The 69,069-nt window shown below is 44.0% G+C and overlaps 7 protein-coding genes across 12 annotated transcripts; 2 read left to right on the top strand and 5 right to left on the bottom strand.

The window, feature by feature from the left end:
- Nucleotides 1-4,225: 4,225 nt before the first annotated feature.
- LOC118770176 (polymeric immunoglobulin receptor-like) lies at nt 4,226-10,556 on the bottom strand. Its single transcript, XM_036517692.1, has 8 exons — nt 10,501-10,556; nt 7,508-7,834; nt 6,832-7,152; nt 6,373-6,690; nt 6,043-6,079; nt 5,002-5,093; nt 4,741-4,810; nt 4,226-4,365 (listed from the first exon to the last, which is right to left on the bottom strand). Exons 1-8 carry the CDS (start codon nt 10,544-10,546, stop codon nt 4,308-4,310), a joined length of 1,269 nt encoding a protein of 422 aa, XP_036373585.1. The 5' UTR covers nt 10,547-10,556; the 3' UTR covers nt 4,226-4,307.
- A 1,067-nt stretch (nt 10,557-11,623) lies between these two features.
- On the bottom strand, nt 11,624-15,442 carry LOC118770172 (CMRF35-like molecule 9). Its single transcript, XM_036517677.1, has 7 exons — nt 15,372-15,442; nt 13,889-14,218; nt 13,076-13,408; nt 12,480-12,894; nt 12,137-12,231; nt 11,909-11,958; nt 11,624-11,740 (listed from the first exon to the last, which is right to left on the bottom strand). Exons 1-7 carry the CDS (start codon nt 15,415-15,417, stop codon nt 11,657-11,659), a joined length of 1,353 nt encoding a protein of 450 aa, XP_036373570.1. The 5' UTR covers nt 15,418-15,442; the 3' UTR covers nt 11,624-11,656.
- A 3,578-nt stretch (nt 15,443-19,020) lies between these two features.
- LOC118770143 (zinc finger protein 501-like) lies at nt 19,021-23,404 on the top strand. Of its 3 annotated transcripts, XR_005004544.1 has the most exons (4): nt 19,026-19,332; nt 20,166-20,303; nt 20,459-22,255; nt 23,087-23,404. XR_005004544.1 is itself a non-coding variant. In XM_036517631.1 (3 exons), exon 3 carries the CDS (start codon nt 20,662-20,664, stop codon nt 22,189-22,191), a length of 1,530 nt encoding a protein of 509 aa, XP_036373524.1. In that variant the 5' UTR covers nt 19,021-19,332; nt 20,166-20,303; nt 20,661; the 3' UTR covers nt 22,192-23,404. The 3 variants fall into 3 exon arrangements, 2 of the variants coding, with proteins under 2 accessions (XP_036373524.1, XP_036373511.1); XM_036517631.1 differs by having other exon boundaries at nt 19,021-19,332; nt 20,661-23,404; XM_036517618.1 differs by having other exon boundaries at nt 20,459-23,404.
- A 3,496-nt stretch (nt 23,405-26,900) lies between these two features.
- Nucleotides 26,901-32,718, bottom strand: LOC118770100 (zinc finger protein 2 homolog). 4 transcript variants are annotated; one of them, XM_036517535.1, is made up of 7 exons: nt 32,652-32,718; nt 32,447-32,496; nt 31,597-31,680; nt 31,248-31,475; nt 30,478-30,696; nt 29,975-30,140; nt 26,901-28,281 (listed from the first exon to the last, which is right to left on the bottom strand). In XM_036517535.1, the coding sequence occupies exons 2-7, from the start codon at nt 32,468-32,470 to the stop codon at nt 27,167-27,169; spliced, it is 1,836 nt and encodes a 611-aa protein (XP_036373428.1). In that variant the 5' UTR covers nt 32,471-32,496; nt 32,652-32,718; the 3' UTR covers nt 26,901-27,166. The 4 variants fall into 4 exon arrangements, with proteins under 4 accessions (XP_036373428.1, XP_036373420.1, XP_036373437.1 ...); XM_036517527.1 differs by having other exon boundaries at nt 32,630-32,710; XM_036517544.1 differs by having other exon boundaries at nt 29,975-30,131; nt 32,447-32,710.
- A 1,591-nt stretch (nt 32,719-34,309) lies between these two features.
- On the bottom strand, nt 34,310-37,251 carry LOC118770347 (dolichyl-diphosphooligosaccharide--protein glycosyltransferase subunit DAD1-like). Its single transcript, XM_036517959.1, has 3 exons — nt 36,882-37,251; nt 36,048-36,222; nt 34,310-34,619 (listed from the first exon to the last, which is right to left on the bottom strand). Exons 1-2 carry the CDS (start codon nt 37,090-37,092, stop codon nt 36,092-36,094), a joined length of 342 nt encoding a protein of 113 aa, XP_036373852.1. The 5' UTR covers nt 37,093-37,251; the 3' UTR covers nt 34,310-34,619; nt 36,048-36,091.
- A 597-nt stretch (nt 37,252-37,848) lies between these two features.
- Nucleotides 37,849-44,978, top strand: abhd4 (abhydrolase domain containing 4, N-acyl phospholipase B). Its single transcript, XM_036517743.1, has 8 exons — nt 37,849-38,031; nt 38,908-38,993; nt 40,102-40,206; nt 40,563-40,851; nt 42,001-42,185; nt 42,412-42,523; nt 43,929-44,115; nt 44,617-44,978. Exons 1-8 carry the CDS (start codon nt 38,009-38,011, stop codon nt 44,704-44,706), a joined length of 1,077 nt encoding a protein of 358 aa, XP_036373636.1. The 5' UTR covers nt 37,849-38,008; the 3' UTR covers nt 44,707-44,978.
- A 5,468-nt stretch (nt 44,979-50,446) lies between these two features.
- Nucleotides 50,447-68,728, bottom strand: LOC118770090 (protein-glutamine gamma-glutamyltransferase K-like). The gene is made up of 14 exons (XM_036517515.1): nt 68,356-68,728; nt 60,625-60,892; nt 59,706-59,897; nt 57,540-57,791; nt 56,171-56,289; nt 55,711-55,818; nt 55,157-55,334; nt 54,686-54,824; nt 53,423-53,615; nt 52,775-52,928; nt 52,145-52,429; nt 51,676-51,836; nt 51,368-51,504; nt 50,447-50,940 (listed from the first exon to the last, which is right to left on the bottom strand). The coding sequence occupies exons 2-14, from the start codon at nt 60,890-60,892 to the stop codon at nt 50,796-50,798; spliced, it is 2,331 nt and encodes a 776-aa protein (XP_036373408.1). The 5' UTR covers nt 68,356-68,728; the 3' UTR covers nt 50,447-50,795.
- Between the last annotated feature and the right edge of the window lie 341 nt (nt 68,729-69,069).

Below are 69,069 nucleotides of genomic sequence, written 5' to 3'. Positions count from 1 at the left end.
TCCTCCAAAAGGGTGAGGAACGCTAACAGCCAACAACACAGGAAATATAAAGGAGGTGAAGAGAATGTGACTAGTGAGGATGATGATGTTTTGGGCCCAAAGCATTTAAGAGTCTGTGTCAAGATGTTCTTATGACAAGGGTTTTCAGCATAGATTTTATATATTTTATGTATATATATTTAAATATGCCACGCAGCTCCTTGTCCAGGCCACAGTACTTTCTTGCCTGGACTACTGCAACGCTCACCTCACAGGCCTCCCAGCCTGCACCACCCAGCCTCTGCAGCTCATTCAGAATGTAGCTGCCTGACTAATCTTCAACCGCCCCAAATTCTCCTGCTTAAATCCCTCCACTGGCTTCCTGTTGCTGCCAGGATCAGATTCAAAATGCTTCTCTGCAGTCAACAGGACAGCCCCTACCTATCTCCAAGACCTCATTCAGCCCTACACACCTGCCTGGCCCCTACGCTAATGGGTGTAGTGGGTGTAATGGGTGGGATCTTGCGTTGTGTTTAATTCGATGCTACGTGGGTCAGCGAGAGAACGAATTTGGAACCAAGGCTCTCGCTGCTTGCTGCTAACCACCTAAGGCCAGCATCATTGCCAGTTGAGCTAAAGGCAAATTGCCCCTAGCCTGTTGGCAACAACGCTACTTAACCAGGTCTTGGGGAGTGACATAGCCGCTGCAACCGCTCGGCTACCTGCTACCAAGGCTTTTACGCAGGACTCACACGAGCTATTCACTTCAGCTCTGCTACATCAGCAGCAACTGGACGTGTTGCTCCTCGCACAGACAAAGCGGGAGGTTCTCGCTCTGCAAGGCAGCGACGTTTCTCCTACATCGCTTCCCAGTGGTGGAACGAACTTCCTGTCTCACTATGGACAGCTCCATCACTCCAATCCTTCAGACTCTACCTGGACTGATCTATCACACAATCATCTACCCCCCTCCCCAACCACTCACTTCCCAACTCCTGTCTGCTGTCATCTTTCAGCTCCCCATCTAGATCAGTGCGGTTTAAAAATTGCTATGTGTTTGTTTTTTGTTTTCTTGTTACCGCCTTTACTCTGGCACTCATTGCGCTGTTTTGAAGTTGGATCTTGTTAGTTGCCCTATTCCCTGTAGTTGTATAAATTAGCTAGTAGCTAGCTGCTTTTATCCAGCCCTGTTTGGTGAGCGAGTCTTTTGACTGGCACCATTTCCCAGATGAACTTCTGACTCATCTCTGGCTCATACGTCTGTCAGAATATCAGCACACCTGAGAAAGAGAGAGGCGGGGGGGACAGAGAGAGCGAGAGTGGGAGAGAGAAAGGGAGGAGTGAGAGAGAGAGAAAGGGGGGGTGAGAGAAAGGGGGAGGAAGAGAGAGAAAAACAGAGTGAATGCATCACTAACTTCTGTTAGGTACCAGAGGTGATAGCTACTGTAATATAACAGACGATAGGAGATAACTTCTTTCATATTCTAATCTAGACAATGGCTACTGAAATATTCTACAAAATTTATGGCAAAACATTCTCTTCTTCCCATCTCTTCCTCCTCTTCTTTCCCTCTTCATCACTCCCAGGAGCCCCTACTCTTCTTTTCTTTGAAAAAAATATGAGATGAGATTTTAGATTCATTTTCCTTATAACTAGACAGACTTTAAACAAAACTGCTCTGGATCCATGTGAGACATACAGACCTTCAGGAGATGGGTAAAGTGAAGTCTAAATCACTGTGACTCTCAAAAGGAAATAAAAAAAAAAACTAATAAAGTAGATATATGGCTTACAGTAAGACCAGATCTTCAGCGTGGCTATGATGGTTCACATGATGTAGTCCAGAGCAACAGCAGATTTCAGCAGCACATACAGAATCGCACCCCCACTGCAACAGATGCAAGAAATGTAACATGCTCTTATATAAGTTTTGTTCAGTTTGGCTTTGCAGAGAATGAGGGACAGGTACAATTGAAGATCAGTGCTTACACTGGTCACATCCCCCTGTGTTTCCACATGTCCCCTGCTAACTTCCCTGCTAACTTCTCACACATTCTGCTGAACTGATTCAGAGACCCTGTGGTTTGGGTGTCCGTTTGACCGATTAAAGTTTATCTTTATCTTTATGACCAACTTACAGTCTCGCCCTGATGTTCAGTGCTGTGCACCTATGTGAGTGGTAGAATGTCTGGAATATACATCTCAGACATATATACTTAGTGGTTTGATCTAATACTTTAAGCCTCAGGTGAACAGCATACAACAGGACAGAGAAAGAGCACTATGACAGTTATTTTCCACAGAGCATTTAAAAATATTTAGGTTCAGTATGCACCATATGCTGCACAAAATGCATTTTATTGCAGAGAATTATTTCAGGTGAAAACCTAATGTTATTTCATTTCACTCATAATATTTACCGATAGTAATATACCGATTACTGAGTAAACGGTAATATACCGATTTCTTTTGTCTATTAGAAAGAAATATCATTGCTTTTACCAACATGTAATTCTGAGATACTCAATGGATACACACAAATGATAGAAATTACTTTTGATTTACCTAGGTCTGGAATAATTCCTCACAGCTGCATTGGGAAAAAACAGCTGGAGTACACATATGCAAAGCTGACTCTCAGCTCTGGAGCAAAGATTTAAAATGTTAAAGGTTTAAACACTTGGTGAGACTACGACAATGACGGTACTTTATTTGAATTCCATGCTGCAAAAACCTGCAGTGATGAAGGTGTGTACCTGCAGTGTAGCTGTGATGAAGGTGTGGCCATTTACTGGCCAATCAGGAGCTAGTATATTGCCTTTAAATGTGTGTTTGCCTTCGTTGCCAAATTGGGTAACTTCAGCAGATCAAAAGGAAAACAACAGCATATGAAAAACAAGAAAACAAGCACACAGTTTAAAAAAGTAATCAAAGCTGTGGTTGTATTAAGTTATTTTCAGCAGATATAAATTTCCATACAAATAAAGAGGAACAAGAGGGCAAAACACATAAACAAACAAACACATACGCACACAGACAGACAAACACACCAGTCTCACTGTGGACTTAACACAGTGAGAGATTACAAAGCCTTAAATAAGAACTTCCTTTGTAACAGTTTGCTTAAAATATACTTGTGGCTGTGATAACTTTTTTTTAAAAGAAGAACCTGTCCCAAATAATGTTGTTTCATTAATTTGTTATTATAATTGACCTCACTGGCAAGCCAACCTGGAAACCTGTTGGGGTCTCAAGCTTTAGCACCAGTGTTGCAGGCTTTCTCAGAATACACTGCTGGTGTACCCGTCAGCAAGGCATTTACCCTTATGTTACATCAGCAAATATCCATCTGTACGAAGACATATCAAGTAAAATTTCCTGTCGATAAAGCTTTACTGTTGCTGTTTTAGTTATGCTGTTTTTAGGGTGACAGGTCAGATGTCTATTTTGAGAATTTACTACAAAAACAAGTTTTTGGATTCTTTTGCAATTTATTTCACAAGGTGTTTTCTTGCTTTGAGGTCCACTACGATGTATCTCTCCTCATTCCCAGGGTTTTTGATGCACTTGGAGGGAAATAACACAATGCAGACCTCAGACAGCACAACTCAGACAGCCCCATACACAGAAGTGCATACAGGGCTCCTTTAAAAGCAAAAGCAAGTCTGTGGACTCACAAACCTCGCCAACAGCTAACTGGGTAAAAATGTCCCTGTGAGGTCAGCGCTCCTCTGTGTGTGAGCTTAGCTCTGCTTGTACTTCCCCTGAAAGAGAGAAGTTATGGTAGGACCTATGAAACAGTTACTCAAAAGCTCCACAGAGTGAGAGGTCGACAAAATGTTGAAAGTCATTGTAGAGAAGCTGGCTGACACTTCTCAAAAGAAAAAAAAAATACAGAAAAAACACAATTCACATAAAGTCAAATTATTTACAATAGAAATTTAAAAGGAAACACAAAACCAAAACCAGCTGCAAGTACAGCCACCCTCCAGCTGCTGAAAACTCCTGCTCTCCAGCCAGATTTGGATTTAACAGGCCTTCAAAGAGGCAGGAGCAGCCAGTTCACCAAAGGCTGGTTCTGAGACACAGACAATGACTGCAATTACAGTCAACAATTAAACAATTAACAGGTTTAAATGAAATTATAACGTTGAGCTCATAAGGTTGAAAACTGAAAGACAAGATCCTCATACACACTCAAGCACAGTTACACAATTAACAAACAAACAGTTCGAAGGGGTGGGGGTTTGCGGGCTCTCCTTCACGGTCCTCCCTCTATCCGAGCCCTGATTGGTCAGGGAGAGTTTGATTTATGCCAAGCTCCTGATCACAGATAAGCTTCTGATTCTCCTCTGGCTCCCATCTTTGTCACAGTGTCAGCACACCTGGGGGGGGGGGGGGCGGGGATACAAGGTGATAGCTACTGTAATATTACATACAACAGGTAATGGCCTCTGTGGTATTTTAGATCATGGCCATTATAATACTGCAAACAGTAATCTACAGTCTATAGTGTAGAACAGTGTTTCTCAATCCTACTCCTGGAGCCCCCCTGTCCTGCATATCTATCCTTGCTCCAAACACACCTGATTGAAATTGGTGTGATGCTCTTGATTAAATCAGGTGTGCTCAGCTAATCAAAAGTGCCACTGATGAGTTCAGTCAGGTAGGTAGAGCAGGGAAAGATGGAAAACGTGCGGAGCAGGGGGCCCCAGGAGCAGGATTGAGAATAAGTGGTGTAGAATGACAGCAACACATACTCTTCTGTCCTTTTCTTCCTCCTCCTCTTTCCTTCTCCATCATTCCCAGGAGACCCTCCTCTGCTTTGTTCTGGAAAAATATGAAATCAGATATTAAACTCATCCTCAACATAATCAGAAAGACTTCACTTTCCACTGAGTCTATGTCAGACCCCCAGGCATGAATGAGAAAGAGTGAAGTGACTGCATCTTGATCTAAATCACTGTAGTGCTCAGAACACAATAATAATGGTAGTCTAATGGAATAAACATATGACTTACTGCAGTAAGTCCAGATCTTCAGGGTGGCTATGACGGTGCATGTGATGTAGACCAGAGCAACAGCAGATTTCAGCAGCATATACAGAATTACACTGGAAAAGATGTATTAAATGTAAAACTTGATCTTTTTCACACTCTTATTTACACTTGTTGAAACCTTGTCTAGTTTTGCAATATCTGAGGGACAGGCACAATTGAAAATCAAATCTGGTCTACACTGGTCACATTTCCATGTGTTTCTATGTGTCCACTGCTAATATTTCACATGTTCTGCTGAACTGGTTCAGAGACCCTCTGGTTTGGATATCTGTTTGAATGCCAAACAATCGATACAGCAAAGCGGTTCAGGAGACCTCAGTGGCCATGCAGCTAAAGTTGACGCGGCTACTTCAGGATAGAGCCGTAGCTATCAAGCGATAATACTTCAACACGCACTGGCAACACTTCAGATACACAAACTAACTAAGAAGAGTTAGGTAGATCACTAGTGACAAGGCTTCCAACTACATTGATAAAATATTAATCTAATTTTCACTCATTTTTGTGCTTACCTTTGCCAGGCTTTTATAATGTCTTTCACTCATTCACATTTTTGTCGCTCTTGCTCTGATGTTAGAGGAGAGCAAGGGCACTAAAGTGCTAAGTCGTTTCCAGCGAAGGTACAATGAGAATCACCTGTTGTGCAAATACTCTGTAGTTCATTCCAACGATTTTGATTTAACTGTCAGACTTACTAACTACGGTAAGATCTAATTATCGACAGAATGCATTACGATACACGGTTGTCATTTAGCAGACGCTTTAGTCCAGATGTTTATTGAGGCAATTCTGGATCTTGCCCAAAGGTGCAGCAGCAGTGCCCCATTGGGGAATCAAGCCAGCAACCTTTCGGTTACGAGCCCTGCTCTTTACCACAATGCTACAGTGCTGCCCCATACCCACTGAACCATTACAAGGTTGCATCATTATAACAGCAATATTTAATGAGATGCACTTGAATATTGCTAAAAAGAAAAACCCAAAGAGACATTAATGCTTTACCTTCCGTATACATCCTGCGCTGTCTCGTAAACCAAGGCTGTAGGAGCAGATGAAGCATGCACGAAGTCAGTCTAACATTCTGGGGTTCAGTTTGTTTTCAGCTGTATGGCCAAAGTGACAGCATTGCTAGATTTATCTCACGCCGCAGTCACAAAGAGACATTTTCATGTAAAACGAAGTGTTATAGTGAAACTTTGAAATTTATACTCTCTGGTATAATTGCGTACATAGGCAATGGCTTTACATTGAAATTCACAGCTAAAATGGCTACATGATCAGATAATCGATATATGGCATTATTCAGCATTTTCAAAGATGCTCATTCCTTACTTGTTGCATTTCTGTGTGTGACAGTGATATGAACAGGAAACTGCTCCTCTCCTGCAGTGCACCAGTACCAGCCTGTGTCCTTCCTCTCCAGTCGCCTCACTGTCACAGTCAGCACTCCTCTTCTGTCATCGCTGACCAGCACAGATGCATGTTGGGATATCCCAGTTCCCCCTGCTGTCAGACAGGAGCTCCTGTCCCAAATCCTGCACCACATCTTTACACTGTCCCTGAGGCTGTCGCTATAGAGACACTGGATGCTGACACTGCCCCCTTCCTCACCCACCACTGTGTTGTTCAGCACCGACAGACCAACAGAACCTGAACACAGAGACAGTGTCAATGGAAGAAAATCAGAGCAGGCATAATGATGTAAAGGTAGGAGGGAAAGCTGTGTGTGTAAATTCTAATCTGCAGAGTGCATCTTATTTTAAACAGTACTTCAATCAAGACTGCAGTTACCTTTGTTGACATTGAGATGCACATTTGCTCTGTCCTCTGCTTTCCAACCAACCCTCACTCCACACCAATAAGAACCACTCTCCCATTTCTCAAGGTTCCTCAGGGTCACTGTGAAGACCTGCTGGGCGGGGTCATCTGTGATTGACACTTGTGCTCTCTGTGGATCGGTAGAGCGCACTATGATAGAGCAGAGGCTCCACATGCTTCCTTTGCACCAGTATTTCACATGGTCTTTATACTTCTGATCATAGAAACATGGGATGGTAACAGACCCTCCTCTCTTTACTGATAGCCTGCTCACTGTCTTCATTCTCTGAATACCTGCGAGATGAACATTGCAACATTTTTTGTCTTTATCATATTTTCTGTGAGAAACAAACTTGAAATCTCTCAAAAACAGTCACTTTTGATTGAAAGAGATGAAAAAGGGTTTTTGCCATCACACAAGTCTGTCTCACAATAATTGTGTTTCTTTTTATAACTTGTGTAACACTAACGTAATGTGATGTAATGTAACATGTAATGGCATAACATTGAATTATAATTTCCAGTAAACAATAGTTTTGACATTGAGGTTTTACACAGAAACACTTCCTGGTATACAGTTTAAAAGTAGGTCCAGTTGGATTGAATTGCCATCCTACACTTACAGTAATAAATCTTTGAGAAAGCTCACCAGTGACCTCTAAGGCAAAGGGGGCACAGTCATCAGATTCTTTTTGCTTGCTGGTCTCCACTCCACACCAGTAGGTGGCAGTGTCTCCCTTCTGTAGGTTCCTCATGGTCACAGTGAACAGCTGCTGGGAGGGGTTATCTGTGATTGACACATATCCTGCTCTCTGTGGAGAGTCAGTGCGCACTAGAACAGAGCAGTTATCCTGATAGTTGCCCTTGCAACAATATTTCACATGGTCTTTATATTGCTGATCGTACAGACAGGGGATGGTGACAGACCCTCCGATCTCTACAAATTGCTTCTTCACTGTCCTTGTGGAGCGTGTACCTGTAGTGGAGAACATTGTGTCAGTCTGGAGTAGCATTCACAATGAGTTTTAAATAATGTGCCAAATCAGCTCTTTAATATGGAAAGAGCACACCTGATGCACAACAGAAAGAAACTGTGTCTCAGTTCTGCTCATACTGGATAGAGTCCAGTCTGTCACTGCTGTTAGGGACAGATTACATGTGCTGCCGCTCATCCCCTTACTGAGATCCCTCCACTGGCTCCTGATCGCAGCCAGGATCCACTTCAAAACCTTGACTCTCACCTTTTCTGCTGCAAAAAAGACTGCCCCAACCTACCTCCAGGACCTCATCCAACCCTACGCATCCGCTTGACAACTTCGCTCTGCTACATCCGGACTCCTCGCTCCTCCCACCATCAGAACGAAAGGCTCCTCACAACATTACTTTTCCGTCATTGCCCCCCAATGGTGGAATTAACTCCCCACCGCCCTGAGAACAACTCCTTCATTCCCACCCTTCAGACGCGGGCTGAAGACACACTTCTTCAGACTCTACCTGGGCTGACACCCTTGCCATTTCGACCTTGTAAATCTAAGATTCTTGGCTTGTACTTGTAACTCTATCTCTTACCTTGTATTTGTAGCACGTTTTTGCCTAGGTAGTATAGCGGTACTTTATTGTCCCAGTGATTGTATTCAATATATGTAACCTTAGATCAGATTAGTTCTGTCTTGCTACACTGACCTTGTGCTCAGCTTCAGCACTATCTGCATTGTATGACCTGTACACATCTTGCCCTTGTGCCTGTGCCTGTTTGCCCACTGTATGCACTTTTGTACGTCGCTTTGGATAAAAGCATCTGCTAAATGAATAAATGTAAATGTAAATGTAATGTGCCAAAACAGAACGTCCTCTGTGTTCTCTGTGATTATAAAGAGGCGGCAAAGCTTTATATAGATGTGATTCAGTGCTGAGTGACTTATGCAGCAGATATACCACCCGGCAGTCTTCTGCTGCCTGAGCAGGAATGGGCTTGGGTAGTGCTTGGATGGAAGACCTCCTGGCAAAAACTGGTGTCTGTTGGAAGTTTTGCTGGTGAGCCAGTAGGGGCAATGAGCAATGCCTATGGAGAAAGCTGTAACATCTCTCAGATGATATATTAAACTGTGGTTGTTGTGTACCCCATGGTACTTATCACAGAGAATAGGGCGGATTCCCTGTACTTATTGATAAAATGTATTTACTATTTGTTTGTGTAGCGGACAGCCTTAGTTTGGGATCTCAGTGCTTTCCTCCATAGCAGAGCAGCGCAGAACTTCTCATGAACCAAGGTGTCTGGGTGTCAGAATCTGCTTTTGGAATTAGCTGGAATCAGACACCCCACTGTGTCACTTTGTATCTGACAGTAGGGGTATTTCAGTCAGGTAATGCACAATTGTCACAGAAGTTTAAAGAAATAAACTACATATACTGTACAGTGAGACAAATATCTTCAACAAAGTTCAAGCTGCACCACACAGATCAGCATGGCCTAGAGATAGCTGTTATTGCTTAATGTCATTAGTGAAACAGGTTTCCACCCTTTCATTTCCTCAGTTGCTGGGAAGAAAGAGATGAGGTAAGACATGACATCTTGCACATTCTCCAGATGAGCATTTGAAGTTAACCTAAAGAATAATTTGTCTTGCAAATGCATATCTATTGCAATTGAATACACTCTAGTTATATCCCTCCTGTTATTTTATCAAAATCATGCACAAGTGTGTTGTGAATTGTTCTTGCTCTAACTGATAATGAGCTGTAACATTCCTGTAGCAGAAAGCATGTCATTTTATAGTGTATGGGTTAACCCAGTGCCACGTTTTCTCAGGTAAGTTGCCAACTGCATGTATTTCTTGAAAAAGATATCTTGAAAAAGATAACTAAAAAAGTTTGTTTGGGTCTACAATGATATTTTACTATGCAATTATAGAACATGTTCAATGTTTTTTTTCCATTTTATAGAAAAAAACCCACAATGTAGTCCTCTAGCAGTTTGCGCAAAGACACAGACAGTGGAATGAAGGCACTCAGATAACAGAGAGAAGATGCTGACAGATGGTCAGTATACAGGAAAAAAGTGTAAACCAGGTAGCCTCGAAAATGCACCATGTTCACTACATTTGTTGCTTTTCTTTTAAGTCTTTAGAGTTACTTGTGTTTTACCATTACTTGTGCATGTCGCTTTCCACATTCCACATTAGTCACATACAACAGGAAATGTGTTTCTTTAAAAAAAAAAAAGTACCAGCATTCTGCCCAATAGATGTGGCAGCTTCCAGCCAAAGGCACTCCTGAGTGACCTTTGACAAACAGCAGCAGAGAGACAAAGGTACAGCTGCCCATCTCATCAGGCAATGTCTTCATTTTCCAAAATAGGTAACAAGTACAGCTTTGTATTCATGATTGATGTGCTGGCTACAAAAATCAATAGTTATTGATACATTTTAAAACCAGTGTGCATTCTGCTGAACAAAGCATAAGGCCAAACAAACTAGACAACCTGAATATTCAGATTAAAAAACAGTAACATGTAACACTAACATCCAACTCTAACATTTAAAGTAGTACAGCATTTGTAGTTGAGTGGGGACAATGGGAAGATCAGATAAACCTCATTCCCATTTGCATCAATGCTATGTATTCAGAGACAGAGGGCCTTACCCTGGAGCAGAGTGACGAAGAGGAGGAGGAAGAGGAGAGGAGCCATGTATGTCAGACACCAGCACTCTGCAGACTGTCACTTTCTGCTCCTCTGTGACATCCCTGTATCTTTGACTTCCTTCCTCTGTTCTGTCTCAACTCAGAGCCACACACGTATGTGAGTTCACTCCCGTATACATACACACACACACACCCACACACACACACACCATCACTTGCACATATGTATATGAATGCGTAAAGCAGTGTAAAACAGCAATTTCCAGATGTGGGTCTTCTGCTCACAGACTGAGGCGGAGGAAACTCTCGGCAAAAAAAAGACAAGCTGAATCTTGTGCACATGACAGCACTGTGTCCTGCACATTTACAGTTACAACCACATCCTAAATAGCACGGCCGCATCAACCGGCTGCACTGGACAAAATGCCAGCACTTTTAGGACAGAAACTTCAATCTCCATCATATTGTCCTTTTCCCTGACTGCTCTGACACCCAGGTCCCAAAATGACTGCACTACCCACATCACTGCACGTTTTTATTTTACTTTTTTTTGCACTGTCAGAAGCCTCATGGTCATTCTGGCCATATTATTAACGAAAGACTTGGACTCTTATTACAGCCGGCCATCAGATCAACTCGTAGGTGAACAGGTTCACAGCAGACAGCTCACAGCAAGGAATTACATCTACATTTTCAGTTAATTTACACTCTTATCCAGAATGACTTGTAGGATTGTAATATAGGTTACAATTTTTACAAATTAGCCATTCATACAGCTTGATATTTACTGAGGTAGTTCTGGGATAAGTACCTCGCCCAAGGAAACAACAGCAGCGCAGGGGCTCAAATGAGAAAAAATTGGGTTACAAGCCCTGATCTCTACCCCTGTACCACACAGCTGCCCTGCTCCTTACTGCTACACCACACTGTTGCTCCTCACCACTACGCCAAACTGCTGCCCTTATAATAAGAACAAATGAATCTACACAGGTGGAAGGTTGAAATCATATTATATTTATATTGTTTTATGTACAAGGAAAATGTGCAATTGTGCACAAATAAGTAGCAAGCACATTCATTTTAGAGAAATATAAAATAAACAATATGATGACACAGCCACAATGTTACAGAAAGGTTATGGGAATGTTAGCTGTTGCTAACACAGGTGCTCTCCCTGGGGGGTGCTGCTGAGGACAGTATCGGCAGGGCCCGTGAGGTCAGCGTCGCCGTCCGCCTGAAGCTAAAAGAGACAAAACTTTACATAACTCCACAGAGGGGTCAGAGGCCGAAGTATCCCTGACTGCAGATGCAGGACAAAAGTTAAATTAGTGAAATATGCAAAGAAAACAATCTTCTAAATCTGTGCAAAAAGTAAATAAAAATAAGAACAAAAGAGGGGTGAGCTCACTGCAAGGTGTGTCTCCATCTCATCCGTCTCCCATCTCCTGTACGCTTTCCCTGTGAAAGGAACACGGACACGTGGACCTCAATACCAACAAAGAAGACAGCTCAGAGAAAACTCTCACGCTTGTTTATTCCCAGAGGAAACGTGCACCAGAACTACAGCGAGGGAATGAGGAAGAATCCCGTAGCACCAGAGACAGGGAGGTAAACAAACAAACTAAAGGCCACTCACTGCGCTTTCTGCATGTCTTCCACGATGCCATGGCAACCGTCACCGAGAGCAACAGCACGCCGCAGGCTATCGAAAAAACCTGCCACAGGTGGAGGCTGAAACAGAGAGGCGGATACTGTCAAAGCACAGCTGACCCCGAACCCGAACACGGGGCGGAAAGGGCTACCAAGGCAAGGGAGACAGGTGGTGTGGGTGAATTACAAAATACCTAAGAGTCATTTGAGGTGAGCCCCAACGTTTGTGAGAATCACAGTGCAAGGCACAAAGAGGGCAGGGGAACACTGAGGAGGAAGAGGATGTAGAGGAAGAGGAGGAGTATAGTGCTCTGGTCACATGACCGCACCTGTGTGATGTCTGGCTCTGCGTATCCACCTTTACAGCACTGTTGACTCTGGTTGAGGCCGGGGATGTAGAAGACGTTGTTGGCACGTCAGGAGCTGGTGTTGATGTAGCTGTTGTTGCTAATGTGGAGGGTGATGTTCTTGTAGTTAAAACAGAGAATGATGTTTTAGGTGGAGTTTCTGTTAGGGTAGAGGGTGCTGTTGTAAGTGGAGACTTTGTTACAACAGAGGATGCTGTGGGTGCAGTTGTTAGAGTAGCACTTGGTGTCGTAAATGGAGCTGTAGGTGGTAGAGTAGACGATGTTGCTGGTCGGACAGACTCAGTCGTGGTCTGAGATGCTATGCTGTCTGTAGATGCTCCTGTAGAGAGCGATGTTGTCATGAATGTTGTTTGTGGCGTTGTCGGGGGCGACGTTGCTGAAGTGGGTCAAAGCAGAACCAAGGAATGGGGTGAGACTCAGTTCACTGTAAGCTCTGTGACAAACACTTGAAATGCCAATGCAGTATGTTATTACGTATTATGCATCAGGTGGTGAGGAACTGACTGGAGGGGAACCTCCCCAGGGTTTCACCTGTCCAGGCAGCCTTAGTGACTTACAGTTGATGGCGCGTTGTGTCCCTGTTGGCTGCACCACGCTGATGTGAACAGGCACCTGTGTGTCTCCTGCAGTGCACCAGTACCAGCCTGTGTCCTTCCTCTCCAGTCGCCTCACTGTTACATTGAACTCTCCTCTTCTGTCATCACTGATCTGCACAGATGCATGCTGGGATATCCCAGTTCCCCCTGCTGTCATACAGGAGCTCCAGTCCCCACTCCTGCACCACTTCTTCCCTCTCTCCTTGAGGCTGTCACTATAGAGACACTGGATGCTGACACTGCCCCCTTCCTCACCCACCACTGTGTTGTTCAGCACCGACAGACCAGGAGAACCTGAACACAGAGACAGTGTCAATGAGTACCGAGGAGGAGAATCATGAACAGATATGGAAATAGTTGCAAAATTTATGGAAACATGAAAATAGCAGCAAAGTGTCAGTCCTAAGCAGGTCTCTGCTGTTTTGCATGTTTAGGAGAAGTGGTGAGACAGATTAGTAGCCAGTAGTTTGGTAGCAAGCATTTCAAGATTACATTACAATACTGTCATTTAGCAGACACTCTCATCCAGAGCAACTTACAATTTTTACTTTATCCATTTATACAGCTGGATATTTACTGAGGAAATTCTGGGTTAAACACCTTGCCCAAGGGTACAGCAACACTGTCCCACCAACGAAGCAAACCAGCAACCTTTTGGTTACAAGTCTATGCAGCTTCCTACCACAATGCTACACTGCAAGATAGTGTGCATATGTGCATGTGTCTGTGCGCGTCTGTATATTTGGCTATGTGTGCATGCTACAGTCAGCTCACCGGTGGAAACCGTCAGGAACAGAGGTGCCTTGTCATCAGGTGTCCCAAAACCCTTAATTTTCACAGCACACCAGTACTTGTTGCTATCCCTCTCCTGCAGGTTCCTCATGGTCACGGTGAAAACCTGCTGGGCGGGGTCATCGGTGATTGATACGTCTTCTCTTCTCCGTGTAGAGTCAGTGCGCGCTATCACAGTGCAGGTGGGCCAGCTGTAACCTCTGCACCAGTACTTCACATAGTCTTTATATTTCTGATCATAGTGACACGGGATGGTGACAGATCCACCCCTCTGTACGGTCACTTTGCTCACTGTCTTCACGCTGTGAAATCCTGGAAGGGGATCAGACGTTTCCATGACATTTCATTAATCAGTTAATATATAAGAAAACTACAAACGTTTTTCTCTGCATTCTCTAATGAAATATGCATTATACTAATCGATTCAGACACTTGATGTTGTAAAAACACGGCTACCTGCTCCCTATCAAGTTGTGTATGCCGTTCCGTCCATTCATACAGTCTGTTGCAGCAACATCTGAATACGTCAACGTGTGTCCTAGCAAATGTTCCTGTTTTTCGCAACTTTCAAAACAAACGTGAGAAGCGAGAAAAAGACAGACCGCAAGAAGACGCGGACGACTGAGTCATCACAAAAGGTCATGCTCACATAAAATCCTATTCATAAAGTGTTGTCCATCCATGCTTTCTATGACGCTATCATTTTTAAACGTGTGTGAAATAGTATGAATGAAGCAAGTATATACTTTTTTTTTCATTTAATTTGCAAAGCATAAACTTCTTCAGAAAAAGAGGAACATGTAAAGATGTCCAGTGCATCTGCCATTTCAGCTGCCAACGCAATTGGAAGTATCAAAAGTTGCGAAACAAATCAAAAGTAAGAAATGCTTTCTTCCTCAGTCTACAATCAAGTGTTTTTCCTTCCCCTTGATCATGATCATTTTTATAGAAAATAGTACACAATATACATATGTGGTCAAATACATTCTTAGATTTTTGCACATTTTGACAAATGACTTCCATAAAGCCAGTACTGTAAGTGGTATTTCAAAAGTGAATGCCAATAATGGTTCATTACATCAAAACATGTATTATTATTATTATTAGTATTATTTCATAAACACTCATGTTGTGTTCTGTAATGCAGACTGGGACATTAGCCATAGTTAAGGTGAGTTACAGAATATAATACAGAATTATGTAGTTTCAACACAATATCCTTATACTGTAGCTTACAGTGGTATGTGTTGGTAGTACTCAACTTAATAACCTAATGTTAGACTGAATACATAATTTACAGTGTTCAAAATTTAGTAACAATTTTGTGGGAAAAAATACATAATTGTGAAAACCTAATGACTTAGATCCCTTGTTTCAGAAAATTAGTGATCTTATTTATACCACTTCAGATACGCACAGCATAAAAGGGTCCAGTTTGCCTAGTCAGATGAAGAATGAGTCTTACCTGGGAGTCCACTGAAGAAGAGGAGGAGGAAGAGGAGAGGAGCCATGTATGTGTTTCTGAGGCTTTGGTTTTCTGAGACTAACTGGTACTTTCCGCCTAACTGGGGATAGCAGCGTGCCTCCAAGTGACCCCCTCTTCCTGTCTGTCCCTGAAATTAGTCATCTCATCGGTTCACTCTCCCTGATGTGTGCCATAAAATCCGACAGTGACGTGAACCACTGTGAGTGGAGATTGTGAAACGTGTTCTGCTTTGAGGCAAATCAAATTACATGATAATTATTTGATTCTGCATTCCTCGTTATTCATTTGGGGAAAAAGTTGTTAAGTAATGTATAAAAATTGAGTAATATACACACATATATCTTTGTAGGTGTCTAAGTGGTGTATATATGTGCTTATTTCTGTGTATTTTCCCCTAGAGCAATCATATCCTGGTTCTGGTCTGACGTCTAAGAAACCAGTGATGAACTGTTAACCAATGTTTTGCATCTCAGTGGTAAACCTCTGATACTTTCAGTTCTTCTTTGTCCACACCAGCATGCAATATGACCTGACAATCTTGTATTACCCATACTTATTTCATTCAGCTTGGTGATTTATTATAATAATAATAATAATAATAATAATTATTATTATTATTATTATTATTATTATTATTATTTATACAGTGGGCACACAGTAGCAAATCACACTTAAGCAATAACATATCAAGCTAAAAAAAAAACAGTGCCAAAATTAGCATACAACCAATCAGATAGAAGAACATAGGGGATGCTTAAAGTGATCATAAGGAAAGACTTTGTCTCCTGAGTGACTCAGCCAGATAAGGTAATTGTTCCTACAGGTCACACCTGAGTTTGAATCTGAGGTTGCGTCATTTACTGAAAATGAACAGAAATGGGTCTTCTTCTTAGTGAGATGGTTTTTCATTGGACAAGGCCTGCTCTTCTCCCGCAACAGCAACCTCTGTCAGCCTGAAAGTTGTGCTGATGACATCAGTGCACCTATCCTCCAATGGGTGTTCACTCTGCTGTGGTGCATTGTGGGACATGTAGTGTGAAGAATAGCTGTTGGTTGCGTGCAAGTGCGTCAGATGGAATTCATCCTGTGTTACTATTCCTACACGAACATGGAGAGAATGTGAAGAGATGAGCCTATTGACGTAAAATGTCTCCAGGTAAGGGGTGTCGAGGTGTCAGGAATTATGTGTAAGGTATGTCCTAGTCCCAGGAACCAAGATGTAATCTGAAGACGTGCGGTTTGATTCACCCTGCTTAAACTATTCTCTGTAAGCTGCACAACAACAGGAGACTCTGTGCAGTGAAGCCTGGCAAAGCACTGTGACACAAAGAGAGAAATGTGGCAAGCTTTGTAAAAAGGGAAGTTCTGATAACAGCGATGTGGTTGAGTAAGGGTTAAGCCCAGTATTGCAGAGTTTCTCCTCCACACATAAAGCTTCCGAGCACAATTTCCTACGAGGGGGAAATCCAGGTCAAAAACCACTCTCGTCAGCATTGTATCCGTTTTCATCTGATATGTTAAGCCCATATCTGGGACAGCCTTATGAAAACATTTGTAATTAAAGGCTGAGAAGTAAAGGTGCTAAAACTAAAACTTTTGTTATGTAGGACACTAGTGGTTACAGAAGTGCTAACATTTGTTTTGTTGAACAGTGGGCGATTTCAGGGGAAAAAGGCCACTTGCAACACGATAGATAGATTTTACTTAATTAAAACATTCATGTCAGAGTGCATATGTAGTCCTATTTGGGTGAGTGCATTAAAGTTTTAAAATACCCCTTCTTAAGATCCTAACAGCATATGAAACAAACAACAGCAACAACAAAGCGAACAGCCTTATTTGATGTTGTAAAAGTAAAGTATGTGAAGAATGAGAGCAGAAATGCAAAGATTCAAATGTGTGGAGGACTGAGGAGCAGGTAGTTCCATCTACAGCTATCAATCAGTAAATAAGTGGACTGTTAATGTAATAATTGCCTGGATTTCACACCAAAAAACAAGTATTGTGTGCTCCTCATAGCACATTTACAGATATTAGTAGCAGGGAGCCTGTTTCATCAGATGAATCTAAGCATGTGTGTTTCTGCTCTATTCGTTTGGTTCATTTGGTGTATTTGGTTCTATTCATATTCATAGCCACTTTAAAGAAATTAATGATCTCTGTCAAAAAAAAAACATTTCTTTCACTAGGAATAATTTAATTTTATGGCAGATCAAACCAAGAAATATCTGATGAATATCAGTATTCAAATAAGGGCTTAATTAAGCCTAATGATCCAGGAGCTCACCCAGAGGAAATTCCCACAGGGCCTGGGACTCCACAGAATGACAGTTTTCACACAATGAAGCAAATGTGGTCTAGTTTTCCTCACCTTTGGCTGTTTCCAGTGACTTTCCTGTTACATCAGCTGCAAAACACAGTGTTCCAGGAATCAGAACAATAGAATAAACAATAGACACAGGAATGTTCACAATGCTGACAGAGAAGTTAAGACTCTTTAATTGTGATATAATGGCTGTATTTGCGCTCCTGACATTTTCTGTAACTTAGAGTTTTCAGTTACAACATGCAACTTCCTGTCACCTGGAGCAACTTGCTTCCTCTTCATGGCAGTTTATTGTCAACACTTGATTCAGGGAACGCTGATCAGCATCTGTGAAACTCCACTCACATTACAAACTTTGCTGCACCATTTTTTCATTGTGGTATATTAGCAAAGCAGTCGCATAAGCTTTACTGTTGGACTGAAATCAGTATTAACGGATCTGTGATAGGTGGGAAAAGTCACACATCACTAGAGTTTAATGTATTCGATTTTCATGTATTTTTTCTGCTCTACACTACTGTAAATCCTAAGATTGGAACGCCCCCTGCTGGTCATTGCACACACACCCAGTTGCAACATAATTTTTTTTCCTTAATCATCTTTTTCGCAAATGATAGTAAATCAGCTCTCATTTTCCGCTTTAAATTCAAGGTCTCTCTTGGGCAAAATGTGCGTTAAATATGGATACCTGTGCTTCCTGCAAAAAAAGAGAAAAACTCTAAAAGGAGCGACGATAAATTATTCTGCCTGAATGACATGACGCCAAAGAAGAGTTGTTCAGATATGGTGACTTGGATATTTGATTTCCCTTCCAGACATGACACTGATTGCATCATTTTAAATTCAGCAATGATACTCTGTATTTACTTTGCTGGGTCCCAAATTCGTCAGATTGTAACAGCGCAAACGTAGTACCACTGCTGTTAAAATACAGACACAACCATTCCATCATCCCAGTCGTATTTGAACCTCTGCGTAAAATATCGCATTTATTTGCCACTATTTTGATAAATTATCAGGAGAATATGAATTAAAGGACGCCGTGTAGCACAGTGGAGAGGAGCAGGGCTCGTAACCGAAAGGTTACAGGTTCGATTTCTCGTTCGGCCACTGCTGTTGTACCCTTGGGCAAGGTAGGCCTACTTAACCCAGAATTGCCTCAGTAGATATCCAGCTGTTTAAATTGGTAATGTGTAAAGCTGTAACCTGTGTAAGTCTTTCTGGATAAGAGCGTCTGCTAAATGACAAAACTGTAATGTACTGTCTCGCCTGTGTTGTTCCGTTGGTATAATGAAACAGTAGTTTTCACATGGCCCCTTACGGTAAAACGGGAGTTGGAGCCAGCTTCTTCCGTGTTCTGGGCACCAGTTACATCTCACACCACGACGACTGCTTCGAAAATGCGCAGATAATACATCTGCGTAACTCGCAGAGAAAGAAAAGAAAACGCACGGAATTAAAAAAAGAAAGGACGGTATCCACAGGCTGGACGCTGTGATTTAAGGACATTCTGACGGGAACATTTAAAATGAGGCCACCGAAAAAAAATCGGACGCGCATAGCATTGGAAACAGGACGGGGTTTTTGCGCATTTCCAAAACTGGAGTTGGCTAGGTAAGTAATACATGCCGACCTGCGTTCGTATGATAAATTAGCAAGCTGTCTAGCTGTTCGATCACGGTTTTTGCACAAGTTTGCACAAAGCTAATGTAAAACACGTAGCCTGCTAGCCACTCCTGAAGTGGATGCAGCCTGAAGTTATCGCAGGCGTTGGATGCAAACTAGGAAGTTGCACAGCCCTTAAATTTTAATTTATGCGATCGCCGAGTAATGTCTTTACATATAGGTATAGCAGCCAGGCCGTTTGTACCGCAGGGGACTCAGTAGAGTGTATCAGGGTATTCCGGTATCCCCACCTGTCCTGCATTTATAATTTTCATTTTAGGCCCCGGAGTGATGTAATGTAAGTCAAAAGCAGAGATACAAAATGCATTCATCGTATGAGAAACATTTACAACTGTGCTGTAAATGTAACGGAGACCTACCCTCCCAAGCAATTTCCAAATTTAGCAACGCCTTATCTGGGTTATGTGGCTTAACGATTTCAGCTTTCTCAGTTCAAAGCAGGAGCTTGATGGAGGTGAACATCGTCTTTATACTACATATACTGGTATGCTTCCTCACACCCAAGACAATGAACTGCGGCACTTGGAGCAAAGTTGCCTATGCTGTTCCAAAACTAACGTATCAATAACAATTCATTGTTAAGTGTATTGCATTGTATTCTGGCAACGCTGGATTAAAGTCCAGTTCTGTTTTATTATTGTTTTATTTTAGTTTTTAGTTTTCTGTCAAAAATCTATACTATGGCTATACTTAGTGTTGTCAGAAAATGTTCAAGATGAATCGTTTATGAATAATTAATGAATATGTTGTTTCTGTCCTAGCCGCTAGCTCCTGCGCTTACCAGAGACAAGGCAGTGCTCTCTTCTGACGATGTCCCATCCTTGCGCTCCTAATTTACATATTGTCAGATATGAAAAACGCAAATAGAAGAACGAATACATTAAAGAATGATTAAATGCGTAAGTAAACATACAAAATATCTTTATTTTTTCATTTTCATGTTTTAAATTTGTGGATATGTTTTGACATTTGTATATAAATTGATTCAATTATGTTTATTTATTGATTCCTTGATTTATTTCAAGATTTATGTCCATATTTATTCATTCACCAGAGTCAAGAGCAGTGGACCTCTGCAATCCACAGGCAGCATGAGATGCACCAAATACTTGAAACACAGACAGCAAAATTATTCCAAAAGGCATCGCCTCCAGAGCCCAGTTTGCAAGAAGCTAATTGGAGGCTTTAAAGAACTCCCTGTCTGAACCACCCCCTCCTCCCAGAGCTCACTTCTGTCATTGTTTTGGTCTTTCCAGGATGGAGTCTTTATTGTCAACAGACCTGCACGTTTTTCCCACCCTGAAAACAGATCAAATCAAAGCCGAGAAAGAGGACTGGGAGGGGTTATACTCAAGCCTCGCTGACAGAAATCCCTGTGGAAGTGAAGCTTTTGAACACCTCAACGCTACAGACAAGGCCTGCGGTACTGTTCTGAAACACGGTCAAATAAAAACTGAGGCTGGCGAGCTGGAGGGTCTGAGTTGTGGAGGACACACTGGCTCTGACGTAAAGATAGAATGCACAGAACTAGATCACATAAAGGCAGAAACAGCAGTTGTCCACAGATCTGAGAAATACAGGAGAGACTTAGCTGCTGTCAGTGTAGTGTTTAATCAGACTGCAACACGGCGCACAAAAAAAGGTCCGTCTGATGCTGTGAGGGAGGAGTGGCCATGTCTGCAGTGCAGCAGGACTTTCAGCAAGGAAAGGTACCTGAAGACGCACAGGAAAGTTCATCTTGGGAAGAAAATTCATATTGAGGAGAAGTTGCACACTTGCACCGAATGCAAGAAGACTTTCAGCCGATTAGGTAACTTAAAATCCCATAAGCTTATTCACACAGGAGAGAAGTCGTACTCTTGCGATGAATGTAATAAAAGCTTCAATAGACTGGGGAATTTAAAAATCCATCAGCAAATCCACAAGGGAGAGAAACCATACCATTGCACCGAGTGTGGGAAGATTTTCAGTAACTCAGCACGCTTAAATGAACATCAGCGAATACATACAGGAGAGAAACCACACACTTGCACAGAGTGTGGAAAGAGTTTCAGACTGTTAGTAATATTAAAAGAACATCAAAGAATACACACAGGAGAGAAACCTCACACTTGTAATGAGTGCGGGAAGAGTTTCAGGCAATTGGTAACTCTAAAACAACATCAGCGGATTCACTCAGGAGAGAAGCCACACTCTTGCACTGAATGTGGGAAGAGATTCAGACAGTCTGGTAGCCTACAAAATCATCGATCAATTCACAAGTCAGAGAAATTACACTCATGTGTGGACTGTGGGAAAAGTTTCAGTCGTGCTGGAAGTTTAAAAGAACACCAGCGAATACACACAGGAGAGAAACCATACTTTTGTTCTGAATGTGGGAACAGCTTTAGTCATTTGGGGCATTTGAAACAACATCAGCAAATGCACACAGGAGAGAAACCATATTCTTGCTCTGAATGTGGCAATAGTTTTAGAACATTGGAATATTTGAAAGAACATAATAGACTTCACACAGGAGAGAAGCCATACTCTTGTTCTGTATGTGGGAGGTGTTTCAGAGTTTCTAAAAAATACAAGGAACACCAGCGGATCCACTCTGGAGAAAAACCATACACTTGCAATGTGTGTGGAAGAAGTTTTAGGCGGTTAGGACCATTTAAAGATCATCAGCAAATTCATACAGATGAGAAGCCACATGCTTGCATTGACTGTGGAAAGAGTTTCAGATTACTGAGAAGCTTAAGAAGACATCAGCAAGTTCACACAAAAGATAAACCTCATTTGTAAGGGTAGGCAAATTTTTGAGGCAAAGAGGACACACTCTTACTGTAGCTGTGGAAAGCAGATCCAGGTCAGTTATGCACGTATAATGCTAATTCTGTGCTGTTGAAATTACCCCATCTTTTCAGTAAAAGAAGATGTCACGGTTTTACAGTATTTCACATGGTCTCCCAGTTTCACAGTCAATTGATTATATAACAATTATGGAAAGATCAACTTAGCATTGTTTGATGAATACACCAGTGTGTCACCAGATATTGTGTGGGGACTTAGAAATGAGCCTGCAGTACTCCTGGCACAAACACCTAACACACAGGCCGTGCTGTCCTGGTTATAGTTCTATATTGTCATTGATCAATTGGATGCATACGACACTAGCCCATGCTTAAGCAGCTAATCAATCAACCAACAGTAAAATTGCCATGTAAAACAATAACGGGAGAGCATGTGAGATAATTAAATGTAACTTATGGAATTATATTTACACTATACCTGATTTATAAGTCATTTTGCCTGTCAGGTAACCTGAGGAAAAATCCAAACATGACTTTGTTGGCTCGATGGACATTTTTTCTGACAGACTCTTCAGATTTGATAAAGCCACGTGTCAGCTGAAATCTGCAATCAATTCAGAACAAGTAGAAGTAAAAACAAAAATATACTAATGTTGCTCGGCACAAAAATCATCACTCTGTTGCCACTGGTTTTGACTTGCAGGCTTGATTACAGTACGTATTAATTATTCAGCTGTTTGCTTTAAACTCTGATCAGCTTTGAGCAACTTCGGTGAGCAGTTTGCAAAGTTTAGCACCTGGGCCAAGTTTGTTCAACAGCTCTCTCTCTCATGTACATAAAGCTCTGTTTTAAATAACACAACTCTTTATTGTTTGTCTTTGCAAAGGCTTCCAAGGGTACTTTTTGAAAGGTAAGTGAACAGGCACTGTGGAGAAGAAGGCAAGTTTGTCTCCAGATGCAACACCTTGCACCGCCAACAGATTATATTTCTTTGAAAATGACCACAACATTGACTTGTGATATTGGAGGTCATTCAATCTGACTACTGTGGCGCTTACATTTTGTACAACAAATTTCAGTAACAATTTCTTTTGTTTTCATTCATTTACTAGTAAATTCACAATGATCTGCCAGCACTAAAATGCTGACATCTGCTTCAGTTTCATTAGACAGAACTAAGGGGAAAAGGCCATGTCTGTGACATGTGATTTCAACAATTGATCCCTGATGTTACACAACACATCAGCACGGGTGTACTTTCCTCATAAGAATGAGATGATGCTGCAACTAGTTTGCTTGGATCACTCAGTGTGTCATTTTCTCTAGTATAATATGCTTCTGTTCAAAACAAAAATTTTATTTTGTATTTCTGGAAATAAAGCTACTGCGCTCAGCATATGCTGTCATTTAGAATATTATTACAGGGGTGGAAATGTTATTCCAGATGCAGAGAAGTTTGAGCCACTCTTGGTTTTACCAGTACCAGGTTAATGTGCCATGTAGATGCTCCCTGCTGGTGGCACATCAACCAGATTCTAGTGACTGAACTTGGATTGGCACAAACTGCTATGCATCTGGAGTGTTGTCACCATCCATGTATCAGGACTGACACAGACTTAATCCATGCTGTAAATTTAGATTAAAAATAATAGTTTTGTTGAATTTAAAAATAACTGTCATAGAAACTTAACAATGCATTTTTGGTTCAAAATGTACAGCCCAGGCTGTTTTCAGGTCAGCAGGCTGCGAGAAAACACCATGAGGAAGCTGGCCAGAACTTCTCACAAAACAACAAAACAGAAAGAGCAAATATTCAAAAACAGGCAGACGATGACAATGAAGCAAAACGTCTGGCCTAACAGCAGCCACACACCTGTATGTAACAAGCTTTGGATTCAGCAGGTGTGCCCTGTTAACCAATGGCTGGCTTACACAAAGACAATTACAATTAAACAAACAATGAAAAGGTGGGAACTGTTAAGACGAGGATAGATTTACCACATGTTTTTAACAAACTGGCAAACAGTAAACTGTTTTTGGAAGCACTGTGAAGGCAAGCTCCTAATCTCCCAGATGCTAGTGCATTAAATGAGATCCAGAATGCCATTAGTTAGTTAAATTTACCAGTCACACTCTGCCTGTGAGTTTGAAAAACTTTCCCTTTATTTGTGTTGTATGATAAGCCACTGGTGCCCTCCATTTCCTCCAGTTTTTTTTTTTTTTTTTAGAAAAGTTATTCACTCTTTTCACTCCATCTGAATTCACCATCTGAATTCACCATCACAAAACTAAACAAAAAACAAAAGACAACTCCTGCCAAGCCTTGTCCCAGCTACATCACTCTTTATGTGTACAGACCACAGGAATTACTAAATATTAAAATATTGAAAAAATCTGTTGCATTTATTATTTACTGTTTGGTTTAAAGACAAAAAAACACCATACTGGGTTCTAGTTTCAAGGATCTTAATGTCATAGCTAGGGTCTTATGACTATTCAGAGGGCTCAGCCCAGGACACGCATCATTTTAAATGGAAATGGTGATCGAGGATCAGGGAGTAGTGCCGGCTTCAGTTGCACTGCATTGTACAGGCACTCTTATTGCCATGATGCACAAAGCTGAGTTAGATTTGTACAATCCACTTGGCTTCTCAAAGGTACAGAAACAACTTTCCCAAAATTGGGTAAAACAGGCTATGAGACAAAATCTCAGTTTTACATGTGTGCAAAAAATAAATGAAAATGAAACTTCATTTTTGCATACCATCCATTGATACAGCTGAATATTCACTGAGGTAATTTGGGTTCATTTCCTTTCCCAAGCAGTGCAAAAACAGAAAGGAAGCAGCAGCTCCTCCATGCTGCGGCCCATGTGCGGCCGATAGGAGGTGTCTGCACCATAACCCGCTGAAAGCAGCTCTGAATGAAATGCAGCAGCACCCAGCTTGTGTTGCCCTGTACAGTGAAAATTGGGTGATTGAAAGAGAGTCACGCCATATTTGGAGAGCACCCCAAAACCCCTTCACATGGAGGGGGAAGAACCTCACCACTGAAGCACAGCACCTGTCTTGGTCCTGCAGAGGTATTTGGTGCCATTTTCAGCACACCTTTTCACCCCATCCCTGATCCTGGAAACAGCAAGCATTCAGAACAGCTGAAAAAGTCACATTTGCAGTCCAACTCCCAGCAGCATTCTGACTTATGTTCCCCGCGGTGCGTCAGGATTAGGACCACACCCACACTTCTCACGCTCTTTTCCCCTTCTTAGGGGAAGCCGCAGTAGAACCACGCAACCGAAGACAGTCCTTTTCCAAAAAGGCAAACGTAGCATCAGCTGCTAGAGGGAGAGGTTTCCTTCAGAGGAAAACTTACAGCATCTCTGATTTGATGTGCGTATTTCACAGACTGAAGATTTTGGTTAATTCAGGTTTTTATATTAGCCTCTAAAGGTGTTTTTGAAGCCTTGTTTAGGTGTGTCGTTTGTATGATCAGGGCCATTCAACCACAATCCCAGCCTCCTGCTCCCTTGGTGGGGGGGGATTCAGCCACCTGTGAGTGCTGGGGTTTTGGAAAAACTGTGGATGGTTTTGTGGCCTTCTTTCCTTTCGTTTCCTTTTCTTTTGTATGGTGGGAATCCTGTTATCCAGCCCTTTTCCTTCTTCAGTTTCACCAGAGGTAAAGCCCTTAAGGCAGCCGGCTGACGGACTTGCATGCCTGAGACTCTTGCTGTGCTTGTGTGTGCTTTACAACAAACACGGAAAAAGTAGCAACAGGTAAGGCAGAGCATAGAGCTGTCTCTGCAAACCAGGTGAATTTACCTACCTACCATGTAGTGCTTTGTTGTTCCACACACACCCACAGATGTGTGTTAGACTCATCCCTGACACTTCCACAGGTAGCTCACTTATGCTAGGGATGAGGGTATAGGATTTTTATCTCCATCGACTCATGACCATGTTGGGGACGGGTCTTTGATTTGGGTCAAACTTTGCTGTGCTGAACTGTGCTGTTTGAATCTGGACCTCTGTATGGTGCTGAGATATAGAAGGAAGAGGCATGCAGAAACTCCTTCAAACCCCATTTGCAACAGCAAGATTTTGTGCAATGACTGCTTCTCCCCGTACAACCAGCACCTCTTACAGGAGATGAGCGTGCCCATGCACCGTCCTCAGGCACATCTTAAAACCATAACCATGTCCATCCAAGAACCAGCATTACCTGTCAGAGGACTGTGCCTTCCCATCAAGCGCTTCCAGATTAATTTCTGTACAATAATGCAGCAAGATGGTACTTCTGACATCCACTGCTGTGAGAAACATTCCAACACAGCTGATCCATTTTACATCAAAAGTAATGTAAAACACACACCTTCACCTCACTGTTACTTACCGGGGGGATGACAGTGTGGCATAGCAGCTTGGAAGTTGCAGGTTCACATCCCATTGCAGATGGCCATTGCTGTCATATTCTCAAGCAAAGCACTTACCGTGAATTTTACAATCCTGCTATATATGTGGAAAGTACATAAAATATCACTGCTGGACAAGGTTGTCAAATCAAATGCAATGAAATGAAACTGTTACCTCAATACACAGGTACGGGACAAAATCCACCATATTAAAGCAAAGCCTGAAGACCCTCCACCAAAGTTGAGTGTCTGACTATGAATGATCCAAGCATGTCGCACAAAATTGCCCAAGCTCTTTTATTGGACTCGGGCCACTGTCACACCAGCAGTACAGACAATGGCATATTCCTACACTTGAATCACTGAAGAGATGGTACAAAAACAGTGCTCACAATTCAGAGTGGCTCATATGTCCTGATCATGTGTGCTCTACAACGAGACATGACAAACACCACACTCCATACACTCCATAAATACAACACACGTACATCCCATGATTCATCAATTCTATATAGCAGCACAAAATGCCTTAAGGATTACAGCACCAGCCATTCAATCTCATTCTCCTGGGTGACTTCGTTGGTGTCGTTTGAAATTTCCGAGGTGGTTGAAACTCTTTCCACATTGAGAGCATTGATATTCCTTCTCCTCTGTGTGAGTCTGAAGGTGGTGTTTGAGGTGTGCAGCTCGAACAAAGCTCTTGCCGCACTGGGAGCAATGGTAGGTTCTCTCTCCTGTGTGAGTCAGCTGGTGGCGCTTGAAGTTTCCTATCAAGCTAAAACTCTGCCCACATTGGGAGCAGTGATATGGTCTCTCTCCACTGTGTGATCTCTGGTGTATTGTCAGGTCCCATATTCGACCAAAGCTTTTAGTACATTGGGAGCAGCTGTATGGTCTCTCCCCTGTGTGAATTATCTGGTGTTTTTTCAGGTCCCGTGAGAAACCAAAACTCTTTCCACATTCAGAGCAGTGGTATGGTTTCTCTCCCGTGTGGCTCCGAAGGTGTGTCTTCAGAGTCTCTAAATGGCTGAAACTTTTCCCACACTGTGAGCAGTGATGTCTCTCTGCTGTATGGGTTTGCTGGTGCTTTTTCAGATCCTCAGCACGGATGAAACTCTTATTACACTCAGAGCAATAATATGGTCTCTGACCTGTGTGTGTTCGCTCATGCCTTGTCAGATTGTATAAGACACTAAAACTCTTCCCACACTGGGAGCAGCTGTACGGCCTCTCTCCTGTGTGAATTCGGAGGTGCCTTTTAAGGACATCTGAACACACAAACCTCCTCCCGCACTCTGTGCAAGGGTATGGTTTCTCCCCTGTGTGACTTCTCTGGTGTACTTTCAGATCATTTTTTCTTGTGAAGCACTTCCCACATTGGGAACATGCATGAGTTTTTGTGGCACCTGTAGTGGTCCGTTTCTGTGGCAAGGGCATGTCTTTAACAGGCGATGAGGGAATGGGTCTAGGTATTGCATTTGATGAGGTCTGGGTCTGGTGTTTGTTGGCAGAGGCTAACAGGACCTCAGGTCTAAGGGATTTAGACCTCAGCAGCATGATGTAATCTTCAGGGTGAGACCTCTTCAAATGCCTGTGGAGGTAGAGCTCCATCGTGAAGGAGACTGGGCACCGCACACAGGGAAAGATTTGCGGGGAAACATCAACACTGCTCCCTGGTGGTAGAGAGAGAAAATACCGCTTGAGTTCTTTCATATAAAACAGGTTAATGAATAATGAAAAATAGTCGGCAGGCCAACACCAGGAAATGTGCTTAAAAAACACTTTTGATGGCATTCTTTGTTAAAAGTTGGCAACCATGCTAGAAGTTATCAGTGGGCTCTGAGTTTCCAGAATCCACTGGTTGCCAAAATCAAATTTATATTCTAAGGTCAAAAGGTCAAAAACAATATATTCATGGTTCGTCTTTTTGGGGGGGCTCTACTTTCATGGGATTCTTTTTAAAAAGTTGGCAACCATGCTAGAAGTTATTGGTTGGGTCTGAGGTTCCAGAATCCAGTGGTTGCCAAAATCAAATTTAGAATTTAAGGTCAAATTTGAAGGTCAAAAGATACAAAACGATAAATAAATGTTATGGTTCGCCTCTTTGGGGGGCTCTATTTTCATGCTAATCTTTTTAAAAAGTTGGCAATCATGCTAGTTGTTATTAATGGGTTCTGAGGTTCCAGAATCCAGTGGTTGCCAACAAGTGATGCATTGGCATTGCATCTCGCACGTGCAAATCATCAGGCAAAGGTATGGCTGCAGTCTGACAAGGTAGATGTTAGTGAAACCCCTGAGGAGACGGGTGGTTGGAAGGTTGTAGACCAACAGTTGGTAGTTGTGTGGCTTAGGAAACCTCCTGTTCCAAGTAGTTGCTTGGAACTGGTTACTTGTGGTTGTAGAACCAAATGCCGTACACATGCCTGCACTTGCCTTAAGAATGGACAGCCCTGTATACCTGCATGTGGTTGTGATGCTGATGGATGTCTTAACACTGCAGGGATGGAACATAATCAGGATGAGACAGCCTACTTGTAACACAGCAACAACTAGAAAAGCACTCAGGGAGCGCAGATCTCCGCCAAGGCAATATGGCTCGCTGACCCACAAATTTGAGATGGTGTTACGGATCAACACCAAAATTTAATCAGCTGTTCATTGTCCCAGTACCCACATTGTCTGAAAATTTCATCCAAATCTGTGCAGCACTTTTTGAGTTATCTTGCAAACAAACAGATAAACATAAAAACGTTTTGTATTATTCATACCATAAAGGAGTAATGGCCATATAAACTCTAAATATCCAAATCAAATTAATCAATATATTTGAAATTTCTATCCTTCATGCACTAATTATCCAATATTTATTTTAAAAAAGTTTATATTTTATGAAAGTACATCACAAAATAGAAAAAACTTGAAATTTGACCTCGATTGACCTTTTGACCTCAATATTTGACCTTGAAGGTCAAGTTCCATGTTGGCAACCGGGTTATTCTGAAACCTTAATCCATGCTGATAACTTCTGGCATGGTTGCCAACTTTTAACAAAAAATGCCAAGTTTTTTTAAGGGTCTTGGCCTGCCGACTAAAAGGACACTTTCAAATTCAGGCGGCAACAAATATTAAATATAATATTAAACATGCAAATGAACAAGTTAATAAACTGTATACTATCCAAGATAAGAGCTAGACAGATAAATGGATGCTTTCACCAGAAAACAACATGACCAACAACAGAACCTGTATGGGCCAAACAAAACATGAGCATCAATCAGAATTATAAACCACACTGTGAACTGAAAACACATACACACACAGCCTGAACGTGCCAGGGAAACACTGCATGTACCTCCGTATACTCACTGTATTGAAAGTTCCTAGACTCTCCTCCCACATTTAGTGCTCCAGGAAGCTCAGGCATTTGCTCAAAGTTCCCTGCAGCCATCTCCAGACCCTGGGGCGTGTAACGGTCCCTGCAGTCATACTCAGAGTCTGGGAGGCTGTAGTCCTCATAACCCCTCTTCGTGCCCTTACAGGAAACAAAGAAGGTGAACAACTGAGAGTGTGTGTACAGGCGCCTGTATGCATGGCAACTCGCTTAGCTTGTTTTTTTACATTCTGTACAGCTGGGTATTCACTGCAATGATTCAGGTAAGGGTCCGAGGGAATGGAACAATGGTTCCAACCCATCTGGAAGTTGAACCTGCAACCTTCTGGTTATAAGTCCAGTTCCTTAGCCATGTCACACTATCTTAAATTTTATCATGTCAAAATTCTGGACAAATGTTTTGATGTAGAACAGTAACGCCTGTTATCTAATCTGTTAGTAATACCTAAAGGTACCCATGCTGGCTGTCAACGCTTACCAGCAGGAAGGAGATGTCCCCACTTCCTGCCTCCTGCTCGGCTGTGTCTGAAAGGGATGACGTCTCCCATGTCATCGTCTCAGGCTCCTCCTTCATCGCATGACCCTTCTGCTCCTCGCTGTCCCCTGGGACAGGAGCGTCAGAAACGCCGTCATGCTGACATGCGCCGTACTCCTCGTACTCTTCCTTGACTCGCCTCTCCGTCTGCTGGTACTGGTTCTGGAGCATATGAACACATCATCTGTAGTTATGGAGCTAAAGAATATGCTGACTCTTGTTAGCTTGGTAGCTATCTAAAATCAAAGGCTGGGTAACCAGGCTAGGCTAGCTAAAGTAGCTGTGATATAACTGTCTCTAGTTTAGCAAGTTTTAGCATGTTTAACAAGTGGCAGTGTAGTGTAATGTTAAGCAGCAGGACTCAGTTCCCCAGTGGGACACTGCTGTTATACCCTTGCGCAAGGTACCTAATACAGAATTGCCTCAGTAAATATCCAGATGTATAAATAGATGGCAAGTAAAAGCTGTGACCTAAGTCACTCTGGATAAGAACGTCTGATAAATGACAATAACGTAACATAAAATATATGTCACTTGTCATCTCAGTCATGCTGTCAGGCTGGCTGGGTAATGCTAGAATGGTGATCATGTAACGTGTACTTTGTAACAGTTAAATAATTTCATTTTACACTTGTTGCTGTACTGTTTCTGTTAGGGTGCCGGCAGAAGCAGAAGCTGAGAGGAGATATGTGTGACCCTTTGCCCACTCTAACCTCCAGGAGCGTCATCATTTCGTTGCCCGTTCCCTTCCCCGCGGTTTCAGCTGTGTCCGACACGATGACCAGAGAGATATCATCCATTTCAACCTCCTCCTTTATCTTCGGCACCTTCTGGTCCAACTCCCCTGTGAAATCACATGTTTCTGTCTTCTCTCCGCCTCGGTCGATCTGACACTCCTCCAATTCCTCCTTTATTGGCCTCTCAGCGTGCGGTGATCGGCTCTAGGAAATAATATAGATTAAAAAATTAAAAACTAAAAAATACAATCACTCGTCTGCGATGCAGTGCCTTCCGCGATACTGCTTACGACACATTTCAAAACACAATGAAACAGAACTGTACCTTCATAAATTTTGTCGTTTGTTCACCGTTCCGTTTAAGTGCATGCAAGACCTCCATCTTCTCCTGCTGGAGCCTCAAGTCGTCCTACAATCAAACGGTGAAGCTAAAACCTTTTTTGTAATAACGCAGTTTAAAGTCTAAAATCACCATTTCAAAGACACACCACCTCCACGGTGTGGCGACCAAAATAATAAACACTCACACTAGCGGAAACGGCTTTAGCGTTAATGCAGCTAAATACGCAATTTGCATTTTAAATGAACTGATTTTACTTAACTCCCAAATCTTACTTGAGGAAAAAACGGTAAGATTACTAAAGTTAGCTGTCAAAGTGTTGCATTTGGTAGAAAACAAGTTGTTGTTTTTTTTTGTTTTGCATTCCAGATGCCGACATCTACAGCTTCAGAACTCAACAGATGTTAAATGATTAACCAAGACTGACTTGAGCAAGACAGATTCAGTCACCGTGTGATCAGTGATGTTTATTTTAGCTAGTGACCTCGTTTCAACTTGGCCCGGATCAGCTGTTAACAGTGGTTCCCGGAAAACCTTATTTGAGAAGCGCAGCTAGACAGGTAGGTACTTTAGTGTAGCTGATGATGGCTTATCAGTCGGTGCTTTTCGAACACGAATTTTGCAAATGTGATTTTTTTTTACAAGCACCAGCCAATGACATTTACTCATCTAATGGTTGTAAGCACTCCGAACTTGCTAGGCAGCGTGTTATTGCCGGTTAGCTAGCTAACCTGCTAAGTCAACTAGCCACGATTATCTGGCTTCCTTGCTTGCATGTCATCGTTTTGGCAGTGAGCTAGCTCGAATGGCTAACTAGTAATTTAGCTAACGTTACCTTTCCTTCAGAAATCGGCTGCATCTGCGGGCTTTCATGAGCGCGATATCCTGTAAGACAATTCACAGGATACAACTAGTATTCAGATTTAACTTACAAAGTCTATTACATCATTTGTCTAAACGAATATAACGAGATAGCTAGTTAGATCGCTATCTTAATGTAAGAAAACCTAGGCTGTACCTCACAATAGAACCAGACTTACACCGTCCAGCTTCTTGTCGATTCTTTCAAAACGACAAACTACGGCATCCTCTCTGGACCGAAAACAGTTTTCCACTTGGGTGTCACCTGTTTCTTCTTCTCAGGATTTTAATTGTGGCACGCACAACTGTGTTAGCTATGTAGCGCGACCTACTGTCCTGGAGTGTGGATCAGATGAGAGTTGAAAACATTTTCGCCACACTTGAAGCTTCATCACTCGCTTGCAATTCTCCTTGCAGCTCTGAAATTCCAGGCGAGGAGAATTAACACAGAAAACACCCTACGTTAACAATACCTTCAACCCTGTACCATAAACATTAACACTGAAAACCGCACTGGGCAAATTAATTAATTAATTAATTAGTGTATTAGTGAATTCTAGATAAACCCTTTCATTTCTGAAGGTGCTTGATACTAATAAAGTTTGTTTCCTTTGCTCTGCTAAATGACATACCAGTATGCTCTCAAAAACTAGCTAGTACTACACTGTAATCTAATGCAATACATATTTTTTCATATGGGAAATATGCTTCTGATATTGTGGAAAGGGGACAGGGATGTATTTCATCATATGGACACACATGCTGATGTCATCTCAGCTGATGTCAGCTCCCCCCTGTTCCAGTCCAGCAACACTCTGACCCTCTGGGGATCCCTCTTCACATTGATCGGAGCCTGTGACCGGGTAAGAGTGGTGTATTTCCCATGCTGCTGACGAATACCCCAAACTCCGCCCTCTGGACACAGTGTGATTCCTCTTTTCCTGTTGACATATTTGCTGACCACACCCACTCTCCAAAGAGAGAGATCCCTGCTACATCAACATCCCAGTAGTGCCTCCCTGAGATCAATCCCTCAGAGCCCAGCAAACACTCGTTCTGATAAAACCTCTCCGAGTTGTTGGGGAGCAGCTGTTTCTTGCTGATCTTTACACCAGTCAAATCCTTTAACACTTATAGATGGCTGTATGCCGTTTTGGGGTCCAGGGTAACAGGAACTAAACAGAAGGAGAGGGAGAGAGGGAGAATCCAGCACCCAAACAGAAAGATTAAAACACACCCCAAAACAACACATTTCTTTCAGGAGTAATTTATAGGTGAGGGCTTTTTGTTTCTCCTTCATAGAGTGCTACAGCTTCTGCTGTAGAGGTTTTTGTGCAGGTTTTCCACAGCTTCCACAGCTGATTTTCATTAAGATGACTGTGAGAGGGACTGACATGAATGCAGAGTCAAACCCATTATAATTACCCTAAAAACATCAGCACATTAAAAACGATTCTGCTCCCATTAGCTAATTTGCTACAGTTTAAAACAAGAGTTCAGGGCGCATAAGCAGGCTTCAGCTGAAATATACAATTTTATCAAAATACTAAATATGCAAGAAAAGCTTGTTAAAAAAACAAAGAGCAAAGGTTGGTGGAATGGACAATATACCAGGCTACAGGCAGAATAGGACTCTGTCTGTGTGCACTTGACCAGTGTGCGAATGCATGTAAATGTAAATGCACATCATTTAGTTACTAACTTTAGTTACTAGTTAAATTTTAGTATGTTGGTTCTGATCTAGTAAGTCCATGTCTATGTTTGTGAGTGGGGAAAGTTGCTTCTGCAGTTGAGGGGACACAACGACCGGCAAAAGAGCATGACACCAGATCACCAAAATCAGGCCATTTTTATTCCAACATTCTGAAGTCAAATGGGAATGAGACAAAGAACGGGAAAATTACAAAAACTGACTGATTCATCATGTAACCCAAGTAAAAGTTAATTATCGGCAGATAAGTACAGAACAATAATATATTTCAGGGAGACGACTGCAGCACAGGTTGAGCTGCAGTTCCACCACTCTGCCTCAAAAAGGTGGGGGGTGCTGTGTTCCGGAAGTAGAATTGCAGTCTGTTCTGTTCTGTTCTGTTGGGTTGGCTGTGTGGGTGTGTCCAGCAATTTGGTCAAAATTTCAACTCGTTTATCTGAACAGAAAGAAAAACATTTGTTCAGAAAACAGAGTATTTAGAGAAAAAGTTTTCATGTTGTCACAGTTTACACCATTTATTAAAACGGTATCACTTTTATATTTTGATTTTCCTTTCCTCACCCTGTCAGCTTAATCTATTCCTGTCATTCTAACGTATCTTTTATCTTCTGTTTGCTTTAACCTCGTGGTTATGATTTGCATGATGAATGCTATTTTCAATAATAGTTCAGGTCTTAACTCTGCAAAGCACTGTAGCAATTCTGCTACAATGAGCACTGAATACTTTCTGCCTAAACCTGTTGATTGACACTTATAACTCAGCTTGCCCTCATGCTTTAGCAGATATTTTTTTCAAAGAAAAGGGCAACTTTTAAAATTTGAAGAAAGGAAATTTTAATAAAAATGGGTTTCATGCTGTGTTTCTTGCTCCCAAAAGCCTGTAAAAGAAGTAGCTAGAGCAAACACAGAGAAGCAGCCCTCAGGCACATCTCTATACCCCTGCTACTCTGTCCCCCTGTGATCACACAACGTGTTCGCCTAACACAGCGTTTCTCAAACCTCTCCTGGTGGCCCACTGTCCTGCGTATCTTCTATCTATCCTTGCTGCTTGATTAAGTCAGGTGTGCTCAGCTAATCAAAAGTGCCACTGATGAGTTCAGTCAGGTAGGTAGAGCAAGGATAGACAGACGATATGCAGGACAGTGGGCCGCCAGGAGTAGGATTGAGAAACACTGGCCTAACAACAGGTAGCAGGGCCAGAGGGGTAGCTTAACATTCAGAGCCAGAGGGGTTGCTCCCACTCATTTGTCTGAGTGCTGTTAGCCTGGTCTGACACTGTTGCTTATTTAACTTCAATGGATACACTTCTCCTGTGCTGGAAGTCGCTGTAGATACGAGTGTCTGCTAAATAAATGTAATTTAATGTAACAAACTTTTCCCCCTTCCTTTTAATTTTCCTCCTTTATCTTTTGACACATTTAATATTTATTGCAACCTCTACTCCCCTTTCTCCTTCCTTTCCTGCAGGGAACACTCTGTAAGCCAGCAGCACTACATTACATGACATTATGTTACATTATTGGCATTTAGCAGATGCTCTTATCCAGAGTGACTTACATAGGTTACTTTTTTTTGCATGTTATATATTTATACAGCTGAATATTTACTGAGGCAATTCTAGGTTAAGTACATTGCCCAAGGGCACAACGGCAGTGCCCCAACGGGGAATCAAACCCGCAACCTTTCGGTTATGAGTCCTGCTCCTGCTCCTTACCAATATGCTACACTGCTGCACTACAGGTCCAACTTCAATGTATGTATTTTAACATCTCAGCATTTAGTACATTTTAATTGCATTTTCTCTGCACAATACACAATAAAATTAACATGAAACATGATTAAAAAAAGCGACCTGCACACTCACATGGTCAGGAGGCGCATGAAGGCGGGGAGGGACATAGCGGTCTTTCAACCAATGAAATTAATGACAACCAGGTGGAGCACGGTGTGGGCGAATAAGAAGTCTGCAAAGGCCCTCTCTGGGGAGATGGACAGGAACTCTCCTTTGTTCTGAGGGTTGATCTGGATCCGCAGGCAAACTGAGGGAGAAAGGAGGGAGGGGAATGCCAGGCTATCAAGAGAGATGTGCCTACCACAACTAATATAGTCAGTGGGAGCACAGATGCTTCACATCACAGCTGATTTTTGCAACGTGGACACAGAATGCTCACCTCTAATACTACTCTGCATCATAGTAATTGGCACAATCTGATAGCAAACAGGACACTGGACTAGTTCATGTACTGCCCAGAACTCTCCAGCAATAATCCCTAACTGAGTCCTCGGGATACATTCTGTTTATTAATCTGTTACATAGAGCACTGTGTTAGGTATTGATTAAGGAATAATGACAATGACATCTGTAATTGGACAGACCTACCTGCCTATTCTAAACTCTTGCTAGACTACACCTTGCTATGGATATGCAGAACGTCCACAGGATCGACAATGATTGTTATCAAGCACCCCCATGGAGGTTAGAAGTTATTGTCCGAATATAAATCGAGGTGAACTGCAAACAACGACAGACAACAACACTCAGCTACACTTACACAGAGTACAAGTTACAGTTATGAGTATTTAGCAGTAGCATCTCGGTAGCCTAATCGAAGTTCAGCTGTATGAGGCGGGAGAAGACGGACACATACACACACACAGAGACACACTGCTTAAGTATATGGATCATCAGCCAATTCACCTCCCAGGATGAAGGCGCCGACACACGATATGAAGCCAGACAGAAAGCTGTTGAAGGGGAAGGTGCCTACGAGCAGGCAGTAAAGGAACTGCAGCGCTCCGGTCAGCATAATGTAGAGCAGATAGGCATCCACGACTTTCAATTTATTCGGCGTAGTGCTCCTGTACTCCTCCAAAAACCGTGATATGACGGAAATCACCGAATTAGACATGGCGCTGGTGTGGAACACAAAGGTCCAAAACGAACAAAAAATGTCTGAAGTATTATTTTTTTATTCTGAATTCGACGTTCGGCGACCAATAATCTGACGCTGCATCAAAATGACGTGTCGATCGGACCGAGCCGGAAACGGGTGTTACACTGAATAAACACCGGCCTGCAACATCGCGTCACGACACTAACGTCGCAGGAAGAGATTCAGAGGAACTTTGTGCATCGGCCGGAATACTGCAGCTACAAACGTATTGCTGTAATGTGTGCTTGTGTGTATGTGTGTACATTTCCTCTTCTCTGTTAGGCTGTTTCCAAACTCCTCCGCCAAAAATCCCTGTTATGTAAATTGACAATTCAACTCAGTCTGTCGGACGCAGCAGATCGTACTAGTCTCCGATTGGACAAATTTCGCATTGTAAATCGCGCTGCGACAGTTGTCCAACCACAGCAGCGCAAGGGCTTCTCAGCTTCTATCCACCCGTAGTGCCGCTTTCTAAGACTGGGAACACCCTCTGCTCAACAGGGGACTGTTCATTCACGCCTCGCGGGTTGGAAAGATGTAGGGAAGTTTTCATATTTAACAGATGATCCTATGTCACTGCTCTTTTTCCTCCATACATGACCGAGGTCTGATCGAGGGGCAGGCAGGCAGATCTCGGATCATGATCCCATTGGGCCTCGGATTGTCGAGTAACTCAACGAGTCTCCGCCCACTCTCCGTGTCAGCTGATCGTTGAATGCGCATGTTACAAAACAAGATACAGGCTGTCCACTTTATTGGAAATACAGTAAGCAAGTACTGGAAGATTTATGACCATTGAGATATTTAATATAGTGAATGGTCATGCATGTAGTAATGTTAGCTACATTAGAGTATGCCGTCTTGTGATTTGTCTTCCTTTTGAGCGCTTCTAATGCAAGACGAGACTGACACAGAGTGAGTATGGAAAGTCCTCTTGGCACGCGTTGGCAATTAACTAGCCTGCAATGAGGTTACGTTCATTCAGCATTTATGCCACTTACAACAGAACATTTAATGCTATTTGTAAGACGTGTGAGGATTTTGGGTGTTCATGAAACGAGCATGTGTTCATAAGCGAGTTACTCTATTTTGTTGGTTATGACTATTGAGGACTGTTATAAAACTGTACTGAGCGTTCCTGCACTGCAGGCGGCGCTATTGTGCAGGTTACAAAATTGTGCTCCAGCAGCTTGTCAGATGGGCAGTGCCACCGTGATGGAAATCAACATGCAGTGTGTGGCTACCTGCGTTCGTACTGTGTCTTTCAACTGCCCTTTGTTAAGTAACAGTTTCTCTTCATTTTGTGTTTAAGCAAGTCATGAAATAGTGTTCGATAGTCGTTTTTCCTTTTTTTTATTATCAGCTGAAAAAATGAGAAATCGTGTGTTTAGGTACCAAATCCAATTAGTTTTGAAGTAGTTGCAGAGTTGCCAAAGGGATTTTGAACATAATCTGTTACAACTGCCACTGTATAAGCTAATTAAACAAATTCTACCCTGACTTCCAGGTTAACGTGCACAGTGCCGGTGCGACATGTAACAACTTTTACACCCTTTTACACCCTATTATACAGTACAGTTTCATTAACAACAGACTACAACAGACCTTTTCCAGTGAAGCAAGTTCCAAGTGCTGTAAACATACAGTAGCAGTGCTGTGCTGCTACTTGCTTGCCAGTAGTACTCTGTGTGCAACACTACTGCTGCTGTTTTAATTGGATACTGCTTTACACTTCGCTGTGGTGTTAAGGGGTTGTGGTATCTCTTGGGCCCGTGTGTTTTTTGTGTTCAGGGCTGACTCAGGGTGGAGCTGGTTGCCGTCTTGGAGACCGACCTCAATGTCTCTCCTGAAGAGCACAGAGGCAAAGATCCTGGCCTGTGAGTCCTCTCAGTAATTGGTGCTTTTGTTGCAGTAGAATGGCTGTAATCCTCCACTCATAGTCTTCTGTTTGCATTGGTTGCATTTGTTTTATGTGAATCGCTAATAGGATGGTGCATTTTAAGCAATTTGATGTGTCAGTATTCTAGGACCCTCCTGTGCACAAACGAACACACACACACGCACGTTAACACAGCACAGACTCTTAAATGCTTTGGGCCCAAAACATCATCATCCTCACTGGTCATATTCTCTTCACCTCCTTTATATTTCCTGTGCTGTTGGCTGTTAGCGTTCCTCACCCTTTTGGAGGAAGTGCGGGCTGTGTGTTGAGACACAGACCAGGCTTGCACTAACCTCACAGTGACCATTTCACACAGTTAGCTGTCAGTGGGAGTTTGCGTGCCCACAGACTTGCTTGAGGTTTTAAAGGAACCATTTATGAACGTCTGTGTTTGGGGCTGTCTGAGCTGTGCTGTCTGAGGTCTAAATAAATCACAAAATAATGACAATACAAGACCATTTATTTTTCTTGTTAAGTAATGCACCTTAAAAGTATCATAACTAAATACACATTTAAGTTTCATATTACTTGTTCAGCAGCACACACACACTTTAGCACTTATGAAACTTCTTTTCTTTCTGTCCAAATAACACCTTATTGCAGAGGAGAGCAGTCCTCTCACACAGTTTCAGAATACAAAATGCATATCAACCAGTAATCTCATTTTATTTAGAGTTCTCATTCCCACTGATATCATCATAAACGAGAATGAATAAAACAATGAATTCTTCCCTCTTTTGAAATTAACAAGTCTTCAAATACTGGTCCATTTAATGAATTAGCCATCTTGTCTTTGAAGATTTGAATCTGTGAATATTTGGCTCATCTCTAGGATGTATATTTCAAGTGTACATTAGTCCCTGGTTTTTACTATCATCTGTGAATGAATACAGGGTATGGAGCTTAAAAAGAATATTTTACCCAGCCCACCTTCTTCTGCCCCTTGTAGTGGACAGTAGTAGGATTGATTTGAGAGTATGTTTGGTCCGTGTGGTGTAGCGGTTAGCCAGGTGTGTGTTAAACCGTCCCCGTCTCACTCCCAGGTATTCAGAATGACCTCTGGGCTCGTTTTGTCACCCTGCCCACCCAGGACAGGATATGGACGCTCACTGTGACTAACAGGAACTTCCGCAAAGCTGCTGAGCAGGGTAATCCCTCCCATTCTGCCTGCCCCTTTCCAGATTCTCCCTCTCTCCCTCTTTCTCTCTGATTTTCCTTCATAATCTCTCTGTCTGTTTCTTTCTCTGCCTCTACCTCAGTGTGTGTATATGCAGTATCACTTTCTATCAGTGCAGTGTTAATGTACTGCAGTGTCCAGTCAGTCAGTGTATATATACTGTATCAATCTCTCTCAGTGCAGTGTTAATGTACTGTAGTGTGTAGTCACTGAGTGTGTATATAGTGTATTAGCCCTCTCTCTCAGTGCAGTGTTAATGCACTGCAACATCCAGACGGTCAGTGTGTGTGTATTAACCCTTTCCCTCCCTCTGCCTCCCTGCCCCAGTCTCTCAGACCCCTCTGGTGATGGTGCACGGGTTCGGGGGCGGGGTGGGGCTGTGGATCCGGAACCTGGACCCTCTGTGCCGGTCTCGGCCCGTCATCACCTTCGACCTGCTGGGCTTCGGCCGCAGCTCACGGCCTCACTTCCCCTCTGACCCCACCCAGGCCGAGGAGCGCTCCGTCTCCTCCATCGAACAGTGGAGGCAGGCTCTGGGCCTGGAGCGCATGATTCTATTGGGCCACAGTCTGGGCGGTTACCTAGCGACATCCTACGCTATCCAGTACCCTGAGAGGTGAAGGAAGTGGGGATGGTGTTTCTGTTTTTGCCTTTGGCCTTTTAGTGTAGAATATGCAATGTATGACAGAAGATTCAAGAGTCCCTCTGGCTCTCTCTGTCTCTAATCCTCTCCCTGTCTCTTTCACTCTTCTCTCTCTTTTCTCTCTCAGTTCAGTTTAGGTCAATTTAGTAGAACATTATTCGCAGGACAAGCAAAGTGTTAAAAGTAAGCATAAAAGAAATCACATGTTTGTATACATCATATACAAGGATGCTTTCATTGAGACATGTGCGTATACATATGCACACATGCACACAAAGACTCATACATACATACATATGCACCCATACATGCATACATACATATACTTACATACAGTATATACTAGTTACAAAGGAGAATGTTTGTTGTTATGTAGTTGTTAAACAACAATTATACAGTAAATTACCAACAATTACATGTAACAAGCAAACGTATTTAAACTTATTTTAAAAATCTCTTGACTCTTGACTCCTGCAGCACAGGCTGTCGTATGGCTGTGATATACATCCACACAGTGAGCTGCTAGCAGGGCTTTGGGCCTTTCTATCAGCACAGCTAACATTTTCTCTGTGTCCGTCGGGCTTGTGGAGCTGCGGTGGACAGGTGTAATCTTTTTAATGAATGTCTCCCTTGCATGGGAGTAGTTTTTGTATTTTTAAATGAAGTGGATCTATGTCTTGAGCTGTCTAATTTCGTCTTGTTTCTGTCTTCTGTGACTTGCCAGGTTTGCCTGTGTTGTAGCTAAGCGGTGATCACTCATGTGATATTTGGTCAGGATCTGGCTCTGCTTTGCGTTTTTGCCTGTGGTTAGATATCCTGCCAGGGTGTAATGTCTTCTTAGGGTCAGACAGCACTGTTTTGTTCTCTGCTTTAGTGGGTGTTTTCCAATGTCCCAGACAAACGTATTTGAAGTGTTTTATAATTTAGTTTTGTCTAATCAGAATTGTTCTCTCTCTCTTTCTTCCTCCTTCCATCTCTCTATATGTATCCAACCATTCCTATCTTCCTCTCTCCCCCCTCTCTCTCTCTCCCTACCTGCCTTCCCCTTCTTCCTTTTGTCTCTCTCTTCCTCCCTGCCCCCCCTCCTTCCTTTCGCTGTGTCTCTTACCTTCTGTCTGCCAGGGTCAGTCACCTCATCCTGGTTGACCCCTGGGGTTTCCCGGAGCGGCCGCAGCCTTTGGCCGAGGGGTCAGAGGGTCAGGGATCGGAGGTGAAGCGGCCTGCCCCTCCTCGCTGGGTGAAGGCGATGGCGTCGGTACTCACCATGTTCAACCCCCTGGCTGTCATCAGAGCGGCGGGACCGTGGGGTGAGGGTGCGGGTGTGGGGTTGGCCTGGGGCAGAGAGAAGGACAGGAAGGAGGGGGAGGAAGGGTTGGAAATTAAAATGTACATTTCACACAGTTAGGCTGAAGTGGTTTTAATGTGAACCTCTCCTTCCCTCCCTCTCTCTCTCTCTTTCTCTCTCTCTCTCTCTCTCTCTCTCTCTCTCTTTCTCACTCTCTCTCTCTCTCTCTCTCTCCCCTCTCTTTTTAGGCCCAGGGTTAGTGAACAGGTTCCGCCCAGACTTCAAGCGAAAGTTTGAGGACCTGTTTGATGATGACACCATGACACAGTACATCTACCACTGCAACGCCCAGAGTCCCAGGTACACACTGTAATCCTGCTGGCACCGCTGTAAAGGTGTGAAAGCTATGCCACAAACTGGAAACTGCAAGTGATTGTTTTTACACATTACATTACCCTGTTTTTCTTCAGATGGTTCTGTCCAGAGGACAGAGGCACAGACATTTGTACGTTATCGAGTGGATATTTACTGAGGCATTTCAAGATAAGCACTATGCTCAAAAGTACGCCAGCAATGCCTCACCTGAAAAGTGAGCCTGAGAGTTTTGGGTTGAAGCCCTGGAGCCCTGCTCCTCACCGCCACACTACCCTGCCTCCGGCCACCTCGTCTTTTTGCCACACAGACATAACAGTAATGAAAGAGAATGATTATGCTTGGTGTTATTATGCCCCACACCACTGCAGACCCACAACAGCACAGGGGCTCTTCAGTGGTTCCTGAACCCAGACTGTCCTCTCTCCCAGCACTGCCATCCTCAGAGCTACAGGACCTTCATTACTGATGGTCACTGTTATAGCACATTGATGCTACAGTGTATCTTAAGTTGCAGGTATGCCAGTGTAGTTACACTGCAAATAGTTTGGTAACAGTAAAGTCACTGAATGCCATTACACAGTAATTACATTGTAATTGTTGTTTACAGTTTAAGTACACTGGTGTACTGCAGATTTGTGTGAAGTGTAACTTTTATATCTGCTTTTTTATGCTGTCCCTTCACAAAGGCAGATGTGCGTATGAGTTTGTTGATTGTTGTCCTAGTTTTATACAATGACACTGTTTCGCTTGTGGTATGGTCTATTTTAATGTTTGTACTACCATACATCTACGTTATTATATACACTGTGTGAGCTGCTCTGGATAAGGGTGTGTGTTAAATGGCTAAGGAAAAATACTTCTGATAACTGTGGGTGTGATGGGCCAGTGCAGACTGCTGACTGTAGGTCAGTGTGAAACACACACATCATTCAGACTCAGTTCCTGCATTTTTTTCTGCTGTTTTCCTGGCATAATGTTTTCCCATATAAAATATCTATGTAGAATTACTAAAGCATTACATTACGTTATTGGCATTTAGCAGATGCTCTTATTCAGAGTGACTTACATTGTTTTTACAATGTTGTCCATTTGTACTACTGGATATTTACTGAAGTAATTGTGGATAAGTATCTTGCCCAAGGTTACAGGAGCAGTGTCCCAGCAGGGAATTGACCTGGCAACCTTCTGGTTATGAGTCCTGCTTCTCAACCACTATGCTACACTGCCGCCCGAAGCAGAGTTTCAAAATATAAAATATATTATACAAGAACAGCCTAACTGTACCCTATTCTTCTCTCTCCCTTTTTCCCCCTTTCTCCTCCTCTCTCCTCTCTCTCTCCGTCCCTGTCCCCTCTCTCTGTATTTTCCCCTTCCTCTCTCCCTCCCTCAGCGGGGAGGTGGGTTTCCGGGCGATGTCAGAGTCTCTGGGCTGGGCGAAGAGGCCGATGCTGCAGAGGGTGCACCTGCTGCCCCCCTCCCTCCCCGTCACCCTGCTGTACGGAGCACGCTCCTGGGTGGACAGCTCCACTGGGCTCAGGGTGGGCCAGCTGCGGCCCCACAGCTACACCAGCGTAGTGGTGAGGACCCGGGGGGGGGGAGGAGGAGAGACAGAGAAAAAGGGAGAGGGAGGGAGGGAATATATCACAACTGAGCCACCACTGTTAATTGTGTATTTTCAGTAGATTAGAGGGAAGTAGAGAGAGGTGGAGAAATATAAGAAGTGGAAGAGGATGTTCATAAAGGAGGGCACTCGTGTAAACAAAGGGTCATTTGCTACAAAGGTGCCTGAAAGATGGATGCATATAGGAACAGGGGCAGTTACAGTCTGAAGGATATGCTTTCAGTCATCATTTCATACATTATTTTAATTTCTCTGCCCCTACCCTTTTCTCTCCCTTTCCCCCTCCCTCTCTCTTCCTGCCTACCCTGCTCTTTCCCTTTCTCACTCCCACCTTCCCTCCTTCCCCCTCCCTATCTCTCTTCCTCTCTGTCTCTGTCTCCCTCCCTCTCTCTCTCCCTCTCCCTCTTCCTCGCTCTTCCCCTCTCTCCGTCTCTCTCTTCCCCTCTCTTTCTCTCAGGTTATAGAAGGAGCATCTCACCATGTCTATGCGGATCAGCCTGAGGAGTTCAACAGAGTGGTGCAGAATATATGCGACAGTGTGGACTGAGTGTGTGTGTGTGTATCTGAATGGATGTGTGTGTTTGTCACTGATTTATATTAACTATATTATATAGATTATTCATCTATATTTATTACATAGTAATAACAACGATTAACTGGACTGGCTAGTGCTCGATGAGGTAATCAGGCAATTTCAGAGACTCCATCCATGTGTTCTTGTTGGATCCAATGTCAGGGAGCTAATCCATTTATGATAGAGGTCAGAGGTCAGAGGTAGGCATCAGAGTTTGTGTGTGTGTGTGTGTGTGTCTGTGCGTGCGTGCGTGTGTGCGTGTGTGCATGTGTGTGCGTGTGTGAAAGTGCAGAACAGGAGAAAGAGGAAGGATCAGCTAGATGACTATAGGTAGCAGTAATGGGGAGGATGGTGAGATGGCCTGGATGATACTCAGAGATGTCAGAAAGCCTGCTGTCATGCCTCACCTCTGAAAGATGCACAGATGGTATGACTGCACGCTGAACGGTCTGTTCAACTTTTGCGAATTAAATTTAATGAATATATATTGATAGCCCTATGTGTGGATTTTTGATTGTGCACACATAGCGTGTGACCAGAAAGCTGGTTAACTGCAGAGTTTAACTCAGGTCCTGCAAGGTATCTCTTACATGCACACACACATGGACACACATACCATTCATTTTATTGCGTATTAATAATGTCTAATTAATAATAATAAGTGTTTGTTGGCTGCTGTATCTGTTGTCCATCTGTATCAGAACAGCAGAATGCCGCCCCCTGCAGTCTTCAATGGTTGCTAGTCGAAAGAGGGAACAGAAGACCAGGTTTGTTCTAACTTGAATGAATGTAGTCCCGACACTCGGGAATCTCAAGGGGGAGCAGGGGACAGCTGCAAAAGGTGCAGTGAGCTGTGAATCAGGTGCACAGATCTGCATGTTGAGCCTGAAGAGGAGGGAGATGCCAGTAAGCCCTCACCATGCACCATGTGGCGCTACCGAGCAGCAGAACAACATCACCTACCCTCTCACATTTCTGTGAAATACTCTATGATCCAATACACATGTCAACGACTCATTTATTGTGTTATCACTCTAAGTTAAACGTCGTTTCCTTTTTTGGCCAGGGAACAATCCCCCTTGCACATAGGTTTATTATCAGGACAGGACTTTGTGGGTTTCACTGTTTGCAGGGGGTCTCTGGAGCATGGCCCCAGGGAATGGGGACTGTCTGCTGCATGAGCAGGGACAACAGCTGCTGAGAGTTGCTTATGAACGGGGAAGCATCACTGTATCAGAGCCGCATGAGAGTGGAAGCGTGTCCATGTAAAATCACAGGAGTGTTTAAGCCTCCGTGCTGGGCTTTCACAGCTCCCAGGGAAAGAGATGAAAGAGTTGTAACATGTCATGGCACCACTGTCTCCAGCAGAGGGCAATACAGGCCACAGCCAGCAGAGAGAAAGCACAGTCATAATATAGCTGATGACTGTGCTTGCTATGGGTTTGATGGCTTGGCAGCCAAAGAAATCTAGCTACCACGCTAATAACGTAATAAAATAAGTCAAGTCAATAAAATACTGTCTAAACACAAATCTGTGTTATGCTTTTGTGGTGTGTAAAGATCAAAATATTAACCCGTTTTTGCCAGTTTGACATTTCCTGTAGTAGAATGTATGCTGATCAATATGCTACAACAACAGCATTTAATCTAATTTTCACATATATTATGCATGTCTCTTAGCAGCCTGTTGAGTGCAGGGGCTCCAGAATATTTGCTAGTTCCAGAATGTGTGTTTGGTAGTTATCAAAATTCCAGGGTATGTTCTATTAGTTTTGTGCATGTGCATATTTGAACACATTCTTCACAGTATCCATTCACACAGGTGAAGTTATTCAGGTCAACCACTTTGCTCAGGAGTAAGGACTGCCTGCCTGGGATTCTTCTGGTTACTGGCCCATGCCCTTCACCTCCACACCACACTGCTAATATTAGCATAACTGCCACTGTAACCGAATGCTTTTACCTAAGGTTACATTTATGTTCTCTCATTTAGCAGATGCTGTTATCCAAAGTGAGTAGTACAAAGTGTGTCTGATAAAATAGCATGAAATGTTGTACAAACAAGGACACAGTCAGCCATATTATAAAGTGTCAGTGCCAAACCCAGTACTCAGATCACGGGCAGCTTTTGGTTCAACACAGAAGAGCAACACATTATCTCAGTTATGTTTTATGCAAATAATTTCAATCAGCAAAACTACCCCATAAAAACTACACGTAAGAGAAACTAGAGAATACAGTAGGGTAGGGAGACTGTGGTTTGGACATCTTCAGTTTCTGTTTTCTGACTGACAGCCAGCGTAATTATGTCACACAGGAGATGAGCACGCTATGTCCTTGGGTGTGGCAGTGGGTTCCGCTGGCTTCTCTCCCAGAAAGACAGGTAACTACCTGAGTCTTAACGATCACAGCGTCCGTTAAACCCACTCAGCCCTTAGCTCCCCTCCCTACCCTTTAGATCATTAGCCTGTGAAAGAGACCAGGGAAACCGGCTGGACTGGGGCCTTCCAGGACCGGGACAGAGCCGTCCTGTTCTGAGACGTGCTTGTTTTTGTTAGCGGTACTGGGTGCAGCTGTTGCTTGTAGCCTGGTAATGGGATTCCTGCAGTTTAAGAATCATGCCCTCGTACGCCTCAGCATTGAGGGCATTCCGGTGCGTCTCTGTAAATAGCACCTACACATTACTGCAGTAGATGGCTGTTACCCAGCCACACAGGACTGCTCTGATCATGCAATCAACGGAATGAAGACATCACAGAAACCCCCCGGGAGTGAGTGGCAGGGATGCTTGCCATGTGGAGAGAGTGAAGACGGCCATGGTCTGCTTTGGAGCCCACAGGAAACAGTTGTATTAAGGGCCAGTTGCAGCAGTTGTATAGGCAGGGTAACGTCAGAGACATAGCCAGGTAGTGGTAGTACTCTGGGCTGCAGTGGTGGATGGAAGTCTAATAGGAATAGAATAGGGAATAGGGGCAGCAGTAGCAATAAGCCTGCTAGTAGTAGCACTGTGAGTAGCAGTATGGGGTAATAGATTAAAAGCACCAAGACTTGGGGCAGCAGTAGCAGTGATTATTTTCTGTTGATTTATTTTCTTCAAACATAAGGAAGTAGCAAATTTGTGTATTTTTCCCCACTCTTCCATTCAGTCAGTAATGTTTTGTTCTCCCCACTTTAAATCTTCTGAGGTAGACATGTTTGTGAAATATGACTTTTGCTCAGGGTGATGTGTAAGGTCAGGATTCGTAAGCACCAGTATCTTATTTTTATGCTCTTTGGGAAAACACTGCAGGTCCGTTCAGAGTCAGCAGAGGTCAGTGTACAGCATGCGCACGCCAATCCAAAATATGAGTTTGGTGAACAACTGAGATCAAACCTAACCAATCAGGAGCTGGGTTGGAGTGAGGAGCCAGAGGGTATGCTGCAGGGACTGACACCCAGGCTGGGAAACACAGCTCTAAACAAACAAATAAGCTCCCGTCAGTCCTTCCAGTCCTCTCTTTTCACACCCTGAAACCTGCTCGAACCTGCAGCAGAGAGAGAATCATGGGGATTCTTCTGTGCCAGCCTCTCACACAGAAACAACAGAAACGAGACCTCTCGACCCTATTACAGAGACCCGTTGGACCTGTAAGTCAACGTGTCGTTGTCACGACGATGGAGGCTATTGACTGTTACTGCTGGTGACTGTTATTGTAAGGACTTGTTAGCGAGACAGCCTTTTTCAGCAGGGTGTCATTCAGAGTGACAGCGGTGCTGTGACAGCCCTCTCTCTGCGAGTCTGAGTGTCTATCGCAGGACCGCAGAGATGGGATGCACAGGGGAGCGGCAAGGGGAGGAAATGTATGTGTGCGTCTGTGTACAAATGTGTGTGTGTGTGCGTGTGTGTGTGTGTCTGTGTGTCTATATGTATCTGTGTGTTTGTACAAATGTGTGTGTGTGTGTGTGTGCGTGTGTGTGTGTGTGTGTGTGTGTGTGTGTGTGTGTCTGTGTGTGCATGTGTCTGTGTGTCTATATGTATCTGTGTGTGTGTGTACAAATGTGTGTGTGTGTGTGTGTGTGCGCGTGTGTCTGTGTGTACGTGTGTCTGTGTGTCTATATGTATCTGTGTGTGTGTGTACAAATGTGTGTGCGTGTGTGCGTGTGTGTCTGTGTGTGCGTGTATCTGTGTGTCTATATGTATCTGTGTGTGTGTACAAATGTGTGTGTGTGTGTGTGTGTGTGTGCGTGTGCTGGCATGAATAAACAAAATTCAAAGCAGAGCTGGCATCCGGTAATACAATGAACATTTATTTCAAAAACATAAATACAACAAAATAGAAAAAGAATGACAGTTTCTCACTGTGGGTTCACATGATGCTTAACCCTCACATTGATTTCCTTCTGACTCTTGCTGCACAGCACGTGAGGCTGCCTTCATGATGATGTCGCAACTGACATTCTAAATCACGCACACACTGCATTACCTCATAATCCCTCTGGAGTAAGTGCAAGATTATCATTGGTTCCCGAAAATGGGGACCTGGGTCTTTAGCCTGGGAGGATCACTGTGTCTCTGGGGCTACCGAGGCCAACTTGCTGTGATGGACAGACAGCTGAACAGATGGATGTGGCTGCTGGGTTGAGCCACAGATGGACAGATAGCCAGATAGAAATGTTTACCTGTCAGACAGGGGACTGAGACACCCCATCTGAAGGGTGCCCCTGCACCTCTTTCATCTTACTTACTCAGAACAGTGACCTCATCTCAGGCTGGAAGACAAGTGACATCATTCATACCATAGCTATGTTTGGGGAGTGGCAACCACTAGCCTCCTCAATATTGACTTCTTCATATATCTCCTACAGACAAGTGCAGATACGTTGTATTCTGCATTTGCTCTACAATACATAGAAATGGGGTGGCCTTGGGTTTTAACACTAACAGGAAGGTCAGCAACTTCATAGCTTGAGATCTCTCTTAGGAACCTATGTAACTATATAGTGTGATGTCTATTCAGAAGGTCAGTGGGATTGTATGACATTTTTGTAAGACATTTTTTGTCCTTCATCGTATCACTGTTACTGACCTGATATCTCTTTGATCCCTCAACAATAAGAATCTCAGCCTGATCCTGCATTTGTAATTTATTTGACCACTTCAAAACACTTTATGATTCAATTTTACATACATCAAAACAATATCAATGCACCCTGCCTACAGTATGTGTATATTGTATGCCATTTTGGCAGTGCATTAGTAACTAGTGCATTATTCGTGTGGCTCTGATGTGTAAGAGTCTGTGAGATTACCCAGACTGCACTGGGCCCATGAGATCAGGCAGATACACAGTTCCATATTAGATCAGGGATGGCACACTGAAAAGCATGAAGCATCTGGTGCTAACTAAAGCTGTGTATCAAAATACATACAGACTTAACAACAATAAATTGTTCCCAAATAATATGTGTAAATATAGACTTAAATGTGAACAATGCAAGTCATGTTTAGATTCACAGGCAACCTCCCAGACTGTAGAAGTCCTTCCTCTGGGATTTTTAAGCGGCTTTCACCGCTATCCATCCCTGACACACACTGACAATCAATCAAGAGGTGACATTATTGGCTATCAAACAACAATGCAAACAAACAATAAATGCAAAATTCAAATTTAAATATGGTACGGCAAAAAAACAAACAATGACCACGAAGACAACAATATTAATAATAACAATAATATAATAATAATATTATAAAAGTAATCATTCTAATAATCTAATTCACATATGTTACAAAACCACAGCCACTAGGACTGTGCTGGTAGTTGGGAGGAAGGAAAACTGAATCAGTAGATGCTGGTGTGTGTCACTGGCTTCAGAAGCCTGGGATCAGTACAGTGCAATCTACAGTTACTGGTCACAAGGGCTAAACACTATGCGCTCTGTCATGGAGAGCCCAGTTACCTGATCCCAGTACAGTTAGTGTACTCCTTCATGACATGGAAAGAGAGAGAGGGAGAGAGAGTGAGAGTCCCACAGCCGGTCAGACAGATGGACAGACGAAAACTGCCCCCCGACACACAGACTCAGTTCTCTCGCACGATGATGTCGGCGACACCATGAACCTGCGTGAGCTGCCGGCAGTCCAGCGAGGCCACCAGCTTCCTGGATCCAGGCAGGGAGGGGACAAAGTTCTCTGTCAGGGTCACGGTGGAGTGGCTACCCACATCCCTGCGGGAGAAGGGAGCCGGGGTTAGAACACCACAGTGCAGCATTCAGTACAGCAGGTTAAAACAATATAGTACAACATGTCACTGAGTGAGAGTAGAGGAGGGGTTAAAACAATGCAGTACAACATGTCACTAAAGGAGAAAGGGAGGGATTGAGTTTAGAATACGACTGTAAAACATGTCACTCAGGGCTGAAGGGCAGGGTTAGAGACTGGAATCCTCCAAGATATCACAGAGGAAGGGTTAATACTATTTGTACAGACTGAATGAACACTAAACTGCAGTATATTAAACACTAAAGAAAGAGAGGTAACATAAGCGATGAAACACAGACAGACACAAACTCACAGACAGGGACAGGGATAAGAAGAGAGAAGGATGAACAGACAGACAGGCAGACAAATGGACAGAACGGCACGTTGTCTCACCCCACGGCAATCTCCCGAACGCTCTGTAGCCCCAGCCCCTCCACTCGGAACACCACGTTCTTCAGCACACGCGGCAGAGGGTTGGTGAACGAGATTTTGGCTGCCATCTCTTTCCCCACCACAGCTTCCCCTACAGGCTGGGAGGAGTAAGTGCAAATACCACATCTCTGAATATTGTCTAACTGTGATGAGGGTGAAACACTATTTCCCAAGTATGAAACACTGTGTGGTTTTGATTGCTTGGATTTTGCTTGCACTTCTCAGCTTAGATGACAGCTATGACCAGGCTTGGTTCTGCTGTAGCTTACCGTTATGGTGAGGTCTGGGGTCCGGAGACGGAAGATGAACTGGGTGGCTAGAACCTGCTGGGTTTCTTTGACCCGACCCGACAGTGTCAGCATCAGGGCTGCCTGGTCCACCAGCTGGCCCTGGTAGTGCTGGTACAGCAGAAACCATTCCATGGTCTTCTCTGTGAGACAGGAACAAGGCCAGGGTTTGGTTATAATGGACTGGAAATTATGTCAGAAAGCAGAGCCAAGATGGCCACCACAGAGCCGTCCCTGCCCACTGTTATTAGTCTCAGTAAACATGAAAATAATTATGACTTATTATGACTCTAATAATTATTGGAATGGTTTATATGACTTAATAAAACAAGTTTTTCACTGGCTCCTTTAAATTATTCTTTCACTGATAGAGTGCTCCAGAAGGTGACCTGTAGAAACAGGCCGGTGTGCCTGAGCCAAAATGGCCTCTATCTGAGTCCCAGTTGCTCACCCTCGTTAGGCATCAGCTCGATGGGGATCTTGTCCTTTTTGACAGTGCCCTTGAGCACGCCGGTGTAGTACATGACAGCCACCTGGCTGTGGAGGGTGGTACTGCGGGGCTGTGAGCTGGTGTTACGCAGCATGATGGTCAGCTGGGCGTCGCCTCCCATGCGGGGCCCCTCCCCCTCCATGGTGACCTCGATCTTCACGTCCTCAGCCTCGGGGGTGGCGTAGACGTCTGGCTTTGAGCCGTAGCGACATGCCGTCTCTACTGCAATGCGCTCTTCCTCCGTTCCTGATGGGGGGGGGGGGGGGGGGTGCAGACATACAACAGGTGGAGAGAGGAGTGCAGGCGAGGGTGTAAGAGAAAGGGTGGGTGGGGGGGTGAACAGAAACAAGGAGGTGAGTGAATGTACGCATAATATGAAGCTAAACTCAGAGAACAGACCTAAACCTGATCCCAGGTACTCTCAGAGAACAGTGCTAAGGTGAAGTAAGCCTCATCTCTACCCCTTTCTTCATTCCATCCCCCCATCATTCACTTATGGTCCTGCTCCTCCTTCCCTCTCCCTATGACCACCGTTCCCTTCTGTCCCTCCTTCCTTCCCTCCCTCCCTCCCTCTCCCTCCCTCTCCCTCACCCTCAGGGTGCTTGTAGAGGTGGGTGATGTCCTCGCGCTTTTCTGACCCCACAGCCTTGGTGCTGATGCAGTGTCCCACCGCCTTCTTCTCGGTGTGGAACTTATTGAAGGTCCCGTCCGGGTTCCGCTGCCAGTAGATCTTGTCACTGTTCACCTGCAGCCAAAGGCAGGGCAGCACACAACGGTTAGCAAACAGTGAGGTTAGTACATGATTTAGACAGAGGAGATGTTACTGCGTGATTTAGACAGAGGTGAGAGTAGTACATTATTTAGACAGAGAAGAGGTTACTACATGATTTAGACAGAGGTGAGGTTAGTACGCACTTTAGTAAGAGGGCATATTTGAGGAGAAATTAGTTCACGAGTTAGTCAGAGTCAGGGGTTGTCCCATACAGAGAGGCAGGGATAGTAAATTAGGGGGAGACACAGTACATTACAGAGAGACAGGAGTAGTACATCATGAAAAGGGAGGAGCGGTACTTTGGAGAGACAGAGTGAGTGAATAGCAGAGCATCAGGGTAAGTATATTAGAGAGAAGAAGGGATAGGACATTAGAGAGTGACAGGAGTATTACATTAGACCACCACAGGTTTAGTACATGATTTAGAGAAATGCAGGGTTAGTAGCAGAGATGGAGGGAGGACACACCTCGGCGAAGACGAAGGGCGTGTCGTGCTTGAGGTAGACCAATCCGCTGCGGACGGCAGCGAGGGAGGCGGGGCCACAGCGGAAGGTGCCCTGGCTGGTCTCCTGGGGGGTGGAGTCCACCGCTTGCCACCCCCCCATCCCCGGGGGCAGGTCTGGACGGGCCATCCAGGAGTCATTCCACACATGGAAGTTCCTGCGTGGGAATTAACAGTTTTTGTGAATATATTCTTATGAATGCATTTTATTTTAGGACACAGGACATGGCAAACCGGAGATTTCCATTTCAAATTGATTCAACGGACTAATACCCTGGTCCTGCAGTGCTTACATAGTTCATGGAGAGAGGAGGAGGTTTGTAAGGGCAACACTGACTGACTTACAATTTGTTGGATCACAGATTTTTCCTACGCACGACTGTAGCGCATTACCACCACCGCATTGGAAGTTCTGCCTCTGTCCTTCCTGGAGTTACAGTCTGATTTGCTAGGTCATTATGAACATTCTTAAAGGGCGGTAGTCCAAAGTAGAGAATCCATAGTCAGCACAGGAAAACAGACAGTACCAGAACCTCCTCTTACCAACCAAAACCTTCTAGACCTGGGAAGGAACATTGTAGCTGAACGTCTGGTCATTACAGCAAATCTGTGACCACATGGTTCAGGAAAGCCCCAATTCAATTTCACTAGCAAACTACAGAAAGTCACATGCTCCTGAAAACCAGAGTCACATGTCACTTACTGCTGACAGGAAGGAGAGAACAGAAAACAGATGCCTTTTTTTGTCTCATGCTGAGAGGTTAGGAGAATTGCGCACATGCTCACAACTCGCAGCTGAAATCACATGACTACACTGAAATGCTGCAACTCAAAGCTCTCAAAACAAAGACATTTCTGTGCTTCAATATTTGAAGAGAACGGAGGACTAGTCTAAACAAGAACTCAACAGGCACTGTTCAAGGCTACGACTTCTTTGTTGCCCTGTTTTTAGTTATATAGTAGTAAAACAACTTGACTGAGGGTCATTCATTCAGTGAAGTAATCCATGAGTCAGTGTGTGACTGAGTGTTCAGCACCCTCAGCTGTCTGGATACTTCCTCCAGTTGCAGCCAAAATCATTTGATTGAATGCAAGCCAATCCAGGTAACAGCTTGAACGGCTTCGGCATAGTGCCATGTCATTGTGCAAGGAGAGTGATGTCATCTGTGGTGATGAGGTAATGATGTCACACTAATAAAGAGCTGACGCAGACCGACGCCATGCTCACCACACAGAGTCGCCGTTCAGGTGGTCGATCGACTCCAGGTTCTCATCAAAGTACACGTCTGTTGTCAAGGAGACGTCTGTGTCGTGGGCAGAGTTGAAATTGGTCACACTGCGAGTGGGGACTCCCAGACACCTCAGCACTAAGAGGGAAGGAGGGAGAGAGATTAATCACCTGAACACACGCACATTCCATCTCTCACTTGCAAACACTTACACTTACACTCTCTCACTTACACATACACACACACACACACATACACACACACACACACACATGCTCTCTCTCTCTCTCTCTCTCTCTCTCTCTGTCTCTCTCATACATACATACACATACATGCTTACACACATACACATGCACTCTCTCACCTACACACATACACACACTCTCTGTCTGTATTACAAGATGGCAGCTCTGCTTTGAATTTTGTTTATTCATGCCAGCACACATACACACACACACACACACGCTCACCTGAGGTGGTGACCCCAGAGAAAACCCAGCACTGTCCGTATTTGACAGGCATGCCCCCCTCGGCGTGGTACTTCTTCAGGATGTCCACGCTGCCGCTCCACGCCGTGGGCGACGTCCCGCCCAGGTAGTTCCCTGACCAGTTTCCCTCCAGCACCCCGCGGTCATCCGGAGAGTTAATCTGGGACAGAACCAGGGGGGTTAGAGAGGTGAGTGGCTGTCCTTGACTCCCCCCCACCCCCCCAACCTCACAGCCCCCACTGCACATCCTCACGACACCCCGACAGTGAAAATAACTTTAACACGTCATGACATCAATGGTGAACAGGAGCAACTAAATGAAAGCTTGTGAATATATGATTACATGATTTGTGAGGAATAAATGAACATACAAAACATGTGATAATTGTGATGAAACATTCAATGACACACTCGACAGCTCATATGAATTATTCTGCTTATAGTGAATATGGATAATGTGCACAATGAAAGATGAACAGAGGTATTAATGGTGAATAGGAATGAGGTCATTAGGTGTGTAACTGTCTGACACTCACCATGGCAGATATGACTCTGACCACATTAACAGGGTCCCCCCGACCAGAGGGGGGAACCTCACTTTTATCCAGGATATACAGACAGGCAGCGAGGATCCCTTCATCAAACTGAGAGAGAAAGTGAGGGAGAGATAGAGAGAGAGAAATATTTAGAGATGTTTGTTGTATTTTCTTATATTTCCTTTTTCATCATTTTGTATCATGTGACATGCATTAACCATAATCAAACCATACTTATAAATTGTATTACTTGCCAATAAAGTACATTTGAATTGAGTTGAATTGAACAGAAATTAACTGAACGGAGGGATACAGAGAGAGAGAGAGAAGGAAAGAGAGGGAGACAGAGGGGTGAAGGGTAATAAAAAAAACCTGGCATTCCTCTTTTTTAAATGAATCACATAAAAACATGGAAAAAAGGAGAGTGAGAGAGCACTCTTCCTGCCCCTGTCGCCCTCACCTGTCCGAAGTTCCAGGTGCGCTCTCCGATCTGCTGCTCTGTCCCGTAGTAGATCCTTCCTGTGTCGTTCAGAACGTACTCCTTCCTCTCCTCCTCATCATCCATGTACACTGTGTCATCTGAGAGAGCGGGGAAACGGAGGGAGAGAGAGGGAGAGAGACAGCGAGAGGGAGAGAGAAAATAGAGGGATAGGGAGGGATTGATGTAGATATTAGAAAAGCATTGCCTTATTCTTCTGCAAAGAGACAAACACACCCTCACACACTCAGTCCTCCATCATTCCTCTATTTATACATCTGTACATAATTTCTACAGTTATCGCTAATTGCATTGTCAGTAATATGTTAACAGTTAACATTACTATAGTATTGTAGCTGTAATATTGTAATTCATTGTTCCATTTATTTTGGCAGTATGTTTTGTTTCATTGCGTTTTTCGTCTGTGCAGCAGTGCCTTGGCACATTGAGGTTTGGTGGCAGTTAGTGACTAAGCCAGCCTCACCTGTTTGCTCCTCTGCTTTTTGCTCTGAATTTAACTCAACTCTCACAGAGACAGAGAGGGTGTGTGTGTGTGTGTGTGTGTGTGTGTGTGTGTGAGAGAGAGAGAGAGAGAGAGAGAGAGAGAAGGAGAGACAGTGAAGCTGCACAGAAATGAGTTTTTGTACAGAATTCCTGAGACCTCTGGAGAGTCTCCAGGAAAACAGTTCCACTGTGTGACATCATCAGAGCAAGACCTGGGTGGAGTGGACTGGAGTGTCAAATGTCTGATGCCAGAGAAGAGAGGATTTTCCTTTGGCTCTGTTTATTTTCTTTGGGTCATTGTGTCACTGTGGGGTCAGGGAGGGGTGGTACAGTAAGACTCAAACAGGACGTGGGGTGGGGGGGTGTCCTGGAATCTTTGATGAGATCAGATAAGGTCACACTGAGCCACTCAGAAGATTTGTTTTGATTGGCTGAGAACTGAAATCAATTCCCGTGCCTGACCAGGCATTAAGCCCCCACATACAGGCCAGTCCTGAGGGACTGTGCACGTGCCCCACATTATTCCAACATTGTGACAACATTATTACAATGTTCTGTCACATTGAGCATTTTTACATGCCAAAATATATTGTCTGTTTCTGTTATTACAATCTTATAACAGCATTATAACAGTGCTGTACAATGATATACTTTCTTCGTTATGTTGTGACATTGTTGCAACAACAGTGTTGTGTTGGGAGCACTCAGATGGTGTTGTTTTATGTCAAGAATTCTTCTATATATTGCTAAACTTTTTCAGAGTGTTGTATCAGTTTTATAAATGCATTGTAACATTTTTGTAACAGCTCTGTAGTAGTGTTGTAAACTCCGGAGATCTCTATCTTACCCTCACACCAGGGGTTGAACAACATGTAGATATCGTTGCTGGGGTCATGTGTCGATGTGGCCTCACCCCCAGGGCTGTGTGTGACCACCATTAGCTGGTATCGGCCAATCACAGCCGTGGGCGGCGAGTTGACGGACAGCTTGACCCGGCTGCTGTCCTGCTGCACAATCTTGGCCTCCCAGCGGTTGTCTTCCAGCTCTTCCACAAGGGGGATAATGATATGTGTGCCCTTTGACACCACAGGAAGAGGACCTGTAACACACACACACACACACACACACACGTGAGCGCACACATACAAAAGCCATCATAACATTTTCATTAACATGGTTACATAAAGGATACAGACTGTGTTACCATCATGACAGCAAATGAGTCAAGGACAACCACTGACATGTAAGTCACTGTGATATTGTCTTGGACATGATTCTATCAGAGACACAGATACATCGTGTTAACATTTCGATAGGGACTGAGACTGACAGAGCATTATTATGTCATTATAACCGACTTCATAGAAAGTATAATACATGACACTCACATTCCCAGACAAACACACACACACACCCAGATACACCCACATATTCACAGAGGGAACTGCCGTAACACGCCTTTTTAAACTGGTGGAGCCCTGGAGCTCAGTCACGCTGTTCCTCTGCTGTGTATTCCACACACATTCGTATGGGTGTGCGTCACTCCGCACACTCCTGCAGGAAACCCCTCCCTGCATTCTTACCTTACCAGGGAGTGCTAAAGACATCAGATGGACTGCCGTTGCAAAATACACACTCACACACGAACACTTCTGCAGGAATGCACTCCCCACATAGCTGTCCTACGCTATGCTATGCTTTGCTATGCTCCATAAATACCCAGAGCAGCCATACTCTGCTCTCCTGCTGCTCTATAAATAACACAGCCTGGCATCTGCCAGGCTCTGCCGGTGCCACTGTAATTCAATCATATGGACGGCACTCAGATTAAACACACTATTAATACCCGGGCAGCGATGCAGCGGATTTCACCATCGCATCTGTAACCCGTCCGCGCGCAGGTTCCACAGTTCAGCTTCACACAGCGTCAGGCCACGGGCCAAGCCATCGAAGTCCCACGTCTATTAAAAACAGCGGCAGATCTATTTCTCGCCTCATACTGTAACATGTCTTGCGGTTTTGATTTTTGGAAAGTGAGAGTTGTTGCTAAATGGGTTATCATAACTGTTTCTATATTGTTCCTGTTTTTTTTTTTCTTTTGACTGATTTCTCATTCTGTTTTTTTGTCTTTTGTTCACTGCTTTGACAGCATATGTTTTTTAAATCATACATTTTTTAATAAAAAAGGACAGAGCTCTCTGCTTTCAACAGGCTGGATAAACCTCTGCGAACTCAAGGCTGTAGTAGTCTGTAAGCTGAACAGACAGATGGAAAGAAGGAAATAGCGAGAGGGGGGAAAAGCAGGAGAAATTAATAAATAACAAAGAATATGGAGGGAAGGAGAGGGATGGAAAGAGGAAGGATAGAGAACGACTGGATAGGGGGAGAGAAACAGACACATCTGTAAGTGTAACTTCAGTAGTTTTCTGTGCAACCAAGCCACGTTCTAAATGAATCACTAAAAGTAAAAAAAGAAACAGGAAGAAAGAGAGGAAGAGGAGAAATGAAACGATGAGGTCAGAGAAGTAAAAGAAGAAGAAAAAAAGACAGTGCTTTATGCGCGGAAGCTGTTGTAAGGTTGCGGTAGCAGTGTGTGGGCGAGGGAGTGTGTTCTCAGTGGAAAGAGAAATGTGTTGTAATTGCTCTGTGCGGGGAGCCTCTTATCAGACAACGCAAGGGGGAACAAGCCTGGGCCAGACGACTGGGCTGGACCACAGCCACCACCCTCATGACCGCTCCTCCACGCAGTTACCATGGCAACGGCCACCAAAAACACAACACAGAAACAAGGGAACAAGGGAACAAGGGAAGTGGTTTAATGAAATATATACACACAAAGAAGCACACACACACACACATACACACTCATAGACACACACACATGCTGCGACCATCACCAGGCCTGAAAGAGCTCTCTGTTTCCCATATTTTCATGTGTGTCTGAACGCAGAGCTGTGTCTGGGTGGCACACTGACAGGGGTGTGAATCCCAGGGGCTGTGCCGGCTCTCTCACCTGTCTTCAGCTCCAGGTGAAGTTTGTCCGTGCTGGGGTTGAAAGGTCGCGAGAGGTCCAGCCACATCTGGAAGGTCTGGCCGCGCCGCAGGATGAGGTCGTTGCCGTGGTAAAGGTCGGTGTGGTGCTCTTTCCGGTTCTGGCCTGTCTTTGACTTCAGCAGGTCCATCGAGCGGACTGTCAAAAGTAAATCTGATGGACAGAAAGAGAGAGAGAGAGAGAGAGAGAGAGAGAGAGAGAGAGAGAGAGAGAGAGAGAGAGAGAGAGAGGAGACAGGGAAAGAAGTAGAAGAAGAGGGTGAACACATATCATTCCTATTGGCAAACTGCTTTGGCATTATGTTAAAATGTAAAGCTATGCAAATAAGGCACAATGCAAATTTAATTAAACTGACTTGAATTGACTTGAATTGAATTTGATTGACTTGAAATGAAACGAATTGACTTGAATTGACTTTTGAATTGAATTGAATTGAATTGAATTGAATTGAATAATTGGTCATTTTCAGCACAGAATTTTCAGGGTAACAGGCCTTGTCAGTCATGTCTGAATCACAAGCTTGAATAGGTTTAGTACCATTCCAGTGACATCCAACTTGTAACCTGCTGTGCTTTGAACCAGCATCATTGCAATCAGTACCGAATTATTAATGGACACAAATAACCATGCATCAGGATGTTAAATAATGCTCAGCTCTTTCCAGGTGATTTAGACTTACCTGTGCATGTTTGCAAACTTTATTGTCGGTGTACATTACAAATGTCCCAGCATCTGCTGTGCTGAAAGGCATGCTGGGTGATGTAGTTCACCAGTGATCAGTAATAACAGACCTGGACTGCTGGGTTCAGAACAGACAGTGCTACAGAGACAGCCAGGTTGTATGGGGGAAGGGGGGGGAGCTAAATATCAAAATGCTCACCCTCCAGCTCGCTGCCCCCCGTGTGGGGCTGGTAGGGCTTCTCCCCGTCCTCTGTGATGACAGTGTCTGTCACGTCGTACGAGTCACTCGGCTTGCGGCAGCAGCAGGGACAGATCTTACGCAGCCAGCGGCGGCACGCCCCTTCCTCCGCCTCCTCTTTGCCAGACTCCGCCTTCTCAGGCTCAGGCTCCTCCCCCCAGCCCAGAGTGACAGATGGGAACCGCCCCACTGCTGACCGATCTCTGATTGACATCGTCTCGACTGGCATCTTGAGAGAAAGACAAAACGGGAAAGATTTTTGTTGTTATTATTAGTAGTAGTACTAGTTTTACCCATGTTACTGTGGTGTGGCATAGTGGTAAGGAGCAGGGTTTGTAACTGAATGCTAACCCATGTAAGTTGCACTGGATAACAGCTTCTGTTAAATGACAATAATGTAATGTAGCTATTATTGCTCATTATCATAATTGTTTCAATATTGCTTCTGTTTCTGTTGGTTTTATTTTCTGTAAAGGTGGATTTCTTGTTCTGTGTTTTTTGGCAACATATACTCTATAAGTCAGGCCAAAGTTCATCTCCATAAAGGTTACAAAGTAAACCTTCTCACACCAATTTGGCATTTTTACACCAGAGTTACAGAGTAAATATTTGAGTATTGAGGTTGGTTGTTTTGGGATAGTAATCAGGCAGTGCATTCACGTCTACTGTAAACCAAATAGCGAACAAACAAAAAGACACACCCCTCGGTTTATTCAAGACGTGTTCATCCTTGCGGTTTGGGCACATGTCACTGCTGCCCGCAGCAGTTTCCATGCTAAATAAACAGTCCTTTTCTAACAGGCAGCAGTGTGGCATACTGGTAATGAGTAAGGCTTGTAACCGAAGGGTTGTTGGTTTGATTCCCCACTAGGGTGCTGCTGTAGTACCCATGGACAAAATACTTACTCCCTACAATTGCCTCAGTAAATATTCAGCTGTATAAATAAATAATATGTAAAACTGTAACCTATGTAAATTGTTCTGGATAAGAGCGTCTGTTAAAATGACAACAATGTAATGTAACTCATCCTCTCTCCATTTTGTACTCGGAGTGCTTGAGTTACCTTTTTTGTTTGTCCCTCTCTCTCTCTCTCTCTCTCTCTCTCAGCATTACCTCCCTGTGCTGTGGCCCCTTTGCTTGTTTTCTTGTGTAATTCTGATTCACTTTCCCACATTCCTGACTTTCTCTCACCGTTGCTACACACTGAGGGCATCCACTCAACAGAGCTTCCACAATGCATGGGGAGGGAGAGAACGGCAGTTAAATTCTTTCACACTGGGCACTGACAATGGCCTGAAAGAGAGGGCCGGTTGATGGAAGATGAGAGAGATGCAGAGAGTGTGGAAGATAAAGAAAAAGAAAGAGAGAAAGGAGAGGAGAGGGAGGTATGTAAATATGAAATATAACAAGACAAAAGAAGAAAAATATGTAACTTCATTTTGTAATGCTGCAGGGAGAGAGAGAGAGAGAGAGAGAAATAGAAAGAAAGAGAGAGAGAGAGAGAGAAAGAGACAGAGAGAGAAAGAGAGAGAGAGAAAGAGAGAGGGAGAGAGAGGGAGGGGAGAGGGGGGAGATAGAAAGGGAGAGAGAGAGAGAGTGAGGGGGGGGTCATTAATTCATCACACGAAATCGCAGATTGAAAAGACCAGACAGTGGGTATGGAAAGACAAAGCAAAGGAGAAAGTGAGTGTCTTTGAACAAGCTGGTGAACTGAGGGAAAAGAAAGAGAGTAGCTCAATGCAAGGGTTCCCACAGTGCTGCAAGGAGGGAGAGACAGTGAGCAAACAGACGAGTGAAAGAAATAAGGAGATAAATAAAAATAGGAAAAGAGTGACTGAAGAAAAGGGAAGGGAGCAGCGAAAGGATTACACTGAAGAATGATTCTCTAATTTAGTACTGACACTTTTGCCCTGCCCCAAACCACACACACACACACACACACACACACACACACACACACGCACACTCACACACACACACTATACTCCAACCCTGATCCTCTCACTCTTCTCCAGATGCTCAGTTCCCCATGCTTGAAATACAGAGAGGTCACAAGGGGGCAGGACTGTGAGGAATGCCGAGCAAATAGCTAGCCAGCAGAGCATGTCCCTGTCACACAGACAGCATGTCCCTGTCACACAGACAGCATGTCCCTGTAACACAGAGCATTTCCCTGTAACACTGCATCTGAGAGCATGTCCCTGTAACACAGAGAGCATTCCCCTGTAATACAGACAGCATGTCCCTGTAACACTGTAACAACCTTTTGCATAGAGATGGAGCTCATTGAAAGCATCTGACATATTAGGCCTTACATATGTTAAAACACCCCTTCAGTTCTACCTATGCATGTAGAGCAGCTATGCTAGATCCACAGAAACCTGCTATATACCCATAATACTCTTTGGGCAGGGCCAGTTCAGCTCCTGTAATGACGCAGTGAGATGTTTGTTTTTCTCTTTCACGCCAGTGGGTTCTCGACTAAAGTCAACTGGAAGTCTTTTTCTGGACACACAGACCCTCTCTCTCTCTCACTCTGCCAGCTCATCGACTTCCCGTCCAGAGGATCGTCTGGCCGTATTCACATCCCTGCCCTAACAAGCAGGGTCAGCTGTAGGTCAGAGGTCAGAGGGGCCATGGCTCACCCAAAAGGTGCTTTGGAGGAGAGTTCAGTCCTGGTGCAGGGCCAGATCGCAGTGTGTTTGTATTCAGACAGTATTCTTACCTCCAACAGCTTCTGCTCTGTGTCCCTCCCTGTTAATGAGAAAGCCTTTCTCTTTCCCTTTGGCTTCAGCCTATTAAAGCATTCTGCAATTAATCCCCCGAAACGAACCTGTGCCCACGCCCGAAGCCGCCCACACTCTCAAACTGCAAGCAGAACAGCTCAGCGTTGTCGCAGCGTTGCTACGGTGTTACAGAAACGCCAGGATGACTTCACTCAGAGACAGTGATCTGTGACTCTTCCCCTCTTAGACTGTGACTGCCTCCTACACTTGTTGCAACTCTGGGAGCCTGGGCGTTGTTACACTGAATATTTATGTCATGCTTAAAAAATAGGTCCAGGCCTTTTCATGTGTAAAGGTTACGAAACGTGTCACCTCGCAGCTCTCTCTGGGTTTACCCTACTTCCAGAAGCTGGCCGCAGTGGATCCCACGGCTTTGGTCCAGCCCTGTTGGAGGCAGGGCTTGTTGGAACCAGGAGGGGCCAAAAGAGTGCGCTTTAAACCCTCTTTCCATGAACACAGGTGCAACATGGTTTTCCGATTATCTCTTTTGTCACGCTGACCCATAGAAGCCCAGTACAGCGGTGTTACTCACAATGACACACTAATCTGAGGTCAGTCCTGGCAGGCTGTGTAATTTGCCCTCACAGATCTGAAAGCAGCCCTTACTATAGCAGTGCTGAAAGCCTCACTTACATACCAGCCATGTATCAGGCCTGTCAATACAGCCAGTGACAACTGTGCGCCAGCCTGAGATAATGTAAGCAAGAAAGCTGACCAATTGAAAGCAGTAAGCCATCCATCCGCCCAATCAAAAGGAAGTAGGCATTTCCTATCTCATCAAGCAATAGTGGGCAACAAGCAATGCTGCTCCCTGTAATTGTGGGAGCTTCCCTGCATATTTATCTCAGTCAAGCACATGACGGTCACCAGATGTGTATGCAGCTTAGCTGACACATGACTTGTTAAAGGGGATAAAGAGTGAAAATTAGCTACACGTCTAGCTTTGGGCGAATAGCGTCAGGAGCACTAGCCAAACATCAAGACTCATGACCGGTCACAGATGGTCTGTGAACTCTCTCTGCTCCTGTCTGAACTGCCTGCAGCTACAGAGCAGCAGTGTGGGGAGGAGGAGAGGTAAAAGCTATGAACTCATGACTGTTGGAAGAGGGGTTATGGGTTCGAATATAAGAAGGAATGCTGTATCCGACCATTACTGTTCTTGATCTGTGCCTCGCTGTCACCACGCAAACCTACGTTTTGACGGTCATGCCCATGGATGCTTGAAGCAGCTAACCGAAGGGCTTTCCACTCTCAACTGACACAGTGTTGTTTCACATGAAAAATTCCAACTGAACCTACAGTTTCAGGTTATTTTAGATTACTTCAGTCAGTCAGAGTATACACGTTTTCCCATACTGTGTTGGCCCAAACACTCCAGAATAGCTGCACGAATGAGTCACTAAGTGAGTTAAAGTCTCTGAATGGCATCATAAAAGGTGATGGTAATGGGGTAGTGGTAGCAGTGTGGTGTAGTGGTAAGGAGCAGGGCTCGTAACCGAAAGGTTGCTGCTTCGATTCCCCAGGAGTGGTATTGCTCTTGTATCCCTCAGCAAGGTACTTAAGCCACAATCGCCTAGTTAAATATCCAGCTGTATAAATGGATAAAACTTATGTAAGTTGCTCTAGATAAGAGCATCTGCTAAATGACAATAATATAATATAATGAGAGTGAGCTAGAAAACCAGCACAGTACAGGAGCCATCAATGACACCTCCTACTGCCCTGCCTCTGTCCGCTGTCAGAGACATGCTGGCCAAACCATGGCCGACTGGACTCTACGCTGAGACAATCACCTTGATGCCCACACTGGGCGCACAGTGAACTGGACTTTCCCTTGAGCATTGGTCCACTGAGGCTTTATGAACCCCGCAGGCTACCATACCATGGGCGGGGCAAACCTACTGCGATCCACTGAAATCAGCAAGTCACCGATCGCACACAGCTTCGAGACAGGAGAGGGCTGAGGGGCGAAGGGAGGGGGAGACACACAGGAGGGTGAGGGTGAGGGTGAGGGTGAGGGGTAGGAGGCCTCCCAAAACTGGATCAGCTGGGTTTTGAACCAGGGAGGGAGGTAGGGAGTGTGCTCTGTCCTCTGTCTGGCAGACAGAAAGAGGAGATCCAGATGAAAGTCTTGGACTCAGAACAAAAGCTTTAAACCCAATCATCTCCCCAGTGTGTGTGTGTGTGTGTGTGTGCGCGTGTGTGTGTGCGTGTGTCTGTGAGAACGTGTATAGGTGTGTTTGCATGTGTGTGTGTGTGTGTGTGTGTGTGTGTGTGTCTGTGAGAGTGCATATGGGTGTGTTTGCCTCTGTGTGTGAGTGTTTGTATATGCATGTGTGCATCTGTGAGAGTGTATATGGGTGTGTTTGTGTGAGTGTATTTGTGAGTATGTGCATGTGTGTGTATGTGTGTGTTTGTGGGTGTGTGCATGCCTGTGTGTGTTGGGATAATCAGCCATAAAATATGCTTCAGATTATCCAGTATCGGTAGAGAAAACAAACATTTCCCAGAAACAGTGATATGATCAAACACAGCAATGCCAAAAGCAATAGTCAGTCACAGTACCAATTAGACACAGCGAGGAAAAACCAATCACCCCCTTCCACCCTCTCCCTGTAGCCCGAACCTCTCTCACATCTGTCTGCAGCTGCACACGTGTGCAGTGCAGTGGTGGTTAAGGACCTGATCTCGCAAGCAGACGGTTAACGATTCAGATCTCTGGTGAGACACTACTGTTGTACCTTAAGCAAGGCAATTCAGCTACTTTGCTAAGTGTCCAGCTCTTTGAGAGCAAAAGTAAAAATTTTAATTCCGCCCTTACATGGGCATCAGCTAGACAAATAAATAATGTGATGTGACATGTGCGCACAGGATTGAACCAACTCAACATAGTGGAGAAAAAATAATAAAAACACGCACCCAGCTCTCTCCAAATTTGAGCATTGAGTGAAAACCCACTGCTTGCTCCCTACCTCTCTCCCTCGCCGGGTTTGTGTTGGTGGAACTCACATTGTTAGAAAGGAAAGACTGGCCCGATGTGCCCCGCCAAGACAGACTCAGAGTCACTCTACAGGGATAAATCTCAACTCCCACCGCAGAGAGCCAATCTGATTCCAAGGTGCATAATCAGCAGGGCAAACGGTGTTGCTGCCAAAGCAACTGTATGTGCCACGGTGATAAAGTGTGAGCTCTTGTGGTCACAGGCTGTGGTCTCAGACTACAGACAGCAGTAAACCCACTCACACCACTGGAAGGCAGGAAAACGCCCTGCCAGTGAAAAATGTTTAAATTAAACTGAAAGAAGTGGGTTAAGGGTGAAAGGAGAAAGCAGCCCAAGTGACTTACTAAGTGGTTACTGGACTTTATTAAAGTTAATGGCTCTCTTACGCCGTACTGGGAGGCCAGACTACAGGGCACACACAGTTCTTTTATACCACACTGAGAGGTGAGACTACAGGAGGTACACAATGCTCAGCTGGCATGGAGAGAAGAAATAGACATGAGGATGGCAGTGTAGCATAATGGTAAGGAGCAGGGCTCATAACCAAAAGGTTGAGGGTTTGATTCCCTGCTGTGGCACTGCTGCTGTACCCTTGGGCAAGGTACTTAACCCACTATTTCCTCAATAAATATCCACCTGTATAAACGGATAACATGTAAAATTTGTAAACTATGTAAGTCGCCTTGGAATAAGACTGTCTGCAAAATGACAATAATGTAATAATGATAACATCACTTACGCATTGCACTCTTGACAGGTATATCTGAACAGACAAACAGACAAGAGATGGGAAAGACAGGTACAGAAACAGCAGGGACCTGCATGAGAGGTCTACAATACATGTTTTTCACACTGCTGTTATCTGTCTCAAGGCAACGCTTGATTTAAAAAAAAATGTTTCTTAATTCCTGATAACATCGACAAAGGCATTCACAGTCAGTGAAACATAGGGATGATGCTGTCAGAGGGCTTGTGTAAATAAAGTGATCTAATCTCAACACACCTAAGTACAGAGGCAGGTGGGGCCAACACCTATGCATGTGATAGAACATATCCACAGAGCAGTGACCCAAAACGAGGTGAAGAGTAAAAAGAGTGAGCGAGAGATGAGGAGAGGGGTAAAAATCATATAACAATGCTGAAGAACCATTCTGAGTAAAAATGTGCCATAAATTGAGGCTCACACAGATACACACACACAGACAGACACACACACACACACACACACAGGCAGACACAAACACAAATACACACACACACAGGCATACACATGTGCACCCATAAGTACAGACAGACACACGCATGCGCACACACACACACACGCACACACAAACACACATACACACACACACGCACGCACACACACAGGCACACACACACACACACACAAATTCCAACAATGGTATCTGAACAATGCAGAACTATTCTGGGTAAAAATGTTTCTTCAACTCAGACTCACTTCACGCACGCACATACACACACATTGACAGACACTCAGCACCATCAGTAATAACAAACACAGTCAGTGCCAGTTGTGAAATAATAATACTACACACTCATGCATTTAACATCAGATTAATTTAGCTGACCCATTGACACCCAACACGAAATTTACTCTTGAACTTGACCTCGATCCTGCTTGTTTGGTCAGAGCCGGAGCCCCACATGTAGCCCCAACTGTAGCCTGTCCTGTATCCAGATCCTTGATATTAACGTAAAACACTAAAACAGAACATTATGACATCAAATACACAGTGCTGTAAGATTGTTCACTACACGTGTTTTGCTACGTAAGCGCCACATTTATAGATATAAGCTTGTTATAAAGTCAGATTTAGATCCCTCGTGAGACAGATAGCACTAATCATGAGAAAACAGCAAATAAATAATAAACAATGTCTTACTTTGTTAGTTTCGCGGCGTGTGAAGTTTCCAGATAGTTTTCAAAGGTAAACTGCGCTGTGAGAAATCACCGCGAAGGTCTTTTAAATGCGCCTTGATCAAGTGAAATGTTTTTGTAAAAAAAAAAAAAGAAATCAAATATTTCGATTTGACAAAGAGCGCTTATCTTCTCTCTCTGCGCGTTCCCTCTCCGCGTCCACTTATTGCTCCCCCAGAGAGTTACTGTATTTTACGTCTGTCCCAAGTCTCACCAGGGGACCTTTTAAACAGGAATATGTCTCAAGAGGACATTAATAGACGCACCCTCCCTCCACCTCCGTTCCCTCCACCCTGTCCACACACCCCCTATAGACCTCCCAGCCTTCCAAACTTTACTCAGACAGCGATACCAAAGTGAAGTCATTTGCAGAAGAAAAGTGAGAGGGAGCCGGTAACGTCAGGATGGGCGTGGCGCGGATCTGATTTACGCACGGAATGTATTACAGGCATATATTTCTGACATTGGTACGAACAGAAGGTTCCTGTGCAGAGATCGAGGGAGACCGGTAGTTTGGCGTTCCGTGCAACCACCTATAGTTTGACTGGCCATACAGAACGACCATAAAAGACTGCATATCACTGACGCGGCTCACCGGATGTAGAGAGTCGCTCAGAATTACGCCCAGAAGGTCTCGCTGTACAAGTCACAAGTCATAAGCGCGGCTAGAGCTCAGAGC

The sequence above is a fragment of the Megalops cyprinoides genome, chromosome 2 (assembly GCF_013368585.1).
Source record: "Megalops cyprinoides isolate fMegCyp1 chromosome 2, fMegCyp1.pri, whole genome shotgun sequence".
Taxonomy (NCBI): domain Eukaryota; kingdom Metazoa; phylum Chordata; class Actinopteri; order Elopiformes; family Megalopidae; genus Megalops; species Megalops cyprinoides.
The sequence above is the reverse complement of the archived record's forward strand: the minus strand, read 5'-3'. Positions and strand labels throughout refer to the sequence as shown.

Coding starts and splice junctions, on each gene's coding strand:
- LOC118770176 (XM_036517692.1), bottom strand. CDS start 10,546: ATGGCTCCTCTCCTCTTCCTCCTCCTCTTCGTCACTCTGCTCCAGG. Junction 4,811..5,001: donor GAAGATCTGGACTTACTGCA/GTAAGTCATATG, acceptor ATATTTTTCCAG/AACAAAGCAGAGGAGGGTCT. Junction 4,366..4,740: donor AGGAAGAAAAGGACAGAAGA/GTATGTGTTGCT, acceptor CCCCCCCCCCAG/GTGTGCTGACACTGTGACAA.
- LOC118770172 (XM_036517677.1), bottom strand. CDS start 15,417: ATGGCTCCTCTCCTCTTCCTCCTCCTCTTCTTCAGTGGACTCCCAG. Junction 13,409..13,888: donor GTTCCTGACGGTTTCCACCG/GTGAGCTGACTG, acceptor CTCTGTGTTCAG/GTTCTCCTGGTCTGTCGGTG. Junction 11,959..12,136: donor GAAGACATGCAGAAAGCGCA/GTGAGTGGCCTT, acceptor TTCCTTTCACAG/GGAAAGCGTACAGGAGATGG.
- LOC118770143 (XM_036517631.1), top strand. CDS start 20,662: ATGGAGTCTTTATTGTCAACAGACCTGCACGTTTTTCCCACCCTGAAA.
- LOC118770100 (XM_036517535.1), bottom strand. CDS start 32,470: ATGCAGCCGATTTCTGAAGGAAAG. Junction 31,681..32,446: donor AGCCGATTTCTGAAGGAAAG/GTAACGTTAGCT, acceptor GTTTGATTGTAG/GACGACTTGAGGCTCCAGCA. Junction 30,141..30,477: donor GGGACATCTCCTTCCTGCTG/GTAAGCGTTGAC, acceptor GTTTCCTGTAAG/GGCACGAAGAGGGGTTATGA.
- LOC118770347 (XM_036517959.1), bottom strand. CDS start 37,092: ATGTCTAATTCGGTGATTTCCGTCATATCACGGTTTTTGGAGGAGTAC. Junction 36,223..36,881: donor CGGCGCCTTCATCCTGGGAG/GTGAATTGGCTG, acceptor TTTCTCCCTCAG/TTTGCCTGCGGATCCAGATC.
- abhd4 (XM_036517743.1), top strand. CDS start 38,009: ATGCAAGACGAGACTGACACAGA. Junction 38,032..38,907: donor CAAGACGAGACTGACACAGA/GTGAGTATGGAA, acceptor TTTTGTGTTCAG/GGCTGACTCAGGGTGGAGCT. Junction 40,852..42,000: donor GCTATCCAGTACCCTGAGAG/GTGAAGGAAGTG, acceptor TCTGTCTGCCAG/GGTCAGTCACCTCATCCTGG.
- LOC118770090 (XM_036517515.1), bottom strand. CDS start 60,892: ATGCCAGTCGAGACGATGTCAATCAGAGATCGGTCAGCAGTGGGGCGG. Junction 55,819..56,170: donor GCACCTGGAACTTCGGACAG/GTGAGGGCGACA, acceptor TTTCTCTCTCAG/TTTGATGAAGGGATCCTCGC. Junction 50,941..51,367: donor GTTCGGGAGATTGCCGTGGG/GTGAGACAACGT, acceptor CTTCTCCCGCAG/GGATGTGGGTAGCCACTCCA.